Below are 70,214 nucleotides of genomic sequence, written 5' to 3' on the forward strand. Positions count from 1 at the left end.
ATTCTAATGCTAAATTTTTTTTATTGTGTTTGACAAATGCAATAAATGCATATGTATATATAATATGCTCCCACCTAACAGACATACAGGGATTAAGTTGCAAGTTTGTAAGTTGCTACTACATGGACTCTTTGCACCACTATAGTAAATGCATTTTGAATCCGGGTAATAAAATTTCTGTAAATTAATCCTTATTTAATAAGCCCAGTACCACTAGACTAAAGATATTTTGTGACTAAATATAATTTTAATTCAGTAAATCTATCTCTATGCATTTTGATTGATTTATTTAATTATTGATTTGGATCTTAACTTGTTAAGGGAGAAGAAAATCATGGCAAATAAATATTTTCTTCCAATCATGTCCACGTTTTTGTTCATAAAATCTTCAAATTCCACCATGTTTCCACTACCCTAATTTCATCAAATGGCTTCATCTTATGAAAAAATATATATTATTATCATTATTTTAAATAATATAATTGTATATATTCATCTAGATCGTGTTGATTTTGAAATAATTTTTTCAAAAACATAATATTTTTAAAATAAATAAAAGTATTTCAATGTATAATTTCTATTAAATAGTCTCAAGTCAATCAAATATATATATAATTTTTATTGTATGTGGTGTGTGTTCTGATTATACTTTTCTTCTTTTTTGAGGGTTGTTTACTTCGTTTTCTATTTTAATTATATGAAAAAAAAACTGGTGATACTACTTATATGATTATTTAAATTATGAGAAATGTTCTAGTAGATAAATTGTTGTGGCAGAGGAATTGAGCTTATAAATCTAATCCCATTATTAATGCAATAAATGGTACTGGGGCTCTATTTTATTGTACGGTTTTGTTTAGAAAATTTAGACAATCACATCTACGAAGCATTGGGCCACATTCCTAATTGAATTCATGTCAACCATAATAAAATGAACTTTGAATTTATTTTAAAATATTTTAAACTTTATTATGATGAAATGATTTTAATAATTGTGTTACATGAAGACCGTTATTTTGCCTTGCTCATATTAAAACTAAACGTGTGAAAGTTTTTCACAACTTTACCTTCTTTTGTAAAGTTATTACTTTTCCACATGCCAAACGGCCCATTAAATACAATGGAATCATAGCTAGGACAGACATAGTCAGGTGGATCAATAGAGTGAATTGTGAATCCACCATGTACAACTGAATACCGTAAAACCATGTAATAGAAGTTCATTGATATCTTCTTTTTATAAAACAAATCGACTGAAGGGGTGATCTTTATCGTATCATCTAGACTCGGTTCTGCTTCTCCTTTTTTTTTACTAATACTGTTGAGTTCTTCTCCAATTACTTTTCTAGACATAATGAAAAAAGAGAGGAGATTCTCAAATTAAAAAAAATGATTCAATTACTTCGAAAGAATTGAACAAGGAGCATTTTCTTCTTGGTCCACGTTTTTTTTTTCCTAATTTTTTTTTACTTTCTATATAAATTTGTATTTTTTTTTTAATTATCATTAAATATTTTTGTAAAATTTTTTTGCCCAACTGAGAAAGTGGAGAAAAATGAAGGGAAGGGAAGGCAATTATAAATGATTTACCAAAGGAACAGTATTTAATTAAGTGATGTCTGCATATACAATATTATTATTATGATGATGATGATGATGTTGATGATGTTGATGATGCTAAAACCTGTAATGAGACCCCTCCAAATGTCTAATGGTATTTCTTTCAGTTAACAGGCAGTCTAACTGCAAAGCTTTTGCAGAAATGACACCAAAGAAATTGCAGCTTTTCTTTGCTCTTCCCAAATGATGCTAAACTGAACTAGTCCTATAGACTGAAACTTTAGCACCATTTCCTACAAAGCCTGTCATTCATGTCAAGGACTAACAGTAAAAAAACACAATAACAGTAATTGTTCCATCCATTTATGTATATATATGCCATTCAATCATAACACAGTAAATAATTGAATGCGATTTTTTAACGATGATCATCGATACTCAAATGTGCATGATGAAAGTCTGTGATAAGTTGTTGTTGTTGGTGTTGTTGTCGGCCTCACCGGCCGTGTTCTCACTATCAATGCCATATGCAAGTGTTGTAGGTTCGATTATTCGTGGGCCCGAACTCATCCAAATTATTCCTATAGACCGAGAGGCCAATGTGATCGATCCACCAGGTTTTTCTTTGCATATGTTTTCAAAATATTATGTATATATATATGTGTTTGATATACGAACATTGACTATATATGGAACATCATTGGTGTACGTTTTCGACATAAGTGTAAGATTCCTTAGGATCGATTAGATTAGGCTTGTGGTCCCTATTTTGGGCCTTTGTCTAATAGGGGCCCAATGGGCCCATTAGAAGAGATGCAAGCACATGTAGCATATCTTGCTTGTCTTTTAGGATTTGGTCACCTCATGTGAGCACAACCGTTAATTTTTTTTTTTATTATTTCTAAAAAAAATACAATAAATCACATTATATACTTTAACTCGGTATATTTACTACTAATATTTCACATAAAGTATATATATATACAATTAGTTGGCAAAATTATTACTTAAAAGATTAATTTTTTTAAAAAAAATTATTTGTAGTTGGAAATTAGGAATAAAATGATGGTAGGAATAAATGAAACAAAACATATTAATGATTTTTTTTTTCTTTTTTCTATATTTGTTTGCTTGTAATTTTTCTTTGATTCAAGTGTCAATCCAAGCACATGCATTGATTCAGCTTTTGTGCCAATTGGGCCACTCTGGTGTTAAAAGAGGGTTCCATCATTCTCTCTGCCACCCTTTTGGGTGACTAAGCTTGACTCTCTCTTTCACTCCATTACATTTATTCTTATTTATTTATTTATTTTATTATTTATTTAAAACTAGATGAAAAAAAAAGAATATACGGTGTTTTTCGACCACAAATTTTTAGCTCGGTGGTTGGTTGTTCCTTTGTTGAAATTTATTTTCATATATATTGGTTTACATTTTTTATTTCTGAATCAGTAAAAGTTGTTTTTATCTATTGTCATAATTTTGTTTTAAATTTTTATTCACCAAAAAATTAATTTATTATGCATATTTATTTGTTTTTAAATAAATAGTTTTTTTTTCTTCTAAAAAATTGAAAAACGAAAGGTATTGTTTTCGGCCACAAATTTTTAAGCTCGTGGTTGGTAATATCGCCATAAAATTTTCTAATATCTTATAAATTAATCAATTCTATGTGGTTAATAATTAAGAGTTCATTCAAGTTTATTCAAAGTCCATAAAACACATGCGTCCCATTATTTTTTTGAAATTTAAATCGCCAATAAGTGATATTTTTTAAACTTACAAGGTTGATTTCACAAAATTTATCAAACAGAAGCCGGTTTAGAAAAGCATGGGCCCCCATGACGTCAGCCCTAGTGTATGAAAAGGGCCCCACTTTCTTTTCTCTCTATCTATCTCTATCTGTTAGTTTTCCCGGTGTTCGCTGACGTCAGCCCTAGGGATCCAGACGGGAAGATTCCAACTGTCTGCTGACGTGGCATTTTTCCCGCAGCCATGTCTTAACGGGTCGGGTTTAAATTCTCAAGCTTCTCAAAAGTTCATTGTATATATATATAATATAAATTTTCTAAAAATAATTGTGGTATTATTTATTTATTTATTTATATTTTAAAAATAAATAAAAGTAAAAAAAAGAAAGAAAAAATTCAAACATTAGCTTTGCATAAAGGTATGGAATAAAAGATAGTTCCAGGGTGTTTCATGCAATAATTCATATCCCATCATTTTATGGGATTTTATTATTCTTGCAAAAAATTAATAATTGATTTGTTGAATAAATAAATAATATTATTTAAAAAAAAAAATAGTGGTTGTATAAATAGCAGTGTCGGCATGACTAGCTTTTCAGCAACAGGAGACAAGATTATGATACACAGACTATTATTCACCAATCCTTTTCTTTCTTAATATGTTGAAAAATAAGGGATGATTTTGAAAAAAAAAAATTCTTGGAAATTTCCTTTATTTTAATTATTTTTAGAAAATGATTATTTGGTAATTTTGAATGACACTTTTTTTAATAATTTTATGTAGAAAATTTTTAATTTCTTTTAAAAAAGATATTTTTGTCAAAGATTAGTAATTATAAGATAATATAGAATTAGTATTCAAATTAAATTAGTGTTATTTTTTTAAGTAGTGACTTTTAAAATATTTGTGACGTCTTTATTATATATATAAAAAAATCATATTTTATAAAAAGAGGTCGGTTTAAGTCATAGAGGTTTGAGTTATTTTAGCCGACTATAGTTTGGAGTTTAAATTTTTGTGTATGTAAAAAAATAGCAGTTGATAAAAGTTTATTATTTTATAGGGCTCTCAGTATCTTTTCTAGACTAGTTTAAAACCTGTGATTCTTAAAAACCCGGTGATTTAGACTCTAGAGAACAAATAAATAAATAAATCAACTAATTTAACTATAAATTTTACACCTAACTAAACTAGAACAAAAGTTTTACTGTTTAAAGTAATTTTCCAGATTTTTTATTAATCTATAATTTACCCTCAAATTTTTTTTAATCAAAGTGGTATTACATATTTAAATAAATGTAATGATTTGGATTGAATTAAATATCAAACAACTATTCATGTTGCCTCTCAATGTCTTGAATTAATTAGTGATGTTGATGAAGGTTTTGTCCTTAAAACATTACTTTTTAAGTTCAATTATTTTTGTAATTAAAAAAATAAAAATTAAGACAGCACTATGAACTATGAAGTACCATTTGTGATTAAACAATGGTTGCATCATTGTTGTGTTAGTTCTCTCAATCATTTGTTCTTGGGAAAACATACCATCACTAATCACTTGTTTATTCTCATTAATTTTTTTAAATTGAACAAATTAAAATTATTAATCAAGTTTATTATTCTTCAATATCAATGCAATCTTTAAAGTCATGTTGGAAACTTCTTTAGTTTTGGCTCTCTCGTGTCTTGCCTTAACTTGGTTGTACATTCAAACACATCTCTCTCTCTAACAATCTCTCTCAACCTTCAATTCTCTCTAGCCTCTCTATCTCTCTAATTACTCCTTTCTTTAATTGTTATTTTTTTTTAATAAATCATTAAACCTCAGAGAAAATAATAACTTTGATAGCATATTAACAATAAAAGGAATATAAAGTATATTAATATAATAATATGATAATGAAATAATATCTTAGGTATATATCAATATATTATTAAAAAATGTTCACATATATTAATTAGTATGCATATGTCAAAGCTAGTTGGTTTTCCTTTGAGAATGATCTTTGTGAATTTAAGAGTGATAATTTAATTTAATTTATTTTATTTCATAAGCTTGAGTGTTCTTGTCATTGCATTTATCATTTTAGGTTCAAGAATTTGAGTGATAATATTTATTTATGTGGAACTCCAGAGAACCGGTATAAAGAGATTTCATTATTTTTGCAGGTGGTTTGTTTTTTATTTCTTATTTTTTTTTAGATTTTTTTCCTTCATAGTTTTCACATTTACAGCTCTTCAACTTTTATGAGGTCTTTTGAAGTTTTTTTTTTTTTTTAAAAGTCTATTGTTGCATCTACTACGCAACTATATGAAAGAACAAACATTGAACAGAGGACGCATCATGCATGCACATTTTATGTCACAATTAAATAAAACGAAGATAACACGGAGCATTTAAAGACAAACTCAAATAGGCTTTTGTACATCGACTTATGCACACTATTAACAGAAGATAATTCTCAACTATAAATAGTTTGAAGATATAATTCACTATTAACAAACATAAGTTACGTATAGCTCTCTATTTCTTATCACTTTGAATTTTTCTATAAAGGAGGTTTTTTTTTTTTATGAAAACAATAATTTAAAGGTTGACATTGACTAAAGCTAAAATACGACCATAAAATAACGAAATACAAGAGAGGGTGCTCACATGTATCATGTCACAACTAGATATGCCAAAAATGTTATATAAAAGAGAACATCCACTTATATTAGATTAAAACTATATTAAAACAATAATATACATACAAATACATGGGACTCATGTACAAGAGCTAGTAATAAAGACTACTCTAATATATTAACAATATATGTATGTATTTATGTTTGTATAAATGTATATATAATATGTATGTATAGATATCTTGTTGTAGTTGTTCACCATTCCCCACTCAACCACAAAATTTGGTTCATGTCCCCCTTAATAGCTTCAACAAATGACAGAACCCTTATAAAGAGAGGGTCAGAATCACATGAGCCCACTTAAAAGAATTTAAAAAGAAAGAAGATTACCAACCTCTTTTATCACTTCTTTACTTATCTCAAACTAAAGGAAATGAACAGTCATGCCTTTGACAACTAACAATGTTTCTTCTTTTATCTCCTCTTTCTTAGTGTTCCAAGTGTTTTCTTTTCCATTCCTTTTTTATATAAAGTCACAAACATTCTTTCTTTTCAAACATCTCACCTTGTGTTTTTATCATTAGATATTTTTATATGCCCAAGTGATCATAACTTAAGTGTTCTTATTTTTTGGCTAATACTATAATAATTAGATAAGGAGAATTAATGGCATGTGTTTAGTTATGGTTTGACATTTATGCCCATCTATATATTTGCACACTATCTTGTTCCCTCTCATTCAAGCATATCAAATGTGTACCCCAAGCCCAATCAACATACATCTCCATGTTATACATTTAATAGTACGCTAACAATTCACTTATTTATTTTTTCACTATCATTAAAATAAACTAGGTTAAATGATTAAAAATGAAAAGACTTTTTTTTTTGAGATGAATTATGGATCAGCTGAGTCAGTGGTATACATAAGAGTGAAGTTAATACCTCAACACACCATGCATGATTGTCAAAAATAGATAAAGGACACAAATAATCTATGCACGAGAAGTCGGCTATCCAGTACCAATTGATCTCTATGGATACCTTTCTCTTGATATATTTGATTTCTATTCTTAAGAACTTCATTGGTAATATATTTGAAGTTTGATGGAAGGTCATAAAAGCATAACTACATAAAATGATACTATGTAACACATCACAATTATAAACTATCTATCATGAATGACTTTCATATACAAATGCTAAACACAGTGACATTCATACTTTAACCCAAACCCTAACCCTAGATGCAATGGCATCTGTGCAAGAGAAATAACATGGGGATCTCAACCATGGTTTTGAGAGAGAGGAGATGGGAAGTAAAGGAGAGAGAGAGAAAGAATGATTACTAGGGCAATAGTGGGACCCATATCACCATCTTTTCTTTGCAGACCCTCCCAATATTTTTTGACTTGCTAGTGTGGGACCCAACACTCCCTTCTCTCTTTCTTTCTCTCTTCTCTCTTCCTCTTTCCTCTGAGGCCACCACTGTCTTTATGGATTGAATGATAAAGAGCACCGCACGTGGAGTCTGAGCCAAGTGACTGCCCAACCACATTAAAATCCAAAACAATTTTTTTAAACCGAAATAAATCAAATAAATAAATCACAAAATTAACCATCCCTTCTTATAAATAAATAAAAATAAAAAAACCCTTAATAATATAATTCCTACTCATTCCATACATCCCCACTCAATTGTATTTGTTCCTTCAAGCTTTCCATCTCCTCTTCCTCCTCCAGTTTCCCATCCATCTTCTTCTTCTTGATCAAAATCACAACTATCATATTCTAATTAAACTTTTACCTTGCCATGGTCTGATCAAAACAAAAACAAATAAAATGGATCACCGAGATATCAGCGGCGGCAACTCTAGTGGTAACAACGGAGGCAGGTGGAGGTGGAGGTGGAGCTTGTCGGAGACCCAACTTCCCTCTCCAACTTCTTGAAAAGAAAGAAGATGATCCATGCTCTACTTCCACCTTCCCTTCTCTCGCAATCTCCACCACTCCTCCTCAAGATCTCTCCACCACCCCTTCCACCTCCACCGACCCCCCTAAGAAACCTCCTCCCAAGCGATCATCCACCAAAGACCGCCACACTAAAGTCGACGGCCGTGGCCGTCGCATTCGCATGCCTGCCTTATGGGCAGCCCGTGTTTTCCAACTCACTCGTGAGCTCGGCCACAAATCCGATGGCGAAACAATCGAATGGCTCCTCCAACAAGCCGAACCTGCCGTCATCGCTGCCACCGGCACTGGCACAATCCCTGCCAACTTCACCTCTCTCAACATCTCCATGCGTAGCTCAGGTTCTTCCATTTCTGCTCCCCATCATCTTCGCGGCGGCGCCGGTTACTTCTCCCATCAAAACTTTATGTACTCCTCATTACCTTACTCAACCTTTACGGCAATCTATGACTGATTCTCCAGCTCCCATCATCTTCTATGCTTAACTTCAACACTGATACTGACAATACTAGTGCTCGTAAACGCCGATGGCCTGAACAAGATATGATCATCATCATCATCATCATCAACATCAACAGTCAATTCAGCAGCAACAACAACAGCAGCAAATGGCAAGTAGTAGCAGTGGACATGGGCAGGTCCCCACAACACTATGGATGGTCACAAACCCTGGGAATCAAATTTCAGGTGGTGATTCATCTTGGCCTTTTCCATCCTTATCTGGGGCTGCCACCACTGCAGCAATGTTTAGAGGTTCAATGTCAAGTGGTTTGCATTTCATGAATTTTCCGGCACCGATGACTTTGATGCCTAGCCAACAACTAGGGTTAGGTACCGGGCACTGTCGGCGCAGGAGAGGCCGGGCACTTGAGCATGCTTGCGGCACTCAACGCTTATCGACCTTTTGGTACAGGAGGTGGAACTGGAGGTGCTAGTGGCGATCCGACAGGATCACGGCAACTGCAGCAACAAGGTGGTGGTGGTGGTGGTGGTGGAGGAGATCGTCATGATACAATGAGTGCCAGTGACTCTTAGCTTATATATATATATATATATAGATAGATAGATATATTTATATCTTCTCAAATCCATGCATGAGTTTGAGTTTCATCACTTCATTTCTTTTTAGGGTTTCTGAGATATAGTTTCCAATGAGTTGGGAATTTGATTGAGTCTGCTAGCTTTTCTTTCTTTGTTTTTTGAGCTATTGTGATGAGAGAGAGTGAGTGAGTGAGTGAGTCCTTGAATTCATGAAAGTGTTATCATACAATGATCATATTTCCATTATACTTTCCTTCTTTCAACCTCGATCTCCATGAACTTTGGAAATGCTTAATAAACCCTAGCAATCTAAAACCTATCTCTTATATACCTCCTGCAGCCCCCATTGAACAATATTGTTTGACAAGAACCTGTACTACCATCCATCCATATATTGTACCACCTTTTACCCCTCTTATATATATATATATATAAAAAGAGTATGTGTATTTGACTCAGATTCAAATTAAGTTTTGAATGAAAATGGAAATGGAGGGGATGGGGGGGCCAAATGAAGATAAACAGCATGGTTGAGCTGTCGGTTGTTTTGTTCCCATATTAGAGCTGTCACATGTTAATGTCATGGTGGTATTGAGGAAGCACCAAAGGGTCTCTTATGTGTTGTACACCACATATAGGCTTATCCTTTTAGTCTTGTCATGGTTTTTCTTTCACAAAAACAATATGCTGTGTGTGTATCAGTGTATGTGTGTGTGTGTGAGAGAGAGAGAGAGAGATAGCATGGCCTTCATCCTTTGCCATCACTCCTTTGTCTCTTAACTCATTCCCCCCTTTTCCTTCTGTTTGCTTTCTGGGAAACCACAACATCATCATCAACTCTCTCTCAACCCTTCTTCATCTTCTCCTTCATTCTTTCTACTCTATTTTAGTAATACTCTTCATCAATTCAGTTAATGTTTATTGCTAGTGATCATGAAATGGCAAGAGTTTTTGTTTCAACTTAATTTCAAGATTGAATGCATGCATGTAAGTTAAGTTATTCAATGGGTGGCTGCATTTGATGTATGATTTTCAGAAACATTATTCATTCACCCAAAGTTCATATAAAAGTCTTTATTTTGTTGGTCTTTTTACAAGGCTGGATAATATGAGACATTGTATGTTGAAGTTAAACTGGTGGGATGAAGTACAACCAAGAAAAGGAAATCTTAGATAAAGATTGTTTTCTAAGTCTCTATGTCTTTTGTCTAATTAAAAATATACCACATCTTATCATGTAATTTCTTATATATTTTTTTTTCAAATAATATATATATAAATACAAATACAGCCAATGGACAAAAGAAGATAAAAGTCAAAAAAAAAAATATATATATATATAGATGTAGCCAATGGATATTTGACACGTCATAAAAATAAATATACTGTCAGATTTTGTACAAACTTAGTCAAAGTCAACTCCAATCCCAAGAAAGCCCAAAAATTTCGGTTACTTAACTGTAAGTTCAAAGAACCCCCTAAAAAAGTTTGAATTTATGAATTAGTCCTTTCATTTCAAAGAACAACTTCAACTTTAACTTCAAATCGAAAATGGCGAACTTTCTCAAACCCCTCGCGGTTCCAATCTGGATCTTTTCCTCTATTTATCTTCTTCTTCTCCTTCGGATTCGCAGTGAATTGCTCCAATCCGGGTAATCGTCTCCTCAAATTCTTCAATTCATTTTTTCAGATGGTTTTTTTTTTCCCATTTTTACGGATTTTTTTTGGGGGCATTTTAGGTTTCAATGTCATGAGTTTTGATCTCAGATAAGGGATGGAGAAATCTCAGTTTATGTTTTTCTCTGATCTCTTTGATTTAAGAGAAGGAGTTGTGAAATCGAAGCTCAAGGTGTGAGATTTTATTTTTATTTTATTTTGGTTATTTTAATGGTGTTTTGCTTAAAATTAGGCTTCGGAGCCGCCATTTATGGCCAATGTGCTTTGAATGGAGTGTTTAAATTTATGAATGTTTAATGGGAATGCATTTATTTGTTGGATATAATGATAATGTTGGATAAAGTTTGTTTTTTTTTAATCAATTTTTTTCACTTTTGGTTGCTTTTAGGATTCTGCATTCCAGCAAACTTGCATTAATTTATTGACATCCCATTGAAATTTCACTAATGTTTCAGTGCAGGGATGTTGTAAAAGAGGTCTTACATCCCTATTTTTTGTTGATAAAGGTGACACCTTTTCTTTGACCTAGTTGCTTCTTCTTCTCATTTTTTGGCTTTCCTATCTTTTGGAGTCTTTGATTATATTTAGCATAATATATAATTTCTAAAACATTTTGTTGAATTTCATAGTAATCAACTCAAGCACATGAGATGCCTTAGAAACAAACCTTGTGTGTGTGTGTGTGTGTGTGTGATTATTTGGTTTCAGTATTAATCTTGTTTAATGCCTCTCATTAATGCCTCTCATTATTTTGCTTCAGTTAGTGCAAATAAATTAAGGTCTTTTGTATAGTCTTTGGCCATCCTGTCATTTAAGCAGGATGTGATGATACTAAGATCATGATGCCTCCTTTCTCTTTAGATTTTAAGAGCCTTTGTTTCACAAACAGTAATTTTTCTAGATAGAGTAGAACTAAAACCAACTGTTATGCTACTACTTTGTTGGCAGGTTCATCTTAATAACTTCTTTGTTCTCCTGCTTCAGAAAGACATGATTTTGTTAGTTTCTCTTTGTGCTCTTGAAGTGTTCCTGATTGAAATAATTCCCAACCTTATGTCCTATTTTGAGGAAAGAAATCAGAGATGCCCAGTCTTTCCTTTGCAGCTTGCCCTTACATTAAACTACCTGATACCATCTTAGACAATGTTTTAGTGGAGTAAATGCTTGAACACTCTACCTACATGAAGTTCTTCATGATCAAACAACAAATTCACTTCAACTTATTGTACTTATTTATCAGTTTATAGTTGTTTCTTAATTAACAATGATTTATGACAAGCTTGAGATGACTGTTAATATATCTTCGTTGAGTATTGACTCTGTTAGAACTCTCACATTTATGGTCCCTCCATATTCCCTGTGACCTCTGGTACAGATCATATGGCAGTTGGAAAAAGCCGAAGAAAGCGCTTCCATGCGCACCAAAAAATCTTGTAAAACAGCATGTCTTTGACTAATTTCCTAATAACCGATGAGCATGGTGGTTCTATGTGCATGGATTCTTATGACCTTCAAATAAAATTCACCTGATTCATCACACCTTTGTCAACTTTGTCTTCCATGCTTATAAATGAACAAAGATAACATCTCTCCTTTTCCCAATTCTCCATAGTCCAAGTCCACATCTCCTTTACATTGTTGAGCTGTCATTTTCGTACTCTGTTTTCCTTGTCTTTTTTTTTTTTCCCCCTTTTTTCTTACGGTTAAAGGTTCTCTGTTCTGATGCCTTCTTTGTTTCTATGATACAGTATGACTACTGATTCTTTATACCATTGGACGAGTTATTCCTTTTTTTTATGCAAATTCTCTTTTGGTTTCTACTTGGAAGAATGCAAATGTTTGGTAGATTTTGTTAGCATGTTGGAAGATATGTACCAAGTCTGGATTAATTTGGCAAACTGCTTTAGTGGTTATGTCCTACAAGATTCTTATGAAGGTGAAAAGTTGGATTTTGGCATTGTCCTAATTTACTGCATTCTGGCATCCACAATGCACACACACACACACACACAATCTTTAGTTAAAACCATTCAGTCAGCAGAATCAGTTATCATTTTTTTTATAACATAAACCTTTAGAAACATTTATTGTTTGTGTTGTCAAAAAGATCCATTAGTTTGTAGTTTTCCTTCTATTACTATTCCTTATAATGCCGATAAATGGATTGAATATATTTGAGTTCTATTTCCTGCTGTGCTTTTAGTTCGAATTGCATTTTTTGCTTCTCCAATGAAATCTGTTACTTATATACAGTGAGTGTGTGAAACATTGTACTGCCATTTCTCTTAAACACTGCAGTTTTATTCTTGTTAGTATTTTATATCTGCATTTCAATTTTCTATGTTAATATTCTTGAATTCTTGGGAGATTCCTTAATTGTTTATGGTGCTTGCAGGAGTTTGGGCAAATTGGGAGCTTGTTATATAGTTCGGAAAAAGATTGTTCTCATTGTTAAATTGTGAATTTGTGATTATGATGAGAAACTAAAATCCATTGACGGCATTGCATTGAATTATTGATTTTTGGATGGATTCCATTACTAAAGTGTTCCCCTTTGTTTGTTTGCTATTTTAATTTTTACTTGTGAAACGCCTGTGTAACCTTAAAATTTCTATAATTAATATTTGCACATAAATATCCTTTTATGTGTTTACCCATGTAAAATCTCCAACATTGCACATGCCTATCAATTAAACATTGCTTATTTCACTAATTCCATTTAAGTTCAATTTATTGTATCAAAGGTCTAAATATGATAATTATATAAAATAAAATAAAATTTAAAATGCCAAAAACATCCACCTCTTGATCTATTGGCACTAAATCCTCTGCATAAGGTGTTCGTGTCTTTACCAAATAGAATGAATTCAAATCTCTGCTCAACAGGATGAGGGCAGACGACGAGCGTGAGTTTAACCTCAACTCAAATATATGAGGGACACAATTGTGTTAGATATTAATTGTACATTTATGCACCTCCTTCACACTTGTCCTATCGATATTTTATATATATATAAAAAATCCTATAGATAATTAATAATAAAAAAAAAATCATGTGAAATGCTAAACATTATGTATGTGAAACAGTAACTAGTTCGTTATATGCATAAATAATGTAAAAGATATTTCACCTATATTATCTCTATTGTTATTAAGTCACAATGAGTAGTTACTTCACTATTAATTTTTAAGGATATATGAAGGCGAAAATTTCACAAGGTTATACAAATATTGTGAAAGTGAATACAAAAGACACGTGGCGGAAGGTGAGGTGGGGAGTACAAGAATTGAAACAGGAGAATTGATCTTCATCTTTTTCCTCCCAAAATCCAATTTTTTTTATTTTTTATTTGCATTAATTGATTGAATGTTTTGGTTATGGACTCTTTCTTATGCTTATTTTATTATCTTACTTGTATTTGAAGTTTTTTTTTTTTTGGTGATGTTTTTGGTTAGGATTTCAAGGTTTAGAGTATTGATTTAGAGTTGCTTATGGTTAGTATTTGAATTTAAGTTTCATTTTACTTTTCCTATTTGTGAATTTTTATTTGGGTTTTAGAAGTTAGATCATGTTGCTAAGAATGGTATTCTTATTCTTATTAACCCAAACATTTTTATTTTTATTTTATTTGTTTTATGAATTGATGAATGATTGCAATTTTTGTGTTAGGGCTTCTTAAAAGGAATGTTATGCTTGATGGTTGTACACAAGTTTCCATTGTTGCAGATCTTGAAATGGTAGCTGAGACAATTGTTATGGAGGATGAAAAACTAGTTGGTGGGTCAGAAATTTTACATTTTAAATGCCTTTTTAATTAGAGTTTTCATCACAATGAACTTATTTACTTAAATCACTTAATTTAAAACTTATTACAGAGATGGGATTGTCACTTTCGCAATGGCCGAATAGTCAAGCATTTGATTTCAATGCAGATGATTGAGGGTTTAACTCTTTTCTAATATGTGATTGAGATGTAAATAAAATGTGTATGTGCAGTGACTTATCCATATTAATTATAGCTGGTCTAACTATTCTAATAAGAAAAATTATGAAAGAAAGGTTACGAAAATAATACAAAAGGCCGAGAGGGAAAAGCTAAAGCATGGTCACCAGAATGAGCTCTTTCTTGAGTTCAGTCAAGCTCAAGGTAATTCATTTTACTGCTATTTTAAGAGCATTAGATGTTTTGATCAATTTCATTGACAACAACAAGCCTTTCAGGTATTATTTTCCTTGGAATTATGATTATCAAGAACATAGTTGCTTCAAAATGTTATTTCTTAGGTAATTTGTGTGTTTTTTTATGGATATGTATCACATTTAAAATATATCTTTAAGATATGCATTTTGTATGTTGTATTTCTGATGGGTTTCGTGGAAAGTTTTTCTTGCTGAACATGGTGAAGTCATCTCGCTTAGTTTCAAAATCAAGCTATTCTCTGGTTTTTCTCTATCACAGTCTGACACGTGTTTTTTAACCACAACATAAAAAAAATAACAATATACATGTCAAATGATGATAGTAGAGAACAGATTGGTTTTGAAACCATGTGAGATGATGTATTTCAAAGACCATCCCGAGTAGAATAATGGTGAAATTTGTATCTTGGGCGATCCTACTCGGGTCTTTGCCAGGTCTACTTGCACTCAAAAAGAAAATGCTACTTTGTCAGTCGAATCTCAATATGTATGTTGATTCTATCGCGCAGATATATATTTTTTTGGGAAGAGGAGCGGGACGAACCCACTAGAGACCCAGGGGACGCGCATGCCTCGGTGGAACAAGTGGGGGACGTGGTGCGCTCACGTGCGCCTGGAACCACCCATACACAACCACTATTCACAACTCCTGAAATGTCGCTTAGCTCGAGCGAAAATCGAACTCTCACCACTCGGTGAGGAGCTCTATCGACGATCCGGGTGTCATGGGAATAGGGCCGAAGGTTGTTGGTCTATCACGCAGATTTTCCTCATGGTTTGCAAGTTGGTAACTCAGTTATAGATGCAATCTTGTTATTGAAACCAGGAAATGATGCATGATTGATTTCTTCAGCCAAAAAAAACAAAATTTTTGATATTCATGGTTGATGATTGTAATTACTCACTTAAATACTAGATGGGACTTAAATACTTTCTCGTCTGTTCTTGCTCTGCGTTTGATATTTTTCGCATTAAGAATCCATATCAATCAACTTTAATTGGTGCGTTGTGAACAGATTCCGCCGGAGAAAAACAAGCTCAAAGATGAGCAAAAGAGCAATGGAAGTTGATATCGCTATGACTACACGCCGAGCTTTCTCAGATGTTATTGTTACAGTCCAATCTAGTTTCACAAAACAAATCTTGATCAACCAACTCTCTTGGTTCCTCTTCCGCCGGAGCTCTAACCTAATCATATCAAGTTACAAGCAATACTGAAACCTAATTCTTCTATTTAGGTCCAGAGAGCACAAGATATCCGATCTCCATCCAAGATATCTGCAAAGTGCCGCCAATTCTGGTGGAACGATAGACAACACCAAAGACAACAACTCCAACAGCAAAGGCAATGAATTGCGCCAGACGACCCGTCAGATTAGCATTTGTCGAGTCGTAGATAGAGCTCTCACCCGAGTGGTGAGAGTTCGATTCCGATTGAGAGCGTTTACGGGAGTTGTGAATAGTGGTTGTGATACGGGTGATTTCGGTACCACGCGTGACACTCGTCCCCTCACTGTTCGACGGGCGAGCATGCATCGCGTCCCCTGGGTCTCTAGTGGGTTCGCCCCGCTCCTCTTTCCCAAAAAAAAAAGCAATGGATTGCTTGTTATCAACATATTGACAGAACGCTCTTGTTTCGAGTGAATATCGATAGTAATTGTGATACATACAGAATACTTGTATGAAACTCCAGTCTGACAACAATTGACAACAATTGACAACAAAAAGCTTTCACTTTCACTAAAAATTGCTGAAGACTCTTTAAGTTCTAGATCCGATGACAACTCTCAGTGTATAGTGTCCCATAATTAGATTGTGATTTAAGTAGGAAAAACAAAAACTATGGAACATCCCCAGAGATGGTGAATAAAATGGTGAGCTGGGAACAAGCAACCAAACTTTTTATCATTGATCTTGAAAAAAATAAAAAAAGGAAAAAGAAGAAGTTGAAGAAGAATCCTCTGGTTTCATGTCTCCTGTTTGCAGGTATCATCTAATCGTTTCAGAGTTCCTCCCTCGTAGTAGTTACTAATATCAAAATTTGTCACTGCGTGAGCTCCTCGCAGTTCAATGGCTGCGATATCATAAGCTTCGGCAGCTTCTTCTTCCGTGTCTAATCACCAAAGTTTAGTCCAGAAGATATCACAACTGTTTATGCAATTACATCGAAAAGTGTAAGACCAAATGATGGAGAATAATGCTTACCAAAGGTTCCGAGGTAGATGTCTTTAGCGTCCCGGCTTTCACCAACCCGACCTATCCTTGCTTGCCATTTCCCATCTTTCCGCCTTCTGGAAGGGAAAACAGAAAAAAATTAGATGAGAAGTGAACCATAGGTGGATAATAAGCATGGAATGTGTTTTGGTTTCAGTACGCACCTCGTCACACCTCTGTACATTGATGCTCCTCGTGAGAAGCAACTACTTTGCCTGCCATAGGAATGTACAAGAAAACGATGCTTTGTTCAAGATATTCAAAGAGTAATAGAGCAGTTTTGCATGGAGAAATAAATAAATATATATATATATATATACCTCCGAACATAGGCAACAAATTCCTCATGGGACATTTTCGTCATTATCTCCATTTCTTTCTCATATTCTGAGATCTGTAGGTCAAGCCAAAAGAAAAAGTGAATCTCACAATCTACCTATAAAAGACAAGAATAATAAAAGAAAGGCATGGTCTACTTCAGAATCTCACAGGGAAGTTTAGTTTTCCATTTGGCCCTGGACCGAAGTATTTAAGAGCTGCCAGGTCATGCGACCTTGCTGCCTGTTCCTCAGACTCATAACTACCTACATGCATTTCAAATTTGGCTCACATAATAAAATAAGAATGGCACCAAATCATAGTCAAAAAATATTCTCACCTAAGTACACTGGAGTGCCATCGTCAATAATATATAGGCAGCACGAAATCCCACCATCAGGCAAGTCCCAGGATCAAAAGACAGAAGAACTGGGGTCAGAAGAAAGGCCACACATGAAATTTAAGGACATAATATAAGTAAATACACAAGTATGAACAGACATGAACCCTCTGATATAGGCCACCTTGCCACAGGCTGAAACAAAATGCCTCATTTGTTATATGAAATATCAAACTTACTCAAAGGTTAGGAAAGCTGCTTGTTTTCCATTTAAAGCAAGAATTTGAAAGCCACTCATGCGAAAAGCTATAATTTTAAGAACATAAAATGGCACATCTTTCTTGAAATGCATCTTGAAAATTTCTAAAGAGTCCAAGAGCAACTTAAATATTACTGTTAATTTGCCATTTGACTAGAAAACCTAAGGATCAAGTACTTCAGTAATTGATGTATAGTAAACTAAGGACATTACACTAACTATAACTGCAACAATGCACATGCATGGTATTAATACAATAAACAACCCACAGTACTGAAAAAATTCAATAAGGTCGAATGATCCACGGGGACATCAACACTTGACAGGATGGAAACTAGAGGCAAAAATCCCTTTTTGCTTATTCTGATAAAGCCTTCACTGCACAACACAACCCACTTTACTCTAAACACAATCAGCACATATTAAATATGCCACAAAAAGAACACTTTCTAGCGATCCATATCCCAAAAGAATTCTTTCAGAGAACTTCCGCGAGTATTGCTAAACTATTGAACTCAATTGGGCAGTACCATATATCTCATTTTTCCAAAATTCATGCTACACAACCCTGGATACAGAATGTTACAAAATAACAAAAAATAAAATCTTTCACAAAAATAAGATCATCATTCAAACAAAATTTGGGATCGCCATCTTTCCTCACATCTTGCACGGTTGTCCTATATGCTAATCCAAAGCCACCAACCTCTTCATGGGTTTCACATATAGTGAAACCGCTCAGCTAGTCAGCTTATGTCAGTCCTTAAAGAGTTCTTCAGGAACACAATTGAGGGCAACAAATAAAGAGCAGCAATCCCTCAAATTCAACTGCTTCCAAAATTTTTTATAACCTGATGTAAAAGGCAGTTGCTATTTGGCAAACTAGTGATGATGCCTCAAAATTAAGACTTTCAAATTAAGACTACATACACTCAAGAACATCTATAAAACAACAACGATAATTCTTGTTGGAAAAAACATGAAACAAATAGTTACAAAGCATTCCATACCATGTTTGCCTTTTCTTTTCCTCCCTTCAACATGGCTAGTGTTATCCCAAAGATGCGCCTCAAATTTCCCACTCCATTTTAGCCTGCAAATAAGGAAATCAAACCAATCATTAACATTCTTATTATGACCATCAAAATCAAGCTATATTTTGAGTTATCTTCAAAAACTCACTTTGTCACTCCATGGTAGTTAGACGAACGCGGAGCAGCATACTTCTTCATGGCTGCCGCCACTAAAGTTCCAACCTTTCTTTCCTCCTTCTTCTCGGGCACTATCAGTCCAGGTCTACACTCACCGGAATTCTTCTCTGGAGCCTCTTCCAAGGCATTCGATTTATTCTCACCGGCGATATCATCCACCAAAACAGCGTCCCAGGCTTCGGCTTCATGAGATTTCGAAGCTTCTTCACTGGGCTCTTGGGTAAGCTTCTCAGATGGCGTTTCCAAGACGAAGTCCCCGGCGTCCTTCTCTGCGGCGACGGTGGCTTCGGATCCGTCGTCGTCGTTCAAGGAAGGCAAGACTGGCTTCGGATTAAGATTTCCCAAGGGATTTGGAACCTCCATTGGATCTGGGAAATTCTCGGTCATTGCTCCAAAACCCTCAATTGCTCTTTCTTTTTCGAATAACAACAATTCCACTAATCAAACTTCGAAAAATCTCCCCCAAAGAAATCAAACACCAAACAAAATGTCAAAATCAGGAAAAAAAGAGGGGCAAAATCTAAAGGAAAAGAACCGATCCCAAAAGGCAAAGGAAAAAAAAAAACACTACTTTCAAGAAAATTTCAACGAAAAATTTGCAAGTACTAAAGGAATCAAAGAGAAAAGATTGAAATTCAGCGAAATTCAAGGACTCAGCAATGTTGATTTGGATCTTGATCAGAAGAAAGGAAAACCCTAGAAACGAGGGGGGTTTTGATCGTGATCCAAGAGACAAAGGGAACCCGGAGGATGGGGACTCGTCGGTGAGGTTACCGAACGGTGACGAGATCCCTCAAAATTAGAGTCTAGAGTCTAGAGTCTAGTGAAACCATGTCCAGGTTTTGAAACGCGCGTGCCTCTATCACATCACGCTTGCCACCTTGCCCAATTACCGTATTCCACGTGTACTATTCGGATCTCGCAGAAGAAAACAATGAAATTATTCTCATCATTTTCTATTTTCTTATTTTCATTTTTTCCTCATAAAAAAACAATTATATATAATAATTTCTTATAAATATTTTTAATAATTGGTGGACGAACCCTTGTTCACAAACTGACAAAATATCTAAGTATGAAAACAGACTTACAACCCAATTTTTTTATCGAAGAATAAAAATACACGTGTCTTTGCCACATTTGTCATATATATCTTTGTGTGTACAGTTGACAAAAAAATTTGTGATTGAAAAATCTAAAGAAAAATGGGTATATTAATAACATTAACAATAATATTCCAACAGGAATGACGATTGTAATTGATTTGAGTTATATTCATAGATGATGCAATCTATATATATAAAAACAATTTATTTGTATAGAATTTTTATTTTTATTTTTATGTTCTAAGCTTTAACAATTGATAAAAATAAATCAAGATTTTTTTATCTGTAAACTGTAAATAATTCACTTATATATATATATATATGTGGGTGTGTGTATGTGTGTAATTATTCAATAGCGGATATGAAGATGGAAAAAAGGAACAAGAGAATCAAAATAAACAATCTCCCCCAAAGTAACCTCCAAAGAACAGCCTCTTTAATAAGGTTACATACACAGAAGGGAGATCTCACTCAAGATAAAAACAAAGGAGATCTCATAGCTGTAAAAGTTAACCCCAATTCAGCCACCACTGGCCACATATCTCATCAAAATAAACAATGAATTCATTAACAAGTAAGTTATAGGGGGGTGCAAAATTCATGCTTCCATCTTCAGCTGCTGTGAAGTGTTATGTCACACATAGCTATGCATCACCTGTCAATTAGATCAGTGTAGTTACTGATGTCGAAGTTCGTTATCGCATTCAACCCCCGTAGTTTGATGAGGCCGATGTCGTAAGCTATCGCAGCTTCTTCTTCCGTATCTAGCATTATTATTTGATGATTATTGTTTAATGGAATGGCTGTTTAAACAAACTAACGATGGCTACAGAAAAGAGAACACTCACCAAAAGCTCCGAGGAAAATAGCTCTAGTGCCTGCAACTGAGCCTAGACGAGCTTGCCATTTCCCGTCTTTTCCTCTTCTACAGTATGGAAATAGCTAGATTAGCTCCAAATAAAGAACGTATCAGCTATAACAAAAGAAATGAAATGAAAGGGATTACCTTGTAACTCCTCGATACGAAGAAATTCCTCTTGAGAAACTTCTACTTCGCCTGCAACACAAAGATACTTGATCATAATGAGAAATGCAATCACTGAATCAAACCTGCATTTAATGTTCAAAAGTATGAATATACCTTCTAAGACATTGAATCCATTCATCCTGGGACATGCTTGTCATTTCCTCGAGTTCCTTCTCATATTCTGATATCTGCATAAGTGCCCCACAGTCACAACACCAAAAAAAAATTGATATATTGAAAAATGGGACATTCATAAGTTCCTACAAGACAAGAATCAGGATATGGAAAAAGACTAACAGGAAAATTTAATTTGGTACTGGAGTTTGGACCCCAGTATTTAAGGGCAGCAAGGTCATATGCTCTAGCTGCATCTTCCTCAGTGTCATAACCTCCTGCACGGGACACCGATGATAATTGTAAGCAACGTGTTTGCGTACCACAATAACAAGATGTGTGGAACATCAGTGGCAAACATTGACTTTACCTAGATAGACTGATGCATTGCGGCAGCAGGAACAGATGGCACAAAAGAAAAAAGATTAGTAAACAACAAATGCATTAAATGAAAACAAAATGACAAAACTTTGTACGCAAGAATTTTAGTTTTATCCTCAGCTTTGAGTCAAAAGGTTGTGGCCTTTAAATTCAATTCACTCGAAGAGGAAGTCATACTGGTTAAGTACAATCCAACTGGATGGACAAAGAAAATAGAATGACACAACTTATTCAAAAGTTAAAATAAAATCATTACTTTGTTGTTCGCTCAAATAGTGACAAACACAATCACTGCAATAGATATACTGATAACCAATTAATAGGGTGATAATCAAGCTCAAGGACTATCAGATCAATAACGCTAAATACAGGAAAAGAGGAGATATAGGATCCCATATCACCATGACATATTTGGTAAAAAAAATCTAAGCAATGAATGCTTAAGCACGTTTGCACAACTTTGTCTCAAGAGTCCATCTTCACCTAGAACAAGTATTGTGTATTAATTAAGAGTAATTTTACCAAGATAAACAGTATGTAACTATCAACTGTATATTTTGAATCCATTGTTTAATTCATAGAGAAAATAATGGTTTAAAAGAAAACAAAGCAGATGGTGGACAAAGACAAATAACAAAGAAGGAAATGATGCCCAGAACTACAGATGGCACAAAACAGTATGAATTTTGTGCATTAACTCTAGTATCAATAAACACATATACGAACTTATTATACTTCCATGACACGTGCCCATAGAAGCTTTCAAAAACAGATAAACAAGAATGAAATGATTTTGTAATTACAAAATCAACATATTTCACAAAATTCATTATTTGGTTAGAAAAGAAAAAATTAATGAACTTCCAACTGCTGACTTTGCCAACTTAGACTTTCTCGTTAATTGTCAAATAATATAACCTGAATTATACGCCTGCAATTTTAGCTTGACATAAGCATTGAAATAATCCAGTGAGAAACCAATGCATCCAGGGCATATTCATGCTTTTATTAGTAACAAGGATGATATAAGTAAACCTTCAATGTCCATAAAAATTACCAGATAATTCTTAACAATGAAGATGTACCTTGCTTTCCTTTACGCCTCCGGCTTTCTATGTTGATGGTGCCATCCCACAAATGAGCTTCAAATTTCCCACTCCACCGATGTCTGTAAGTAGTAAAGTCATTTATCAAATCATACTATACATCTCTAAAGACAGAAGCATCCACTACCTTCAAAACTTCAGCTTTAACTGAAAAAACACAAAAGAATCTATAACAAAGTAGGTAAGCATTTTCTTCAGAACTCACTTAGTAACACCATGATAACTTGATGATCTCGGAACAGGTGCCTTCTTCGGAGCAACAATAGCAGAGTCATCACCAACCTTCTCCACTAAAGCTTTGTCCGCATCCTCGACCAATATTAAATCCCCAGAAACCCCCAACAAAGCATTGTCCCTCTCAGTAATCCCCACAGAAACCATAGTCCCACTCTCAGCTAAAAAAGAACCGGCATTCATTCCAGAGCTCTCAATGGAAGCAATGGGCTCACCAAAGGCTACAAAAGAATCATCCTTCTTCTCATTGCTCTCAATGGCAAAAATTGCATCAATCTCAGCCACCAATGAACCATCCTTCTCCCGTCCACTCTCGGAGACATTTATAGAACCATTAACAGCTTCTAAACAACCATTCTCCTCACCAGTCTTCTCAACAGCAACTAAAGCATTAACAATACAGCCTCCATCATTTTCCAAGGACCCACCTTTCTTCTCCTTACTCTCAGAACAAATAATAAGAGAAGAACCAGCTTCCAAGGAAGCATCTTTCTTCTCATCACAAGCACTAATATCAAAAGCAATCATAGGATCACCATCAACTTCCAAGGAGCCAAATTTCTCAGTATCCGCGCAACTAGATGCAAAACCGGCAAAGTCCGGCATTGATGTTTCATCGACTGATTGATGGTAAGCGCCGGCAGCCACCAAGGAGCCATCGATCTCCTTTGAGTCGCCGGGAAGCTCAAATTCTTGAAGCTCCTCGGAGGAGGCCACCGGCGAACCCCGGCTCCGAATCTCTCCTCCTCTTTCTCACTAACAAAAACGATTAAATTCACCAAAAATAAATAAATAATAAAGAAAAAAAATTCCACAAATACCAAAAAATCTATTTGAAACTAATGTTGATTTGATTCAAAGAAAAAACGAAGAAAATAGATTAAAGAACATACCTTTCATAATCGAATCCAGCGTGTTTGCTTGAATTTCAACGCAAATCAAAAGATTTGGGATAATGAGAAGCGATTTAAGAGAAAGAATCGAAGGGAAACCGGAGGGATTAGAGCACTAGGGCACGGGGAAGGAGACGCTGTTCTGATGAGGATTCTGACCGTAGATTTAAAGAAGATGCGTATCTCGATATGTTTGGTTTCCGTGATGCCTCAAGATTCGCGACTGATGGATGTGTGAGAATCTCAAGAAGTGGGAACCCTAGGGAGAGCATATCACGAGATGAGCCAGAGCTTAATTAAATAATTATTAAATCGAAATCCAAATTAAATATAGTAAATTATCGAATTTATATATATATCACGCTTTATTGAAGAAAAAAAAAACAACATAGAACAAAAAAAAATGCTGAACAAATATAAATTAATATAAAAATAATGACAACAACAACAAAAACATAAATTACAAAACTAAAACATTCACGAAAGTGGAAGAGACGACAACAATAAAAATTAACACAAAATCAAACAAAAAAATAGAAAATATAAACAAATGTTATTTGGGTGACTGTGTCAAGGGGTCACTTGGAGAGCTACTCAGTCTTCAAAGTGCAAGAAGCAATCAAGACTTTTTTGATTGTTGGAAGTGACTCCCAGAGAATGGCCTTGTGGGACTCTTGGTAAATTTTGATTCAAAGTGCTTTAGATTTTATTTATTTGTATTAAATATTATTATTGTATTATTTTATATAATCAAAAGTTTTTATCAAATTATCAAAAAATCAAAAGTAAATTATTTTCGTAAAATTTAATAAAAAGAGCCTGACATTTTGGAAAATACAATTGGACATTTGATAAAAGGGGAATTTTCACAATTAAATCCTTCTATAAATTCCTAATAAACAGTGGAATTCGCAGTCCTTTATATCCCTAAGTCTTGAAAATACGATGTCCAAGTAAAATCTCTTTGTTCTGTTGGTTAACGTGAGATGACAAAATTCTTACTCTTTCAAACCTCTTCAAAAAAGGTTTTAACACACAAGCTGCCACAGAAACTTATGTTCTTTGTCACAAAGATTCTGAAACAATGGAACACCTTTTCTTTAACTGCGAATTCTCGGAGCGCATATGGTCTTTCTTCAATCAATGCTTAAACCTTCATTCTTCTCCTCCAACTATTGCTTCAATTTGGACCACCTAGCTATCTTCTCAAAACACCCGGTTCCACATCCTCTAGGGACCTTGTCATAAGAGCTATCATGTGAAACATTTGGCTGGAACGGAATAATCGAAATTTCATGATTTTCTGCAGCTATAGGGAATCAACAACCACTCTTAAACGAAGCATCTCAGAAGATAAAGTGAACTTTAACTTTATTAGTACTCGAGCTACGGATTGTCCTGGTGATAGATACCTCTACAATGCCAGACACCACTGCGGAACCTCAAGTTAGGGAGTGATTCACTTCCTATCTTTTAGTTAGCTGATGAAGACCTTTGACACCTTTTGGCGCTCTTGGTCTTTCAGCTATGGAGTTCTTTTCGCTTCTTTCGTTTTTGTTTGATCTACGATGACTTCCTGGGAAGTACATCACTACTGGTGATGACTTCCTAATACGCTTGGATCAAGGTAGTTCCTTTTTTCTCTTCTTTATTTTTCATTCTGTACTCGTTTCTGGTTTTTGAATAAAATTATAGTTTATCTACTTATTTTTTTAAAAAAAAGCCTACCATAGTCCATGAGCTATTCTCAAAAAATTCATCTCGATCTATTCATAAAAAAATTAAAAAAATTAGGCAGCTCCTTTTCATTAAAATATTATTTAAATATGGGCAAAAGATTTGGATATGGTTCTGAGTCTTTAAAATACACTTCCACCTTAAAAAGAAACATTAAAAAATTACCACAAAATCAACAGCATGAAAAACCAGTACCACTTGATATTAGAACACAAGATGAACAAAAATAAGAGACTTGCATTGCATTTTAATGTCAGAAGTTCAGACAAGTGTTCTAACTGTCTCAATCAATGCATACATGAAAGAGAAGTAAAATGCAAATACAATTGCATTATTTGCATCTGCTCATTTTGGAAAATCAAGCAAATTAACAGAGCAAGTTAACGACTAAAGCACACTGATAAAGATGCTAACTTTAGGAGTTCAGTCATTTGGAGAAGTATATGTTCACTGAGTTTCCTCGGCTTCTGCATCATCTTCGACAGGATTGTCGAGAAGTTCTTGAGCTTCAGCTAGAGGAGAGTCTTGAGCATCAGCAGCATACAAAATCTTTCTAATGGCTTTAGTCATCTGTAAAGAGGATAGCCAATCAATAGCACTGTTCAAAATTATGATTGTTTGTGTTTAAACAATAAATTGCCATGTTTCCAATTAAATCATGACAAAATTTGTAAAGCTTATTTTCCATAGCAAATGGAGTGTAGCTTAACAAACCATAAACCAACATTTCGAGAATTTCTAACCTGTGGCATCAGAAACCATACATGATAAATTTGCATCTATTTTCCTTGCAGGATTTGCCATTTCTACTGATAGAGCACTATAACAGGTTTTCTATTAACCATACATGACAATGGAGGGGTACAAAAAAATTTTATGTTACATGTGACCAATGAAAGCTCAGGTTTGGTACTGTACCTTACTATTATATATAGATCTGTTCTCTAACTTGAACACATCTGATGATTTTCACTGGTACAGGTTAAATAAAGAGAGAACTACATACCGGCAGATGCTCAAGTTCAGGTCTTTGGCAAAGTATTTCAATATCCCGCAACTTTGCAAAGTAGAAGTCTCTTTCCTTCTCCATGTTATCAACAGAGAGCTTGAGATCTGCAATCTGCATTGAAACAACAATTGTTTATTTCTTTTCTTGTTAGTATACTACACAAAGCAGGATACTGAAATAGATAGACGTGGATATTAGGATGAGATTAAATTATTGGGAATGCCAGATATTCAAACTTTTTTGAATTTGAGATAAAGGTAAACGAATCAAGAATTTGTCAAAAGAGAGAATGGAACAGGGAATATCAATCCTGTTTGACCATCACTAAACAGTAAGATAAAAATATGTAAGAAAAATTGCAATATCACATACTAACAATTCACTCTCTTGAGTTTTAGTACCTTCTCAGATAATTCTTGAATCTGAGCCGCAGAATGCTCTGCATTTGTTACTTTTCCTTGTTTGGGTCCTTCATTAAGAAATTAAATCAATCAAAGACTCGAACGAACTTAAGTGGCATAAAAATCATGTATGATAACCAAAAGTATAAAGGTCAGCACCATCAATAGAGCCGCGAACTGTTAAGCTGTTAGCTTGGAGTGATTTGGAGGATTTATGGGAAACCTTTAGACTCCGCTCTTTCCCTACCTTGTTTCTCCTCTCCACAGGGTTATAATTTCTGGAACATATAAAGAACTTAATAACTATATGCAAGTTCACCCCTCAATGCTGGAAAATAATTACATAAAATTTTGTAACATCAACAAAATTACAAAATTTCGGACCAAATAATATCATACTCATTCATAATTCCACCATTCACCGAATCACAGTAGCGCTTCAGCCACTGTAGGAACTCCAAGTTGTCCAATGGCCGTCCCTTGACAAGTTTATTGACTTCAATATGCTGAAAGACAACAGTTGATAAAAGTTATGCAGCAGCCATCCTCTAGTAAGGGAAAAAAGAGAGAGAGAGAGAACTATAGTAAGGCTTCACAATTCAAGTACAAAGTGCAACACACCATGTCGGCCCGTCATCCATAACATGGGTGGAAATCAACCTAAAGATATATGTTGACTACTTCAGAAGGAAAGTGCATTATTGCTATGCGCAACATTAGTAAAAAGCAACTTGGTACACAATGCTCGCACTAACACAGGATTGTGGAGGTTGGAAAACTGAATTTTCTGTGCGAAAGGAATATTATTCTCGTCAAAAAGCATGTCTAACCATGCATCAAGGCCTACCCTCTTCCACACTAGCCTTTGTCACAAAGTGGTCCACCTTCTGTTTCTAGTTTGAAAAGAAACGCTTGAGGAAAATAGTGTCATGAATTCTCATTCACTGTGTACACAACTGCCTAGATGCTTGAATTTTCTCAAACAAGCATTTGGAAACTCTGGGCATTTAATCATGATTCAGTGGTCATGAACCAGGTCCCAGGATGACAAAAATCGTTTAAGATCCACATAAAAAGAGAAGTATGTGTGTGAAAGTACCAAAGAAAACGCCATGACATAAACAAGGAGACAATTGACCAAACAATGGACAGACAAAAACAATGGCTTTCCTTTCGTTAGAAAATGACTTGCCTTCTCAATCTTCAGCTTGTTGAATACTTCTTGCAGAAGTTTATAATTCTGAATCATATCATACTCTGACTTGGCATCAAAATTGACCTGACAACAAAAATAAGCATTAATTAAGAGCATTTTAGCCACGACACAACTCACACCAAACCAAGAGTGAATATAAATAGAGTCTACCTTATGCATTGGAACAACTCCAGGATGAACCATATCCATCATTTGACACTGAACAGCACCAGACGCCGCCTGCATTAAAATTATTAATAATGCAGGCAATTTACACGGTGCCAAAACAGTTGACTAGCTAGGATACGGAAAGCATATGTTCAAATTTCACCATCAAAGTGACCCATTTATTATTTAGTACAACAAGATTCAAGCTCACCCTTTCAAAGATAAAGCAAAACCCATACTTAAGATGGATAAAACACAAAAAACATCAACAACGCCCACAAACCAATCCAAGATCTCTCCTTCTACGATGCCACTTGCTCTATTGCAAGATCCTAACAAAATTGATACATTTCTTCTAATTTACATCTAAAGTTCCATAGCAAGAGATCAAAAAACTCAAAAAGAATAACACCATTTCAATAAAAAAGACGCCACATTCTGCACATACATTCCCTGGATCCCACAAGCCCAACGCAACCCAAAACCTAGATTCCCGTCCAAAATTCCAAATTTCTTCGCCTTAGAAATCACATTGACGAGATCCAATCAAAACCACCAGACAAACATTCAAGAATCCACAGCCATAGAAACCAATAAAAAAACACAAATCAAAAGCAAACCACGTGATACCTCCTCGACTCGGGAGAGGGAGAGCTGGAGCGTAGCATTGATCCAAGTGAGGATCTCGTTCCTCCCCACGAAGTAGGCCCCGTCCATCATCCCGATGTTCGCCGCCGACATCGCCATTGCCGAGATCCGTCGGCAAAGAGCGAGGCCGGTGCTCGAGTCCCTCCCTTTTTTTTCCCAACCAGACACCATCTTATAAAACAATCGCATATTTGCATATATACCCTTGTAAAGTTATTAATTGCATTCATTGAAATAGTTTTTTTAGAGGATTTTGCACATATGCTCCTGTAAAATTTTAAATTTGTATACATAGTATCATAATAACTCATATTGTTTCTTCTTTTTTACTTCAAAAGTTAAAAATTCATTCTTTTGATTTATCAATAATATTTACATTTTACCCACTTGTGAAAATGTAACTGCCGGTTTAATAAGATCCTTTGCAATTCATTCCTCCCTGCCGAAAGAGTTAGGGTCCATAATTCTGTGTTTTTTTAATTTTATAATAAAATTACAAATGTTATTAAAAAACAGACAAATATGTATCGGTTTAATACTCCTCTATGATCAATCTCTTCTATCATATAACTATGAAATGGGAAAACATGAGACTCATATGAGAACCCGTAAACAATACTAATGAAAAGTACTATATCTGAGTGTATAATAAATAAAGTATTAATGAACAATACAACATGAGCAAGATTTTGATAAAGTATTGATGAACAATACAGCCTGAGTAAGATTTCGAACTCGCACACCTTGTTCATTTTATGGTGGTGTATAAATAAATTATAAGAAAATAGTTTTTGTAGTTTTTATATTTTAAAATATTTATATGATATGTATATTTGATTTTAATTTTGTTTTAGTTTTTGTAGTAATTTCTAATCTGAAAATAAATAAATATAATATAATATGTTTAGAACTTTCAAATACTATATCACTCCCATCGATTAAAAATATTTTTTAAAAAACCAATACATTAAATATTTTAACATTGGCGAAATAAAAAAATAATAAATTTTGAGGCAAATTATAAAATAGAAAATAAATAACAGTTATATATATAAATAATAAAATTTAATATATATAAATAATAAATTATATCTTCATTTAAAGAGTTATATTATGATAGACTATTACATAGCACAAAATAATAAAACTGAACCAAACAAATAAATAACTATAATAAACTCTAAAATCGAAAACAAGCTTCGGCATCCCAAGAAGGATGAATGGGGTGGCTATAAAAGTGAACAATGGACGAAAGAATGGTATGACGACACCTAAAAAATAATCCAACAATATTCGAGAGATTAAAAATCAATTAATATTATTTTTTAATATTAAAAAAAAAACTATACGAAGCCATATGTGTAGGGTAGAATTTTACCAGTGAATAAGAATGAAATTTTTAAAAAAACCCAGCAAGTTATGGATATTACAAAACTACATTACAAAATTAAAGATTTAGTCAAATTTCTAAAACGGAATTTGTCTTTTCGATCATACCAAGTTTGGTGGAGATGTAATATGTTTTGCTTAAATAGTAAGGGAAGGAAGTGTTGTTACATGTTAGCAATCAACTTTGCTCAATTTTCATCTTTCATGTCTTTCATGTCTTTCATGTCTTTCTGAATCTAACTAATGTCCACTAACCATAATTTGTTGTGATGCTAACATCTAATCTAACCCACTAACAAATATGAAAGTGATGGATAAGTATATAACACATACAATTACGTCCTATTTGTTGTATAACGGACACAATTAAGTTTTACTCATCCAATGTATAATATATTCAGACCTGAAAACATAATTTATTTAATTTGAATATTTTTGTCAACGTTCCAAATAATACAAATTCATTTAGAAGGAACCCAAACACATAAATTATATATATTAACAAATGTGATAAGTGGATTAATGAGGGACGCGTGCACAGGTATGGAATTTGTCGTCTAGTCTATACATCCTTATCCAATGAAGTGGACTCTAACACGAAAACCGAACAAACACAGGAGGCTCATTATCCTCACTTATAATAAATTATATTTTAAAAGTATAAATTTTTTTTTCTTTTGAGAAAGATGACAAACACCAAAATCTCAGAGATATACATATATGTGTGAGGAGTAAGGCTCAACGCTGACTCACATGCCCTTACCTTGCGCCAGACTTGAGTTTCGATCTCAAGTCCTCGGTGAAACCAACGGCATACGCAAAAACATTTGATTAAAAATATATATATATATATATATATAATTCACTAAATATAATATAATGTGCATTTATTTATTTATTTATTTGAACTTATCATGGTCTAATAATAAAACGTTCTGAAGACATTATCCAGAATTTATTACTTGCGAGTCACTCAAGTATATTTCCACGTGTCAACAGTTAGGGAAGCCACGTCAGAAAGCGTAACGGCAACGCTTCCGACTCCGTCACGTCAATACGCGATCGAACCGCTCCGCACGTGTCCCACTGGTCATCACCACGCGTCCACACGTGCGCCGAGGTCGCGTGCCTTATAACCAAAGCCGACCTCGTCCTTTTCCCTCTTCGAGCCCTCATCCCCCTTCTAACGATCCCAACCAAACCCCACATCGACGAAGCGATCCCCGCCGCGATGGAGGCCTCCTCCGAGATGGCGAGATACGGCCGGAGTTCGGTGGGGGCCGTGCACAGCCAGGTGAGAAGAGTCCGCGAGGAGGATCTCCGCATCAAGGATGCCATCGGCGAAGGCTTTGGCTCAATGGATCCAGACCGGCTTTCGCCTCTCCATATTGGTTCGCGCATCGACCCCATCTTCTCCTCCCGCCGTTGCCTCCCCTCGTCGCCGCTCGGCCATCGCATGGATGGGATCGATCATCAACTCCATTGAACGGCTTCCGAGAAGGTTCGTTCCCCGATCTATTAATTCCTCGCCGATTTTTTAATTTTTAATTTTTTTAATTTTTAAAATTTTATTATGAAAGCTTCTTTATCTCCGTTGCTCGTTGATTTCATCTGTTTGACCTTTTGACCATTAACGGGTCTGTTTATCGTAGTCCTTTTGTTATCGGATTTACTCAATTTCTGAAGCTCTGACACTGCGAATTGAATGGTTCTTAACGGGTCGGATCCTTGTTTACGTATAGCTAATCGGATCCTCGGTTTTTCTTTTGTTATCGGGTTTGCTCGGTCTTTTAGGAGCTCCGATTACTCGCTTACTTAATCGGTTCGTCCTTTTTGACACATAACGGGTCCGATCCTCATCGTTGTTATCCGATTTGCTCGGCTTTTGGAGCTCCGATAAGATGCCGGTTATTTGCTAACCGATTTAGTCAGTTCGTCCTCATAACGGGTCGGATCCTAATCGTTGTAATCCGACTTGCTCTGTTTTCGGACCTCCGATTAGATGCCGGCTTAATCGGTTACGTCTTCATAACGGGTCGGATCCTCCTAACGGGCCGCTTATATTGTTTGCTCGCCGATTTAATCAATTTGTGCTTCAAATCTTAACGGGTCGGGTCCTGGTTTTTTCGTCATCGGATTTAATGTTTCCAACCTCCGATTGTTCGCCGATTACTTGTTTTTTTTTATTTATTATTATTTTTTTCACTTATAATTTCAGATTATTTTCGTGCAAAAGCGGCAACAACTTGAAATGACCATCCTACCCTTTTTTCGCAAAATTGTTATTTAAATACACGAATTCCCGAAATAACCATCTTAGTTATTTCCCAAACTGACCTTTTTGATGTTTTCTGGTCGCAGGGGTGAATTCGGGCTCTGCTTTCGGTTTCCATTATGGTTTCCGTTTTCCTTTTCTAGCCTTCAATACTTGTAGTAGAAACTTTCTAGAAGCTTTGCAGGGCTATTTTAGGAAACAAGTGTTTTTTTCCCCTAATTATTATATATATATATATATATAATCTTTATCTTTTCCGAGTCAAAAAAATTTAAAAATTAAAAAAATTAAAACCCCCCCACCAAACCCGTTAACCCGATAAGGTCAGCGGGCCCCATCCCATCACGTCCTCTGTAACTAACTTCGCTCCATTCCAACCACATTCCAATGCTCTGCCGGAACCGGTTTAGCATAATTATCCACACAATAATATTCCGCAGGACCATTTGCACCTAATCCATTAATCACTACACCATTCACTCTCTTCTCACATTACTTAAAAAAATAAAAATAAAAATACAAGCAATATCCTCCAAGAAAAAAAAAAAAAAGATCATAATAAGATTAATTAATCAAGTAGCAGCTAACATTACCAAAAGAGACACTGAGAAGAAGAGTTACATAAAATATATATAAATAAAACTTTTTTTGTTTTTTTTAACTGCGAAGAAGGCTTCTAATGATCTCAGCCTGAGCACTATTATTATCCATAGTAGCCATGAGCTCAGCAAGACGATCACTTAAATCATCAACCTCTTTATGCAAGCTCTTTATATAGTTGCATGTTTCCTTCAATAGTTTTGCTGCTGATACCTGCATGCATGTTTTATATATATATATATATATATATGTTCATCATTTGTCATTTTAAACCTTATAAAATAGAAAAATTGAAAATAAAAGAGATGATCTTGCTCACCCGGGCCGGTGCCGCGGCGGCGGGATTCCGGTAATAGAGTTTGGAGTTTGGAGATGAGTTCATTGATCTCCTCTTCAGTGATGTTCCTGCTCCTCCTGCTTGACATTGTTGTTGTTGTTGTTGTTTTGGTTGTGGGTTTGGGTTTTAACAAGTGTTTGTGAGAAAAGAGAGGGAGCAAAGAATAGGACTTTATAGGAATGAAGGGAAGGGAGTGGTCCTATATGTTTCCTTTGGGGGCCCATGAGTTATAAGGAGTAGAGTGGGCCCATGGGCCCTATTGGTCTTCAAGTTGACACGTGGTATTAAGAAGGGGAGGAAGGGGGGTTTTTGTTTTAAATTTTAATTAATCTTATGGTTTTAGATGTTGATTAATTAAAAAATTGGGCTATGTTGAGAGCCCAAAAGATGCTTTTGTCTTGCTTATGTCCTGTGGCTGTGTCTTGTTTTCTTGGAGGGGGCTACTGTGTGTGTCTTGTTCTTGATCTCAAGGACATGGTGGCCATATGCAAATTGGTGAAGATTAAAAAGCCAAGGGATTAGGGGTATCATTAGTATAAAAATTAGGTTAAATTTAGTCTTAAAGATTCTTCATCCTCCTTCTCGTGATTTTAGAAAATATATTTCTATTAGAAACCCTAATCACATTACACAATAGAGTCCATTTTTGTTAGTCCCTTAATCACATTGCACAATAAGGTCCTTTCTGGCATCACTCTGTATTCAATAAATCGCTTATTAATATTATATATATCATTTTTATTTTTATTTTTTAAAATTAAATTAATAAAATTTTGTTTTTCTTTTTTTTATTTTGCATGCTATTAAAGTAGTAAAAACCTTGGAAATTTTTAAGGGTGATTAGGGTTAGGGTTAGGGTTAGAGTTAAGATTAGCATCTGGAAAGGATTAGTTGCATGGGAATGGGAAAGGGGTCCCAAATGAAGGGAATGGAGGGAGTTCACTCCATTGGGTTATCACCATGAGCCCCATGTGATCATTCCTTCTCTCTCTCTCCCTCTCTTACTATTTGTTTAGCTATTTTAGGGTTAGGGTTAGAGTTAAGATTAGCATGTGGAAAGGGTTAGTTGCATGGGAATGGGAAAGGGTCCCAAATGAAGGGAATGGAGGGAGTTCACACCATTGGGTTATCACCATGAGCCCCATGTGATCATTCCGTCTCTCCCTCCCTCTCTTACTATTTGTTTAGCTATTATTATTATTATTATTATTATTATTATTATTATTATTATTATTTATGTTTAGCAACTATTGTTACTATATATATATATACTATCTCTCTCTCTTTATATATATATATATATATATTCAAATATATATATTCAGACAAGCACATGATGCCTGCATTACTCCTATGTTTTGGAAGTTGATGACATTGTTGATTGATATCACAACCCCACATTTATATTATTGTTAAAACCTTGGATGGGAGATATATATATATATATATATATATATGCATATTTGGGGGTTGTTTGGGGATTTTTTTTTTGGTGCATGTAATTTTCTCTAGTATTCATTTTTATTATTTTAATATGTTTTAAAAAAATATATTTATTTTCATTTTTTGGAGTATGTTGGATGTCATTATACAGCTTGTGTTATATTGATATTAATATATATATATATATATATATTTTTAATGGCATGTGAATGTTTTGCATGAGAGAGCCAAACTACTGTTGATGGTACGTAGCACCTTCCAATTCATTTATAGCTTATGTAGTTATGTATATACTTAAAAAATGAATAAAATAATTATATTATAATATTTTTAAAAATAAAATAAGAAAATATAAGAAATACATTGAATGGATTATTTTGTAAAATACATTAAAAAAATTAGCATCTTAGTAAAGTATATTAATAAAAAATAATTTTTCTCATGCTATAATTCAATATATGGTAACAATTCAATAATTAAAATAACATTAGTCATTTAGATCTTTGGTCTAAACTTATTGAATTAGTTGATTTTATTACAGATGTTTTTATAATAGGATGAACAAGTATTACAAATATATTACTTCCTTTTATTATATACCTACAAAAAATAAATGTATTAATTTAAATACTGGTGGTATGTAAACCAATTGAACAAAAACTATAATATTCAATTCTTAATTAATTAAAGAAATTTTATTGATTTTTTATCATTCATATTTAAAATTGTACGTAAATAAATTTTTTTAGTTATACAAATTACGAAACTAAAATAAAAATAAACATACAAAAATAAAATCAAACTCAAATACGAGCATAAAAAAAGAAAAAGAAAAAAACACATCATAACAAATAAGCTTAAAACATAAATTTACAAAGGAAAATAATTTAACACAAAACATCATAATCAAACTCAAATATTAGTCCTTAACTAAAATTCTAATCTAAAAAACTAAAATCACATTCCAATACGCTAAATCAAACATTAATTAGCGTAGTGTAGAGAAAGAACACACTTTAATACCAAACTCAACCCATTTATTTAAAAGAAAAAAAACCCATAATTTTATTAATAAATGATGAACAAGCACAAAAAGATAGAAACAAAAATACAAAGACACAAAACTAGGAATGTAACAACTAACTATATCTAGACAACTAAATTCTTGGGAGATAGAGAGAAAATAGAAGGGGTGAGAATATCAAATGTGCATATTAAGTAGTAATACAATGATATTTTAAAAAAACATGAAATAAAAACAAAAACAGAAATAATATAAATATCAAATAAATAAATAATAATAAAAAAAGGAAAAAAATGGGTAGAAAAAGCAAGGTGGGGATGTCAGAGAAGTGTTGGGTGAAGTTGGGTGGCATAAATTGTAATGTTATATATTTGTAGGGTCCCCAACATCCGACGTGATTGCACTCTTCAGGACTCTTCTGCATGCCTTGCCTCCTCTCCATGCATCATTCACACGTGCCCATGTTTTCTCTCTTTTATCGTAATGTAAAATTTTTAATATAGTTTATATTTATATATAAAAAGTAAAATCATTTTACTAATTAGTGTAGTAATTGATATGATCAAGTAAATTTATAGCGAACAAATTCTAAAGAGTCAAACTAAAACAGATAAATTTATAATAATAGTACCATTTTAATATTAAAAATATTATAGTTCATTTCAAATACATGTGCATTGTAAATGTAGGATTATAATATTATATTAATATAAAATCAAAGCTAGAGTTAAAAAGATAAATAAAAAAGGCCCTATAAGAATGGCATGATTAATTGATGCTATAATTTATATATATATATATGGTTTTGGATCTGAAGTGTTGGATATTTTATTTAACAATAATATCAATGTGTAGTCACATCTAAGTATGGTCACGTCTAGGCTTTATATTAGTTTCATCTGTTCACTGTTTCTTATAAAATAAACTTAAAATAGATAGTCCATTGATGGATCGACAAATGTGAGACTAACTAATTTTTTTTTCCAAGCAAATTACTAATACCAACAATTAATATAACAACATGCATGCATGATGAATATATATATATATAAATATATTCAATAAGAGTAATGAAGTCTAGTATACAAAGGTAATAAATCAATAAAGTGGATCCAAATAGAACCAGACCCAAGTTGGAAAGGTTGAGACCACTTCACCCACTTAATCTTTCTCTTGGACCACACTCGTGGTTTTTTTTTTAAATTTTTTGTCATAATCATTAGTTTTTTAATCTTTCTCGTGAACCACCCACGATAATTTTTTTTTTTAATTTTTAACCTAATTATTAGTTTTTTATAACTAATCCAAATTGAGATAATGAAATGTACCTGTTTTCAATGTATATAATTGACATTCATAAAAATCAGAATTCAAAACCACTTATTTAAATAACTCAGAACTAGATCAATTCCGGTTTTCATTCTCAAATTAATAAATATATATTTTATATAAATAAAATTAAATTTTATATTTTAAAATTATAAATCAAGCTCCACATCTATCATAAATAGCAACATTGAAATAGACTAAAATAATTCCATGTGAAAATAAAAAAACAAGTTTTTTCTTTCGTATTTTTTTGATTGTCTCAAGGATAAGAACAAAGACACAAAATGTCGGGCGGCCTTAATCGAAGTCGGCAATAGTAAGATAGCATTGCATCAATGAGTTGAGAAAGAATCAATAAACAGTATACTTGCAGTGCATGTATGATCTCTTGTTAGCTTGCATGTCATTTAAGCACTAGTAGTACTCCATGCAAACTCTGGTTTGTTGTTGCAACAGAGGTGACATGCCATGTCTAGTACTTTGAACCACTGTGTTAACAGGTAGAATGAGACTTTTGTTGTCATGTAATGTAATGTAATGTGATCTCTAATGTAATAATGCATGTAATGCATATAATGCAACTGAGGTACATGCATGGTATGATTTGAAAGAGGTATTGGCCCACATGCAAGTATTGTTTTTTTTTCTATTTTTTTATCACTTTGTCACTGACTTGTTAGACTTCATGATCTACAGAAACATTTCTGAAATCTTAGCAGTTTTGTTTTTGTTTTGGTTTTTGTTCATGAAGTGATTTGTGTTTGTGTGTTTGTGTGTATATATATATATATATATGTGTGTGTGTGTGTGTGTCATTAATTAACACAGTGAGGTACAGTTGGTGCTAGATAGTATTCAGGGTGGCAGGATGGGAAGTTTGATGTTTTCATGATCAGAGTTGGTCTTATGGCTAAATCACAAGCACATAGTGTTGAAATATACTTATTCAGTACAGTTTGATTTTATATCAGGTCTACTGTTATCAATGTTTTATTAGTTAACTAAGATCATGTTGGTATATAGCAACCTGCCAACAGCTCCTTAGCTTAACGACACCCGATCCTTTGTGTCCGGATGAAAAACCAAAAATTCATACTCTGTAGTATAGAGTGAGGGTGTGTCGTGTTTAGCATAGTTAGAAAGCATGTATACGCTTTTTGACATATGACTTGTTCATATTTATAATATATATAAATATATGACTTACATTTAGAAATGATTTATTATTTTTAAAATAATCAAATGGGTTTTATTTATTCTTAAAAAAGTAAATAATTAAGGGATTTTATAAATATATATAAAAGACAAACAATAGTTTACAAATTAACTTGCATAAATAGTGACAATAACCTTATTATTTGTGTTACAAAGTTCTTACTTATCAAATTTAAGTTTTTGGGTACGTACATCATTTACCTTGATATCAAAACTAGATTTTATTGAAGTAATTAAAGATCTTACATTAGTTAATTTAGTAATATAAATATGAAAAATATAATTATGGGTGTTTCAATATATTAGAATAATTTTTCGGATTAACTTAAATCTAAATAATATGTTTGTTTTGTATTTAATATAACATAAACTTGATTTATTTGGGTTTTTTGCAACGTGTAATTTATAAAATTACCACGTGTTGAGAGGGGTGTATAGTAAATAATAGCCCATATAATTAGTTAATTGATAAATATATATTAAAATATAAAAGTTTGGGACTTTTATACTATTAGTTTAAGTTTAACGATTGAATTAGAGTCAGACAACATATTTAGTTCGCACATATATATTCAAGTTTATCACAACAAAAAATAATCACCATCCTTTTATATTATGGGTTACACCCATGAGGATTTTATTAGTTTGATTGAATTTGAAGTTTTGTTGTTTAAATAAATTTTGATAGGTCAAAATCAATATATTTCAGGTGGTTTACGACACTAACTGATGTCTTAAAAGAAGGAAAAAGATGGTGAGAGTTTAAATTCCACATAAAAAAATAACTCTGCAAGAGTTTAAATCTCATACAAACCCTAATAATTCAAGAAGAGGGCGCGGAGTCAAACTTCGCGCATGTCCCTTAACTAACTGGGGCTTATTCCCTTCGTCATAATATATATACATGATAGAAAAATCTTATCTAAAGCTGAACACTTACAAAATTAATATCAATTAAATATAATTAATGTTTAGTAATATTAATATTTTCTGTGGGAATTAATTAAAATATTAAAAATTAATTAAAAATAAAAACAATTGTTTGCATGGTTTTCGAGTTGATGCCCCAGGATCTTACCATATCTTTAGCTTCCACTAATTATTTATTAGATAAACACCAATCAAGTATCACTTAGCCAAACCACATAATTTTTCAGGGAAAAATATGAAGAAATGGAAGGGTAATACATGGAATCAAACCTGACAATCTTATTTCTGCATCTCAGAATCATGAAAACTAGTTCAATAAACAGTGAAAATGATACAATTTACAACCTCCAAATGTAAGTAAAAGACTTTGAAACCCAAAAAAATGAAAGAATACTTCTGCTTTGTTTATTTTGCTCTGGTTACATGAATCACAAAGATTGATGAAATATATCATCCAGAAAAGACCCTGTTCTTGATTATTTTCTCGGCTTCTGCCGTCGTTATAAGTCTGAAGCCTTTCTCTTTTAACCATATCTCTTTCGATATCAGTATTGCGTCTTTAAGCTGCTTTTCCTCCATCTTTAGCATCCTCAAGGCCTCGCTTAACCTCGGAAAGAAGCCTTCGGGCCTCAGACACCACGCGGCAAAAACCCGGAACAATACTTCCATATCACTGCCAAACCTCTGCACACCACCATTATAGAACTTCGCATTGCTCATTAGAATGCCACTGAAAAGAAGCTGATCCACTGCACCAGCTACCGTTCGCCAAACTGCGACAAAGTCTGTTCCATTGATTTCCTGTTCAAGATTAGAGATCTTCCCTTGAAGATAGTCCAGGGCAGCTAGGAAGGTTTTGGACACAGTCCATTCTTCAGCTTTCTCCTGCCATTGCTTCCTGTTCTTGATGTATTCTCGGCAGCGTGCATCGAACCCCCTTAATACCACAGTTGAGATTTTATCAACCCATTCAATTCGGAACTTCTTTAATGCATTAAGCTCTTCCTCAAAAATACAGCTCCCTCCATTACCCTCTTTGGATATTGTTTCCATTTCCAGAAAGAAGACATCCTCACACCACTCTGTTAAAATCGATTCACAGTACCGAGCTGCGTTAATTGAGTTAGAAACTTTAGTTAAAGCATCATCATCTGCTAAGGCAGTAAGCCCCTCTGCCTCCTGGCAGCGGCGAAGCAAGCACTCCAAAAATTCTCGAATGATAGGGGCCCCTGCCAATCTGATGAACCTTGTTCTAAGCGAAATGCTTGGCAATGGCCGAGATCGATCTATGATAGCTGATAAGCATTGCAGAACAACACCAGAAACTGCAGCAGATTTATAATCCTCTGAACCGGACATGAGCACAGTCCCCTGAATCTTTGTCTTCCAAATCTTATCATCCTCTATTGCTGGCTTCAGCTTAGAAAGCACGTCCGCAAGCTCAATCTCAGCCCATATGTCAAGCCAGTCAGGGCGATCACAGAAAACAGAAAGAAATGAGACCCTCTGTAGATTCTCTTCATCTGCTACAGATATTGAGAGTCCTGAATTTGTTATCATGGACTGAACTCGCTTATCAAAAGTAATCATTAAATCAACGAGATGAAGCCAAGAGATCCTAGCCTGTGATGAGACATCACTCAGATCACCTTCCTGCAGGTGATCTATATATTTTGGGAAAATCTCTTTTGCTAGATAAGTGGTAAGTGAGGTCACCATAGCTGAAATCCACTCTTCCCTGCAACTGTAACCCACTAGTCTTGCCTTGTCAACCATAGGTTGTAAAATCTCATCCATGGAGTCCACAAAATCCCTGGTGATCTTGTAGACAAGAGTAAAGATGAATTCTGGCTTCTCAATCCACTTTGAGAAATGGCGCTGTGATGCCAGTGATATTGGATTAACCAGCTCCTCAATCACCCACAGTGGTTGGCGTAGGGCTATTTGCAGATTATGCCCTTCAAGTTGTCGGGATTTCCTTCTACTCTGCAGCTCCTGGAGCTTGCATAGGGAAAGGAAACTATTGCAATACTTGGTCTTCAAGTCCTTATTCATTGTGAAAAGAGGATTGGTAAAATCTGCAGATTTCACTGTGGTAGAATTCACAGAATTAGAAGTGGAGAGTGGAGGAGGCCACCCAAGCGATGCAAGTAGAGAGCGGTGATCTGCAATTGCCTGTGGTCTTAGAACTGCTAAAGCTCGATCAACTCTGTGATCTACAGCAGAGACTAGGCGGGTCCACTGTGGCCTTGATCCGGAAACAGAAGTCAGGATGTCCTCTATTTGCTTCAAAGAGTTGCTGGCTGTTAGATGAATTTCCTGCCGAGAAGAAAAGACAGGAAGTCAGTGGCTCGAATTTTGGGAAAACAAAACCTGATCCTCTCTCTGATCAGGCATTGAACTCGCACCTCTGAATTAACTGCACTAGGAGCTCTAAGTTTTCCAGCCACAGAAAAAACCGCATCTTCAACATCACCAATCAGACTGTCAAGCTTTAATGCTGTCTCTGCCTTAGAATAAGCAAGGTCATTAGAACCAAGGAAATAACATTAGCTGATAACAGTTAACAGAAAATTGCCCATGAAGAAAATGGGTCTTCAAACCAACATACTGGTTCATCAATTCATGCCCAGCTTCCAAACATGTAAAATAATAACAAAATAGATACAGCAATCTGTCAATTCAAGTTAGCAGCATGAAACTCACTCCACTTCTTCCACCATTCTTACCCATGTCCAACCATTCACATATTTCAAAATTCTCCACTTTGAATTTACAGTTAATATTCCATCCCAGCCATTTGAACTACATAGGAAAAACCAAATGCACCACTCTATATGGTTCGTTTATTATGATTTTTCTTTTCCTTTCCTTCTTGTGTGGCATAAACTTAACACTGGCCAATTATGTTACAGTGAGGAACCACAGCGATGGCGCACTGCTATGCAGTTTGGTTCTCCAATAAAAACACAAACATTATATGAAGATAATCATACTTCAAACATAAGGAAAAGTAAATGATTGGTTATCATATCAAAAAGCTAATCTACTGCAATTTTCTAATGGACCAAAATAAAAAAAGCTATTCAAAGGTGCATGGAGGTGACAGTGTTTTGTGGGTCACTATTCTATTGATTAAAGTATGTTATTTTAGCATCACAAAAAAATAATATTTTGTCACGGACTATATGATCATGTGACAAATTCTTGATGTATTATACTGAGTCCAAAAAAAAAAACACAAAAAGCACAAAAAAACCAAAAACCCTAACATTTTATTACTTCATCAGAAGAGACTGTGTTTGCAGTACTTTGATTGACGACTAAAGCATAAACACCAGGATGTTATTACTTTGCAATTGGAAGAAATTACAAGAAAGGCATAATCAACATTCAAACAGAAGAGAAAAACAAAATGAATTCACATAAAACAATGAAAAAAAAAGCCATTGGAGAAATTTCAAATTTGATTTTCAACATGCTAGAGAACAGGATAACTTCAATTATGAAGACCGATCAACTTGGGATCCAAGAAAGACTATATTTGATTACTTATATTAATGGAGTTCAACAAATAATTTTCCTAGTTTTCAATTAATTTTGGCTTGTATTAATAGCAGAGAACCTGGCCAATGCATTCATCTTTTCTACGGGTTTTCAGAACTCATTAAGTCTCCACAGAATCGCATAAAAGAGACTACCATTCATGTGAACATGCTATATTTGATAAGAATAGGTTTAGAAAACAAATTATATGGGAAATAGGAAAAACAAAAAAAGTGTTCCAGTATACCACAGTCCATTGTCCAGTTTGTCATGAATACTGATGGAGGTTAAAACTAACAAACTTTTTTCAAAAGAAAATTGTACACAATTAACAGCAACAGTATATAGAATAGCCCCATAATCACAAGCATCCTATCAGAGTAACTCACACTCATTGTAACAACAGGAAAGGAAATCAAAATGCTCTAAATTGCTAGGTTCATACTTTAAATCATTAAAAGAGCTTTCCAACCAAATTATGAACTTTTGGTTTACCGCTTTGGGTATTAGTACTATGGCTTTCAACCATTGACGTCATTCCTTGCGGCAACCACTGGAATATTACAGAACGATCTAAAGTTTTATCAAAGCAAACAGGATTACAGAAGCATAGATGGCCAAAAGATATAATATTTCTATCGTTATTTTCTAACTAAGCAATCAAAATGCAACAAAATTCGAACTTTAAACAGCCAGAACAATCCGAAATGGAACAAAGATTTCACTCACCAGCATAAGCTCGCACAGTCTCCACCCTTGCCACCTCTCTGGCCAACGCCGGCAGCTCCTCCGCAACGATCTGCTCGCTCCTCCCATCTAAATCCTCAATACAAAATCACTCAAATCACACAGAACCCAATCCTCTAACCCTAAAAATTACTCTCAAAGTCAATCATCCAAACCTCGAGGTGACCCACAAGCAGGAGATCGGAATTGGGTTAGCCCCGTGCGGACACTGGCAAGGAGACCACGGGCATCCGCCGACCTTGAGGCATGAGCGGCGATAGAGTCTGAGAGCCTTTGTCCGAGATCAGAGAGAGACGTCTCGAGATCGGAGCAACGGCAGCGAAGCTCAACTTCTAGGTCGGATGCGCGGGAGAGGTCGTCAGCAGTGTGGAGGCAGGAAGAGAGGAATCCCAACAGCGCCGGAGAGATGGCCGTGCTTCTCGGAAGCGGCGGCGGCGGCGTCGACGGCGACGCACCCACCATTGCTTTGAAGCTCAGAGGAGAAGGTTAAGCGGTTGTGATCTAAATCGGAGAAGAAGATTGCTACATGTTATTGGGCCGAACTGGGCCCATAGACCACACGAAAACCTGGCCCATTAAGATCAACTAGAGATAACTGGGCCAACCGGCCAAATTTAGTAGACTACGTCAACCCGGCAAAGGTTTGACTAGGGCTGTAAGTGTACCAAGCTGCTCGTGAGTTACTCGAAGTTCGGCTAGGAGAAAACTTGTTCATCAAGTAAATGAGCCAAGTTCGAGCTTAACTTTTGAATTCAAATTATTAAACTAGTCAAGCTCAAGCCACGTGCTGCTCGGCTGGATAATGCTCGCAAGCCTACTAACAAGTGTGTTAAACAAGCCTGATAACGAACTTATTAATTGCGAAGCTGTTTAAATGAGCTTGTTAAATGTGATTTTTTTTCCTAAGTATGAATAAATTCATGTATTAAAAATAATTTTTTAAATAATTTTTTAAATTTCAAGCGAGTTCCAAGCTCGGCTCAGTTTTATCATAAATGAGCTACTTTTCAGCCGAGCTTGAGTTTAATTTTTCTATCTCGAGTGAAACTTGAGCTTATAAGTTTGGGCTCGAATCAAGTTTGAGCCTGTAGTTAATTCTATTGAGCTGATCTCTAACACTTCAAAGCTCAGCTCAGTTGGATTACACTCCTAGGTTTGACACTATGAATTCAATGGTTTGTGTTAAGCTATATAGTAGTAGTTTATGTTGATCTGAATAGCAACCCCATCATGGCTCATTTGCCACCTTGAGTTCAAAAGTTTATTTTTAATCTGCGTATAAAACGTATCAAGCCCGGCATGACCCATTTGGCACTTTGACTTCAAAGGTTATTTTAATTTGTGCAGCCGACATGGCGTTGACATGACTCAAACACCATATACCAGCATTGACTCCGTCTCCAAATGAACAAATGTGTTTGTTAAAAATTCTCAAAGGTTTATATATATATATATATATATATATATATATAGAATGAGTGATTTTCAAACTCAATTTCCAAGCTGGTAAGATAAACGAGATAAATTTGAACACTTCTGAGCTCCATTCGTTAATGTTCATGAATAGTTTTAAATACTGTAGCACACTAGTATTATAGTAATTTAAGTATTTCATTTTTATTGTAGACGTACGCACTATAGTTAAATTACTATTCCTAATGAGTCGAGCCTGAGACTAACAAATGAAGTTCAAAATAGACTAAATTCAGACTTAAACTTCGTTAAAATAGTGTCACTTCAAACTTCAACATAGCAAAACTCAGCTAAGCTTGACTCTACTTAATTACATCTCTAACATTCCGATAAACCATTAATATAAACTTTAACATTAATGAATTTAAAAAATACAAATACATAAACGTATTACTATATAAGCAGTGCATTAGATATATAAATCAAATTCAACATTATATCAAATGTATAAAAAAAAAAACTTAAAGATGTACACATCAACAGTACAATAACAGTTTAATATTTAGAAATCACAATTGAAAAAGATGGACAATTAACTAGAATAACGAGGTGTTTTAGCGAAACTGATTGTAAAAGAGGGTAAATCAGGCACGTTAAAATGGTAAAAATACAAAAGTCTAAATATCTTATGTTTATATATATATATAATAAAATAATACCAATCATAATCACAATATTATCCATGAGTGGTTTTACACCCATTTTCTTGGAAGTTTCATGGTCTTATGCGCACCCTGAAACACGGGATAAACGAGGGGGGGGCCATGCTCTTTATTTTTATTTTTATTTATCTATTTATTTATTTTTTTGAAGGAACCTTCCAGATAAGAAAGAATATGGAATATTCTTTTCAATTAATGCACTTCATGTATCTATTTATTTATTGCTCTCGTTTTTAACATTCTCCTGCTAATATTCTTTTTTTTATTATTTTAAAATTAAGATATATATTAAAAAAAAATCCAGATTTTATAATTATATTAAATTATTATTTTAACAAGGAAAAAAGAAAAAAGAAATACTAGTAGTACAAAGTATTAGCATGGGGAAATAGCTATAGGACTCTTAGCATATACCTTTGTCTCGTAGCAAAGGAACAGAATCATGGAGATGCGTGGATGATCGGACGGTCAATAATGCGTCTCAGGCCATGCATCGCTGAAATCGAGATACGATCAAAGGCTAGAAAAAGGCGTGTCTGGTGGTACCGCTGCGTGCTGTACTTTTAAAGTGGTCCTTTTCTTCCAGCCAATCATGTGCGCAGACCACCAGACAAACGGAAGCGGTTTCCGCTCGCTCTGACACGTGTCGCCTTCCTGTAGGTCCCTGACTCCTGTATACGGTTCTCCTCGGTCACAGTAGATCCCTTTCCTTTCGTAGTATTATGGGATGCCTTCTTACTTTTTCCCCCTTTATAAAAAACAAAATTTTATATACATACATATATACACACACACTTATCTTATGAATGTAAATTATATAATATCAATGTTTTATAGGGGGCATATGTGTAAAAACCATTTATTTCTTTTCCTTTATGTCTTTTCAATTACTGTGCATTTTATAATCATATAAAGTTTTATAAAATAAAAAATATTTTAAAAAAATGGAAGGAAAGCATGATTTGAAGAAGAAAACAGAGTACAAACACTGCTTGTATTTGCATTCCTGTCATTTTGTACTGCAGTTTAACAAGAAACCAGTACTGCTTCACAGAAAAACAACATCACAAACCAAGATTTCCAAAATTCAATGCAAAATCAAATCTGTGTAAAAAATTTTTTTTGTTACATTTAAGCAAGAAAAATTATGGAACATCGAAAAAAAAAAAATGCAGTAAGAAATAGAGAATGCTAAACAATAAATCCGATCAAAGAAAAGTTGAAAGAAAAGACATATTGATCGCGAGATCGATATAATGCAGTTTCTCGAGTCACTTTCGAACACGAAGCATGATTAAAATTTCTGAAGATAGAATGCGAAGAAAAAATAAAAAAGGTTCAGAAGAGGTAACACGCCACATGATATCAGGATTCCAAAAACAAAACTATCACTTTCGATTTCAATTTCATTACAACGTGCGACAATTACTATCCAAACAAAAATAGCTTCCATCTTCATCCATTCACATTTATGCAAACCCAAATATATATCACAATGTTACAGATAACCATATTTGAAGGAAATTTAACTTTTCCTGCATTTAAAACAAGAGATACACACCGAAAAACAGATACAGAGTTCAATTTGGAAGATATTTTACCTGAAAAGAAAACTAATACTTTATATCGATAAGGCAAGAACATCCGACATGCATTTCTTTTGTAGTTTTCAGGAATTAAATGGCCGTTATGCGAAGGTGATCACAAGACGGACAAAAATGTAGACAATGCAAATATCTAAACATATACCGGTGAGATCTGCAAATTCCACATGAAGAACATGATTGATTTAATGCCTGGTTACAAATTCTATATGAATCTTAATGCAAGCAAATTAACAAGATTCATCAGAGGTTGTGACCAATTATATTGTTGTATCAGAAATCAACAAACTGCTTAAATTAAGAATGAACCAAGAATTTAATTCAGTGAACAGATGTCGGATTTAACGGAAAAGGTACAAAGGACAGGTAGAACCACAGACACATTCATCATATTATTTCCTTGATGCAGAACTAGTTATTAGTATATCATCACAATACTGCATGATTCCATTTCTGCTCTCCCATTTTAACAGAAAAAACTACTAGAAAATGAAATTCTTCAAGAGTAAATTCATGAGATAAACCATGAAAGGGGAGAGAAAAAAAAAAAACCGAAGAGCACAAGCGTTACATAAAAACAAGAGTTCTATTAAATCTTGAGTAAAATCTGAAAGCTCAAAATGGCAGAGATTACCCATTGGGTGCCTTTGGACAGGCCAATCTTGTACATCATCCCCTCTTGACAGGGGAATATACGATACATTTGGCGTCATAAAAATCAATCAGCAACCCATGACAGCACAATTAAAGACAAAGCTTCCTGAATGCTTGCTTGCAATCATGTTCCACTCAGGAGGTCCCTCCTTTGGTATCCATGAATGCAGCTCGATCATTCCTCCACCCAAGGCTCTCGGACCACCGATTACTATCAACCGCTCACCACACGCCCTAAATGCAAGGCCCCAACCATTCATCGACACTGGCCTCTCTGGCAATCTCCCAAGAGTGATCCAATTGTTATTTACTTTGTCGTACTTCCGTATCTCCTTCTCTGAGTAATGAGCCGCATATAGTTCATTGTTAACCACCGCAACAAGAGGTGGAGCACCGCTAGCACCATTGAGCCCTGACGACATATTTGGAATGACCCTCCATGTCCTCTTCCCAAGATCATACTCTTCACCACACGTCAACAACTGTGTGCTGCTCGACATGCCTCCAATTACGTAAAACTTTCCATCCATAAAAACTCCAGAACACATCTTTCTCGGTTTATTCATGCTAGGCAAGGTAACCCAAGTCCGTGTCTCAGAATTGTAGAGCTCAGCAGAACTCAATATGGTTCCATGCACATCAGTTCCACCAGCTACAATTGCTTTCTCTCCGAGGCTTGCCGATCCAAACAAGCATCTAGGATGGTTCATCGCCTCGCCGTCTGTCCAAGAGTTTGTAAGTATACTATATCTCAGAACAATGTGTGAAGTAACTTCCTTGCCAAAAACAAGGAGCTCAGTGCCCACTGCCAGTGATTCCTTATCAGAACACATAAAGCATTCGTTATGGGGTAAGCTAGGCAAAGTCAGCCACCGGCCACGATATGGATCATATGCCTCCCACTCAAGAACATGACACGAGAAGTACACCCAGTGTTCGGTGATCCCCATCTGCCTCCTTAGTCTGTAAAGTTCCCCGCTCTGAATAAGAGAACGGAAGCTCCGGTTGAGAGACGCGATAGAACCATAATCAGACCGAGAACAATGGAGGAGGCAGTTGATTGAATTGTCCCTGCCAATTGCACTAATGAGCGAATTCGAGTCAGAGAACTCCCCACCAGATCCATTTCCATCATTCTCATGAGTAGAGGTATCCATCTCTTCATCATTAAGGGAAACCATACTTTGTGGAGATTTCTTTCTCTTGAGTTTTTCACCTGTATCTCTATCTGTCACTTCATCGCTCATCGGCCGCTTGTTGTTTGACCGTTCAAGCAGTTCATAAGTCATGTACATCCACTTCGATTCCTGCTCGCAGGAGCTCGGCAATGCTCTAGAGATCAAGCAAGCCTTGCCTTCCAACATGATTCCACAACTCAGGATCACAAACACAAACAAATCTTGGATTCAGAGATCCAATTTCCTCAAGAGAAACCAAACAAGTGGATAACTCCTCTATGCTCCCAAACTATCAATCTACAATCATGGAAATAAACAAACAAATAAATAAACAATAAGATAAAAAATTCTCATTGAATTCCCTATCTAACTCACCACCATCATCATCAATCAAAGCCTTTTCTCATAATCATATCCAAATCTAAATTGACAAACAAGAATCTCTCCAATGAAAAAAAAAGAAATTAATTTCTAAAACAACAACCAGATCCAATAACAACAGGTATGCAGATCAAACTCATAGCTTTATAAATCACAAATACATCGCATAAAAAAGAATTAAAAAAAAAAATCAAATCTTTCCAACCTTCTCAATCAAAAATCACCCAACAAAAATTGTAGATGGATCAAAACGCAAGCATTCATAAAACCACTAAACAAAATATTCAGCAGAAATCATCAAAAGCCTCAAAGAACCAGAACCAAAACATTCAAACAAGATCAACAAGGGAATCAAGAAACCAACAGAGATCTCACAACTCCGACCTAAAAAAAAAACCCAAATTTCTCCAATTTGACTTCAATATTCTCATCAAATACACCATTTCAACCCAATAACATCAACAAAAACGGCACAAAAGATCCAATCTTTCCACTTCGCACACCAAAAAAATCAATCAAAATAGACCCATAAAATTAATTAAAATAAAATAAACCACAAAACTTACTCAAACATTTGGGCAAAAAGAAGCAGAGCAAAGGAGTTCCTCACCAGGAACCAAAACCAAAAAACTATATTTTTCTCTCTCTCTCTCTCTCTCTCTCTCTCTCTCTCTCTCTCTCTCTCTCTCTACACCTCAGTGATTCTCAAAAACACTTCTTTCCCTTCTCTTTCAATGATTTTCAATTCTCCTCCTCCTCCTTCGTCGTCTCACCCCTTTGATTCTTCTCCTCAGCGAGCTCCGCGTCGGGCTCTGAGATAACCTCTCTCTCTCTCTCTAAAACTTTTACATAAAACCCCCTACTTTTTGTTCTTTTTATATTTTACCCCTCTCTCACTCTTTCTTCCAAACTTTCACGCGAATTTACAATTTGCCCCCTGTTTTTCTTTTGATTCCCGTTTTCCACCCGGGGCCCACTCCAATCTGGCGTTTCGATTCCCTTTTTTGCCCTTTTATTATTTTTATTATTATTATTTTTTTTTTTACTTTTATACCAGCTTAATTTTGGAAAAAATTATATCTAGAAATATCATTATGTCAAAACTTTTTATGAAAAAAATTTCAGAAAAATCCAATATTTAAATTTTCAGACATGTATAATAAAATATGTAACTTAATAAAAAAAAAAATTATAGTTGCTAAAAATCTGTTAGTTTTCATTTAAAATTTTGTACAAATTTGATATTGCAACCACTTTTTGTTAGATTTTTCTTTTTCAACTACTTCACTAACAAAATTATAAATATATATATATATATATAATAAGTATGCATGGATTTAGTTTTTCATAATTGAGCATATATTGGAAGTTTATAAAATTTTAAATATATGTCATTTTGATGTCATATTAAATATAATTATTTAATAAAATAAAAAAATAATATCAATTACGAGCCGACTTAAAAAAGGTTCACCGTCCAAGCCCAATGGGTTTTTCGAAAGTGACTAAGTCATTAGAAAACATTTTAATCATATAAATAATCTCATATTATTATGGTCATTTATTTAATTTGATTATGATTATGATTTGGATTTAATTGCTAGCTAATTAAAAAAAAATAACCATGCAAATAATACTAAGAAATAAACATTTGAGGTTGTCCTTTTTATGTACTTTGGTAGTCATTAATTATGGGGTCCAAAAAGTGATAAATAAAACGTGGAACTATTTGAAGTTACTTGAAATATCAAAACTAATTTTTTTTAATAAAAAAACTAATTATTTCTTTTTTACATAACTTTTGTAAATTATATATGAGTCTTTTTTCACTTTATTATGTTATAATATTTTTTATTAATTTTAGAAACCCAAGAAAAAAAAAAGATAGCGAGCAAAATTAAATATTTGTGTTAATTTATTTTGACTACTTAAGTTTTAAAATAAAAGTCTGATAAATATTTTTTTTACCATAAATATAATATATTTTACATCATGAATTTGGATAAATTAAACCCCACTAAACTTATAAAAATCATCCAAGAAAAGTGACCAAAGAAGTGGTACTCTTTACCATGCACACCCAAACCTTATTAGTGTCACTACCTTTAATTTTATTTTTAATTTTTTTATCCTTTTTACTTCAACTTGTTGTTAAACTAAGCATTTAATGAGTCACTAAATTAACTCTTTTAATTAAAGTTGTATTTAGACAATATATATATGAAATACGAACAAACCACATATTAAAGGACATGTAGAGTATAAAATTAATCTTTTAAAACACTTATATTTTAATTTTGTCCAAGATTAGATTCGAACTAATTTATTTAGTATAATATAAATATTTTATGTAAGGCAATTCGTGTAAATAGATTAAGAGATGATCCGAATATATATATATATATATATATATAGGACTTTTGGAATTGGTATTTATTATGTGATGATAATGCACACTATTATCTTAATTAGGTATCACATGTCCCATTTATGTTGTGACATATATTGAGGAATTGGATGGCGACACGTGTAGGGTGGATTTGTTAAAAGGTCATTTTGAGGCATGTGATGCATTATTGGGTGGTGGGAAAGGCAGTTGAGATTTGAGAGAGTTGTTTGTCTTTAAGCATTAAATATATATATATATATATATGTGATTAAATATTTTATTATAAATTATAATAAAAATAAATTTTAATGTGAGAAAAGTATGATGGTAAATTATGTGGTTGAAGTTCTATGTTCTAGTGAATTTTGAAACACCTAGAAAATGTTTAATGGTAATATCATGATTGATAAAATAAAATTCAAGTTATATATATATATATATATATATAAAAAAATCATATGAACGTGATATAATTATTGAACGATTTCACTACCTAACAAAAGAAAGCAAAATTTTAATAATTTTGAGACAATCATGGACTTATTGAATACTTTATATGTCTTCATATATTTTTAACTCTCTCTCTCTCTCTCTCTCTCTCTCTCTCTCTCTATATATATATATATATATATATATATATTAATGAGATTAAAACATGAATTAGAGTGGAATAAATTAAGGCGAGAATCTATAGAATTATGTTAATTAATTTTATTTATAGTATAATTGATATTACCCTGAATAACATAGCAATATAGCACTATGGCCCTATAAATATTGGGCTCCTCTTTTTATTCACATAGCTCATAGTTGAAACAAAAAAAAATACAATTATTAAGTAAGGTTTTTTTTATGGAAGTTGAAGATATTATTATTATTATTTAATTTTTTATTTGTGTACTTAGAATCCGATGATGAATGAGTGTGTTTATAAACACTTGCAGAGATTTACTCTTTTTCTTCATATGGTAAAGATTTGCACAAGTTTATTTTTTATTATTATTTTTATTTAATTGTTTTACTTGTCATATTTTAAAAAGGTTTTGTAATAAAACAAGAATAAAAGAAGAATAAACCATAATTGCTCAAAATAATGGTCAAACAATTGAAAGATATAAGAGAGCATAATAAGTTATTATTAATTTTTTTTTTATTTTTGAAATAATCTCTATACTTTATAACAAAAAATAAGTAATCCATCTATTGGAATGGTCTGTATTAACATATTTTTAAAATTATTTCTGTTTCTGCCAAATTTCGGTCTATTTATTTATTTTTATTATATTTAAATAATTAAAATTTTAAAAATATTTATTCATTAATTTTTATTCTCATTTTATTTTAAATAAAAATTAATAAAACAAACCTACAAAATAGCTGATTGGAGAGAATAGGAGAGAATAGGAGGACATGCAATAGGTCCAAAGAGCAGTTGAGAAAAACAAAGTAACCAAAAAAAAAAAAAATACAATGATGAGAAAGAGTTGATTTTGGGCTCAAGTCTCAAAAAACACAATCACTTTAAATGCATTATTGGGAGGGTTCTTAACTTAAGGTGGAGGTACTCAATTAGAACTTCTCATATGGCCTTTTTATCATCATGCTTTTCATTTCTTCAAAACCATAAAAAACCCATGCCATACATATATATATAGCCCAGCCTTTAAGTTCATAGCTTCTAATCAATTCACAATGCTTCCCAACTGTTTTATTAATAGTATGTCCTTCCTTTTAACTTTATTATATACATATCATATTAACTTATATTTATGACTTAAAAACCTCTCTCTGTCTCTCATGAGTCTTAGACGAACTTTCGTAAATTTTTTATCGACAAACAGACACACTCTCTCTCTCATGAGTCCGAATATCCTCCGGAAATTGTTAGTTCATCATCTAACACTTTTTTTTCTCACTTTTTATTTCTAAATCTAACTTTCCCAGTTCACTTATTTTTTTTTTACCTCTTTTGACATCTACAAATATTCATAAATGATTTATTATATATATTTATTATATGAGCCCCTGTCATAACAGAAGCTTAGAGAGTTGAGAGTGATCAGGAACCGCTCGATCTCACCATCTAATGGACTCCAAAGGATAATCACATATTCGAAATCCATGGACATCCATTGGTAACGGGGACTCCTCTGGTGTATATAGTAAAATGCAATAATTTACTTTACAAAGAACTCTATATAATAACAAGTACATTAACTCCAAACAAAAGCCTTTGTGTTGTTTATTGAAATAGAATGATGATAAAAATAGTAATTTATCTAAATATAAGTTCAAGACAAAAGCCAATATCATCAAGTTTACTGGAACTTGACAAATCCGATATGATTTGAAGTATTAAAATTCTTATCATCCAATTAACAATCAAGCACCAAAATAAAATATAAAAAATTAATCCAAAACCATCGCCTCAATTGACTCTTTTTTCAGTCAAAACAAAAATCTCCCATGCTTATTTTTTTATAATTAAATAAAAAATTATAATAAGAATCATTAAATATAGTAAATGAACTATTCCGGATGAAATTTTAAATTATGGGTCAACCATTAAATAGCTCAATAATATGACACAAAAATACTAAGGGAAAAGGTAAGAGTTTGAATTCTTCCCTTTGTAGTAATGTTCAGATAATGTTTATGTATTGTATGTACACTCGGGTTCAATACTGTTCTTTAATACTCTTCCGGGCCTTGGTGTGGATTTCTGTCTGAGAAACAACTGTTTCACCCATCAAGGATTGCATGACAGGGGGATTTTTCTAAAATGTTTATAAGCCACTGTAACTTGTGCACCTCCGTACCTATCTGTCCCTTTGATAATCTCTTACATGAGGAACGCTTGTCGCCTATTGGTCAAGAAAAAAATTTTAAATCATGGCTCCACAAAGATGACCGTATTTTTTTTTATTCTAAATTAATCTCGTCTATTTTGATTATGTTAAAAATTGTTAATATGCTCATGGTTAACTACAGTAACACAACGACAGTTAAAAAAAAAAACAAAACTGGATAAAATTTGTTGGTACAATTAAAAGAAGTCGAGTTCTTGACTTCTACAGAAAAAAAAAGATAACCAGCCTCAGAAAAGTAGTATTCTACCCAAGCCAATGTCTAATCTCTAAGTTTGTTTGATCTAATCTAGATGGAACCTTCTTTCTCCTCTAGGATCTCCTTTCATGGTGGTGTCTATTTTGTTGTTGTTTTTTAATTTTGTACTTTTGTTCTCCCATATCGAGTAGGTTTGTTTTTTGTTGTAAGTTTTCATTACTTTCTTTATGTCGGGTGTTGTTTTCTTTTTGAACTTCCGTATTATATGTTCATCATTGTATTTTCTCTTTATTTTTTTTTCTAATGTATATAGTTCATCCATTTTTCAAATAAAAAAATAATTATATAATTATCAAACCATATGTATTCAACTCAAAAATGTTACTACATAATCTCTATCCATAATTAACAGTCAAGTGTAAAATAATTCTTACATCAATTTGATGGGATGAATTGTTAAACAATTGTATTGTTATAAGTTCATATCATACATTATATATTAAATCATCATTTTATATGGTCATAAATAATAATAATAATAATAATTGTCAGCGCAAGTTGCTATTAAATGATTTATTTAATAGCCTCTAATTTTGATTATTATAAATGTATTCGTGACCACGGTTGTCAAAAATAAACAGTATAACATTGATGGATTAAATGAATTACATTTTATTGGATAAAGATATGTTGGGCCTGATCCATGTAAACAGACACCCAGCCCATACATTATTGGACCTAGCCCATGTTATCTTTATAGTACATAGTTTTTTTCTTTTATTCATTCAAGTGGGTTGGTATTTACAAATATACATAATAAAAACTATATTTACTTATACATATGTGTGTGTATATATATATATATATGTAATTTTCTTAATATAGTTTTTTAACTAATAGTTAACATATAAAATCATTGATATGAAAATCATTTTTTTTATTTATTCATAAAATTCTCATATATTATACACCAGTATGAAGTTATTTTGAATAGAAATTTCTTAAAATATGGAGTTTTTATTGGGAATGACACCTAGATTCCCATTGACTTTCATTCACCCAAAGGTCCCAAACCATCCTTTTATTTTATTTTTAATTTTCAAACTATATCGATATTTGAAAAAAAAAATTACATAATGACTATACCTCTCAATTTATATTATTTGAATAATTAAATTTTAATAATTTGAATCAAATTAATTTTTATAATAATATTAAATAATCACTATCCCTTTACATGATTATTCATTTGAATTTACATCAAACTAAATAATTAAAAATTAAATATATTAATTTTAAATATAATAAATTTAACAATAGAGTAATATAATTTGAAATAAAATATTTTTGCTTATAATGTAATTTCACTTACAAATATTCAATCCAATTATCTATTTGATTCACAACAATTGTATATTACCACATTACTACAATAAAAAGTCAAAAATATTATACACTTGAGAATGTTACAGTAATTTAATATAATCATATTTTATTAAAAACTTATATTATTGAGAATTCTTTATAACAATGTTTGGTTGATCATAACAATGAACTTGATAAAATATCAAAATTCCCAAAATATTCATAAACCTTTAAAAAAATATGCTAATTCTAATCATAGAAAAGTACTTATAGCACATTATATATATACATTAAAAATTAATTTGTGCGGGAAGTGTAGATTTAATGAAAAACTATTTTCAAATTACAACCGCTTGTTAATTCACGCCATGAACACATATTTTAGTGGTAATACAATTATTGTGTTTTTTATCATATTTTAGTGATAATGTAATCTTGTGGGTGAATCCTTAAGGTCCAATGTAATTTTATGATGGGCCTCCAAGTATTTACCCAAATGGAAAAATTAATAGAAAAATGAGGAGGGTTGTGTGGTGGGTAGACAAATAGGGTTTGTGAAATGACCAAGGAAGTGTGAGGTTATATATATATACTATATAGTGAAATGAAGTGAGTGATAAGTGACACACAAATAGACTCATCACTGAAAACACTACCATGCATGCCCCTCTCTCCTTTTGCTTTCACCCACACTTTTTACCCCCGGGCCTTTTTTTGTGCACTTTTTAACACCCTCTTCTGGCCACTGTCACTTCCTCTGCTCATCCTCACATGCTCCATCATCTATCAATCCATTCTTTTCCTTGCTTTCTTTTCTTATTTATTTATTTAATATATATTAAATGAATCAACAAGTTTTTTTTTTTTTTCAAAATCGACGGGTAATAAAATAGGAGATAGGCACAAAGATATATTTGTTACGGTGACTTTGACTGATCTTTTGAAAAGAAGAAGAGGTAATTTTCATATAAAATATCCACGAGGAACCTGAACATAAATTTGAATTTGAGAGATTTGAATTTGAGAATTTTTTATCATAACCACGAATAGGTACCGTTGGTCTAGTTCAAGATTCCTACGAATCAACAACTATACTAAAAATTTAACAGCTCACAAATAAATAAAAAAACAAATGACCCAACTTATATATCAAACAAAAATAAAAACATGTCATAATCTATTAAAGATCAATAAAAAAGAATTTCAAATAGAAGAAACTTATGCTATTCCCAAAATAATCACAAAGAGAATTATATATAAAATGTATATATTTAGCTGTATTTTAACTTAATTTTATATCAATTAATCACTGTACAAAAGAATATTTGGACCACCACCATTTTTATTTTTTATTACCAATCTAATAATGATACTTAGAACTTAATTTAATTTTTGCATGCATGGTGTGATTATGCTTCTTTTCTTTGATGATCTTTTTAACCAGCAAATTTATGCTTGCATGGATAAAGTTAAACAAGTTTAGATTGAGATTTCAAGTGTACAAAAAATATATATATATATATGTTTATGCACATATACATGCCGTTTAATGGATGACATGGAATAAAGGAGAATAATTGGAGTTGCATGCTAGTCTGTTTTTAGATGTTTAAAAAAATAAGAAAAATGATGCAATTGTAATTAATAATTAGATCACTAATCATGGAATGATAAACATGGTACAAATGTATTGCAATTGGGATCCAAGAACACATGATTTTAATTGAAAAGTTTCACAAGTACATTATGAGAAAGCAGAGCTCAAAAGCTCATTCATCCACACTGATTAATTTAAGATTTATAATTGGATTAAGTTACCTAAGGTTTTTATTTTTATTTTTATTTTACATTTTTTAATATATTTTTTTTATAAAATAACCGTGTTACTTTTTTTTTAGAAGATATTAATTTGGTGTTTTTTTTTGGAGTAACATTACTCTAGTAAGAACAAGCATTAAATAAATACAAGCACACAAATAAGACCTTAAATATAGACCAGTTAAGTAATATATGAGTTTGATTCAACTTAAAAAATATAAAATAATGTGACGAGACCCAAAACCTATGCATTAAAGTAATAAATTTGCTGTTATTAACGAGTACAATATGTTTATCTCAAAACTATTTAGATATGTTTATAAAAAATAAATAGTTAATATATGTTTTTCTTTTACAACTTTTGCAATTTTTTTTCTTCAATTCCTTTAAAAAAACTACAAAAATTATTTTTGCTCTATATAATACATATCTATGAAGGGTAAAAAAAATTCCAAATTGCTGGTATATATTAGTAATTTTCGATCAATCGATACCAATTTTTAGAAAATTAATAAAAAAAAGCATAAATGTAGCTAATTTTTAAGGTATTAATAATATGCTAAAACAAAAATATATGCTTCCGGACATAGCAATTTAAATAAGTAAAACATTAAATATATAATTTCATTTTAAAATACTACAATATGCTAATCCCTTATAAAGAAATCCCTTATAATTATTTTCAGATTACAAACAAATCAATTAATTAAACAATGATAACATAAAATAAATAAAAGTGAAGCCTTGTCTGGCCTAAGATAGGAGGTTTTGATGTGTGTGTTTGTAATTTTTATGGCAAAAGTTAAATTGAGTTGCACTTTACTGTTAATATCATGTCTAATCAAGCTAAAGTGTCCTGTCTAGTCTAATTGGATCCTGTGTTAGGCCAAACTTGTCTCAATAATCAAACTTGAATTTTCTCTTTCATGATAATTGTTTTAAATTTATAATAATATTTATCACTTAAAAAATTGACAAAAAAAAAAAAGCTTTTCATTTTTTCAGGATATAAAGCACTGTTTATAATATAATAATGTATTAATTAATCCCTTGATTAGATCAAAGTGAAATTAATTTGAGAGCACATGTCTCTAGGGTTTTATGTTACACCTTTTGATACTAGTGTGATTTGGTTATTGCTTAGCATTATAATTTAATCACCCACTTTTTAAAGAGCATGAAATTTGCCAGCCTTGCTTAAAGCCTTATTAATTTTTAATTAACCCTCCTAATCTTTGTCCCCAACAAAGCTTAATGATTCTCTAAATCAACTTTATATTATGTCCATCAACCTTAATTTATGTTTGTGTTTCCTCATTAATTATAACATAGGGATCATGAGATTAAACTAAGTATAAATCTTTATAATTTTGGAAATATAAATCTCACAATATTCATCATTACCCAAATTAAAATAAAATTTCATAGTAAATAAAAAAAATTAGCTAAATTTTAAACTTTCTTGGTTGTTATAGGAAACTCTCTCAATCCTTTTTTATTTGTAAATTTTAACTAAATCACATAAATTAAATAAGTTAGTTAAAATTAACAAAATTTCTAAAATTAATAAAAATATATTAACTTTTCTCAAATATGGTTAAAAATATAAAATCAAATATAATTTATTAAAAATTATAAAAATATATTAAATATAGAAAATAAATTTGAGAAAAAAAAAATCAATGTTTCACATTTTTTTAAATGGACAAATAAAATGAAAAAAAACCCATAAGATAAGACGAGTAAAACAAGGAAGTAATTATTAATCCCTCCCAACACTGTGTATCTCCAACAAATCCCTCTTAATTTCCTTATTCCATAAAAACCCCTCTTTTTTAACCCATTTCTTTTTCAACCTTGACGCTAGTAACGGAGGAGAATATGTTGTTAAGTGGCCTAGGAAATTATCAGTCTACACTTGCTTCTTATCCCATATTCAAATATCCAAAAAATCACAGAAACAACCCTCCTTTTCCTCAGGAACCGCTCATAAACGGTTGGATGGCTGGTGGGCCGAAGTGTTGGGATTTACGAAGGAAATCCTTGCTTTGGCGCATTACTTCACCTTCTTCTTATTGTGTGCTAAAGCCGGTAGAGATACTCTTTCCCGCAGTTGTCTTCCTCGTGAAAGTCTGCCTTTGAGTTGTTTGTGGAATTGATTTCTTATTCAAAGTATTCCGAGCTTGGTTTATCGTTGACATCTTTTCAAGGAAAAAACAATGTTGAAAGGTGAGAAGGCATGCCTGAGCAGCAATTCTCTATTGCTTGGATGGTGTGTTTGCTAGTTTTAGTGTATGTAGTGTGATTGTTTATTTCCTGTGTGGTATTAGGTTGTTTTTGTGTAAAATTCGAAATTATTTATTGTGTATTTGGTAAAGTTTGTCATTGTTGTTTCTCATTATGTGTATTGTTTGTTTGTTTCTGTGTATAATAATGTTTTGATAGTTCCGCCGATAACTAATTATATGGAGAGGTAAAGAAAAAGGAATTGGTGACAGTTTGATTTCCTGAGAAGAATAAAAAAAAAAAGGATCTTCCCCTTGGAACTCCAATAAGAAGAAGACGATGTAGATTAAAAAGATGGAGAAGAACATGATGAAGAAAAATTATGGAAAAAAAACGAAAAAGTTTTGACGAGAAGCTTATTGGGATTTGACCGTACACATCATATAAAGGATAAAGGAGATTTGACTTGACGAAAAGAATTAGTCAACAACTTTTCTATTGTCTCATAAGGTCATTTATGAAATTTCACTTAAAAAACCGCTCGATAAGAAAAAAAAAATAAAGTTATGAAAAAAAATAAATTAAACGAAATGTTAAAATGTCACAGTGAAAATTGAAAACTTTGATTTATAAATAAATTTTTCTTAAAAAAAAAAAAAGACTAAGTACCTATACATATATATATATATATTTAAAATTAAATTTATATTATATTAATTAAGAAATTATATATTTTAATAAAAATAAATATATTATTCAGTCAAAGTAAATAACACGTTTCCCAAGTCCGTTTCCCAGGTCCCAAGGAGCAGTGAGTGAGCACTGGCATCTTATGCTGTCATGCTAACCGTTTGCCGTTTCCAACAATAACCCAATCATCATCCGCCACGTATTAATATCCAGGTTATCTAATCTTCACCCTAGGGTCCAACCTACACACAACCCCCGTGATCCCCCGCGCGTAACCTCACCGCACATTCCGACACAAGTCCCTCCAAACCATCCTTCTCGGTAATCACTCTTATTCTCACCGGCAAGTTACCGCACCTCTCAAGCTCTTATAAACACAAGCTCTTTTATCGATGTCCATTCTAAAAATCGAAAGCGCACCGAAAAAGAAACCAAAAATACAAAGAAAAATTTCACCCATACCTCCAGTGCTGCCGCTGATCTCAGCTCGGAGCAGCGGGGAGACCAAGCTCGATCGATTCATCGGCGCTCATTCGGAGCTCGGACAAGGCAATGGGGGACGTGGGTGATGTCAAGCCGGCGGCGATCGCTGGGGAAGGGGAGAAGAAAGGTAAGGAGCAAAGTGTGGGGTTCCACGAGCTCTTCTCCTTTGCTGACCGGCTTGATCTAGCGCTCATGGCGGCTGGTACCATCGGTGCCATCCTCCATGGCGCTGCCATGCCTGTCTTCTTCCTCTTCCTTGGTGACCTCTTCAATGGCTTCGGCAAAAACCAGCACGATCTCCACGCCATGACCGCCGAAGTCTCCAAGGTCTCTCTCTCTCTCTCTCTCTCTCGTTTTTCCTTTTTCTATTTTTTTTCTAATTATTTATTTAAATATTTTGAATTTTTTTTAGTACGCTCTATACTTCGTATACCTCGGCATCGTGGTTTGCTTGGCATCGTACGCAGGTAACCATTTATTTTTAATTTATTTTTATTTTATCTTTTTCATTAAGAACGGAAGAGCTCACCGGCGGTGAGCATAAGAGGCACGGCACTGGCATATCATCTTCAACCTCTAGATTGGTTTTTCTTTGTCTTTATTCGCTCTGGTTACAATCACTGAATCACCGGTTCACCGGTGGGGTCCACATAACCCGTCGTATTTTCGTCTCTTTCTTGGTTCTCACGTCGCTGTCACGGTGCCTCGTGGGTTGTATCCCTGGCCCGAGTTAGGCTCACCGGCGGTGAGGGTATTCGGTTGGGTTGGGTCTTGTTGTTCGCGGTGAGGTTAAGGTTTGTGTTACCGCGTTGTACTTGTGGGCAGAGATTGCTTGCTGGATGTATACGGGGGAGAGGCAGGTGGGCACGCTTCGAAAGCGCTACCTGGAGGCCGTGCTGATGCAGGACGTGGGGTTCTTTGACACCGACGCGCGCACCGGGGACATCGTCTTTGGAGTTTCTACCGACACGCTGCTCGTCCAGGACGCCATTAGCGAGAAGGTGAGCCTCTTTTTTTGTTTGTTATCAGTGGAAATGGTGTTTCAGGGTCTAAAGTTGGTGGCTTTGTAGGTGGGGAACTTCATACACTACTTGTCGACGTTCCTGGCTGGGCTGGTGGTTGGGTTCGTGTCGGCGTGGCGGCTGGCGTTGCTCAGTGTGGCGGTCATCCCCGGCATTGCGTTCGCCGGAGGGCTTTATGCGTATACTATCACTGGTCTCACTTCGAAGAGTCGTGAGTCTTACGCCAATGCTGGCATTATTGCCGAACAGGTATGTATATCTCTTCATTGTCTCAATGCATGTTGGTTTGGTTGGCCGTGTACTGTTTCCTCATGTGTTCTTGTTTAAAAAGTTTGTCGCTTTTCTTCGTTTTCTTCCATTATGTTGATTTCTTGTTTTTTTGCAGTCTTTGTTTTTGGTGTAAATCATATTACCTCAGCTACTACATTTCTGCATTGAATTTTCTCTGTGGATTGGATGGTGTGCGTCTAATGACCTTTTTGGTTTAAAAAAGATACCATTTTTTATGGATTTTTTCGGTGAAGAATTGAGGCATGGACCCGGGTTCTTTGTGTAGATATATAGACTTGAGTATCTAATGCGTTGCTCGGTGGTCATTTGTTGATGATGGGGACTGCTTGTCTTGATGCCTTCTCCAGGAGTGATAAACTTGGTTTACTGTTGCCATGTATACGACGTGGGCCTGGCCACTTAAATAGTTAGATTCCCACCATGAGAAATATATAAATAATACTGAACTAGAGACATTCAATCTATGTTGATTTGTCTACCTCATTGCTGAATAATTTTGCATTCTATACACAAGCTGTAGTTATTTAGGATCACGCTATGTGTCCAATCAGAACAGTGAATACTTGCTGGATTTGGATGCTAACGTTAGGTGGGGTGATGAAGAGTGCCTCTCACCAAGTGATGCAGATACAGTACTTGCACTGTTCTCTATGCTCAGTTAATTTCATGGTACATGTGCAAAAGGTGATTGATGTAGAACAAAGCTTGCCAAATTGACTATCGACAAACAGTTCGGAGTATTAATCATATTTTCATTCGTTCGAGTGCCTATTTAACTTTGGAAAATAAAGGCTGCCTCAATGATGATTCTCTCCTTTGTGACTTTTGACTGGAGTGAGAAACCAAACCAATATATAATGCCTAATATGATATGTGCTTGAAAATATGCACTTTTATGTGGCACTCCACAAATGTGGTGCCTCTGAACGCGTCATAAACCTGTTAAACCTTAACTTTGTTACCAGCGGTTCATTCTGTGCGTTGTTGCTTTAATTTTTAATTATGGGTAAGTCGTGTCAAGTTTGGTCTTGATTGTCATGGATGTTCGATTGATTTTCCCTAATTTTTTTCCTCCCGTAGGCTATTACTCAAGTTCGGACCGTATATTCATATGTGGGTGAGAGCAAGGCACTCAATGCCTACTCTGAAGCTATTCAGAACACTTTGAAGCTTGGATACAAGGCAGGGATGGCAAAGGGTCTTGGGATTGGGTGCACGTATGGTATAGCGTGCATGTCATGGGCGTTGGTTTTCTGGTATGCCGGTGTCTTCATTAGGAATGGTCAAACAGATGGTGGAAAAGCTTTCACAGCCATTTTTTCTGCCATAGTTGGTGGCTTGTAAGCTTCTGAACTCATTATTTTGGTCATCAACATACATCTTCAATAAATGCTCAAGTTTGTTATTTTTACTTAGCTTAGATTTGCAAATAATATACTGGGACATCAGGCTTGAAGTGATTCTAGCTTCATAATTATTGCATTTATTGCAGCAGTTGTTCCTCTGTAGTAGGGTCAAACAACACTGACTGTTGTCTATCTTGCTGAATATTCTGTTTGCTCATGCAGGAGTCTCGGGCAAGCATTCTCTAATCTTGGAGCATTTAGCAAAGGGAAAGCTGCTGGATACAAGCTGCTTGAAATAATTAGGCAAAAACCATCCATAATTCAGGATCCTTCCGATGGCAAATGTTTAGATGAAGTTCATGGAAATATAGAACTCAAAGATGTAACATTCAGTTATCCATCACGTCCTGGTGCCATTATTTTCCGAGACTTTTCTCTCTTCTTTCCTGCAGGAAAGACTGTTGCAGTTGTTGGAGGTAGTGGGTCTGGAAAGAGCACTGTGGTTGCTTTGATTGAAAGGTTCTATGACCCTAATCAAGGTATTGTGTGACTTAACTTGAAGGAATGTGGGGAATAAAGTTGAAATGTTCATTGGGTAGGAGTTGTCTCCTAAACAGTTCTTTCTTTTTCTTAATGCTGTTGCAGGGCAGGTTCTGTTGGATAATGTGGACATAAGGACTCTTCAATTGAAGTGGTTACGAGATCAAATTGGGCTGGTAAACCAAGAACCAGCACTTTTTGCGACCACAATCCTTGAGAATATACTTTATGGAAAACCGGATGCCACAATGGCTGAAGTTGAAAATGCTGCATCTGCTGCAAATGCTCACAGCTTTATAGCTCTACTTCCCAATGGGTACAACACCCAGGTGACTATTTTTAGCTATCGTAAAATAAAGTATTCAAGTTGCATTTCCTGGATACCCTGTTCTCACATATGATTCCACCATGAAGTGGTGTAGGTCAAGGAAGGCTTCATCGGGATCTTCATTGCATGTTGAGATTATATTAGGACTGATTTTCTTTTTTCCTTTCTGAGAGGTTGACATTCTGTTTTGTTCAGGTTGGTGAGCGAGGAGTTCAGTTATCTGGTGGTCAGAAACAGCGAATTGCCATTGCTCGAGCCATGCTGAAGAATCCCAAGATCCTGCTCCTGGATGAAGCTACAAGTGCCTTGGATGCAGGCTCTGCAAGCATTGTTCAAGAAGCACTGGACCGCCTCATGGTTGGGAGAACAACTGTAGTGGTTGCGCATCAACTATCGACGATTCGAAATGTTGATACAATTGCTGTTATCCAACAAGGACAGGTAGTCGAGACAGGAACCCATGAAGAACTGCTTGCTAAGGGAAGCACTGGAGCATATGCATCTCTAATGAGGTTCCAAGAAATGGCAAGAAATAGAGATTTTGGTGGTATGTCCACTCGAAGATCTAGATCTTCGCGCCTTAGCCATTCTCTGTCTACCAAGTCTTTAAGCCTAAGATCTGGAAGTTTAAGGAACTTGAGCTACCAGTACAGCACTGGAGCTGATGGGCGTATTGAGATGGTCTCTAATGCTGACAATGATCGGAAATATCCAGCACCTGATGGCTATTTCATCAGGCTTCTTAAGTTAAATGCTCCAGAATGGCCATATGCCATCTTGGGCGCCATTGGATCAGTTCTTTCTGGATTTATTGGACCAACATTTGCAATAGTGATGAGCAATATGATTGAGGTGTTCTATTACAGGGATACCAATTTGATGGAGAGCAAGATCAAGGAATTTGTGTTCATATACATTGGAGCAGGACTCTATGCTGTTGTAGCTTATCTAGTGCAGCATTACTTCTTCAGCATAATGGGGGAGAATCTCACAACCCGGGTTAGAAGAATGATGCTCGCTGGTTAGTAAATCACATTGCTTTCACACTTTGCAAGGAATCTGCATGTATGTATAACTTAGACAAACTGTGATTTTTGTTGCAGCAATATTAAAGAATGAAGTAGGTTGGTATGATGAAGAGGAGAACAATTCAACCCTTGTTGCCGCTCGATTGGCAACTGATGCTGCCGATGTGAAGTCCGCAATTGCAGAGAGAATTTCTGTGATTCTGCAGAACATGACCTCTCTTCTCACATCCTTTGTTGTCGGTTTCATTGTTGAGTGGCGTGTTTCCCTCCTCATTCTCGGCACCTTCCCTCTCCTTGTTCTAGCCAACTTCGCCCAGGTACTACTGCATACTGCTAACTACTTGTTAAGTACTATACTGTAAAACTACATGCATGAATCATCAATAATATCTCGACATGTTTGTTAGTGGTAACTTGTTAAATACTATACTTTAAAACTACAAGCATGATTCGCATGAATCATCAATAATATCTCAACATGTTTGTTAGTGATAACATAGTAGGTAGCTTAGTACACGATGAGCTTCCACACATTAAAAGACAAAGATGATTCAGTAAAAATATCTATTTTCTAAACAAACACATTCTGTGTGGATCAGTACACTGACAAAAAACACTGCACCTCCCACCTCCTTCCTGGCTGCTCTCTGTTAACATTTTTTTTTTTTTTGGTCTGGTTAGATGCTATTCTCTTTGACTTTGTTGTATCTGTGCACAAAGCATGGTTGCCTAGGGAGGCCACCGTGCATTTATTATTAGCATATGGCGTTCTGTAAAAACATCAACATGTGTACAATGTGCATCTCGAGAAATTGGGTGAGTCAGTCCACCATGCCCTGACATCTGCCATCTTTTAATTATTTTGTTTGAGCATGGTAAAAAAGTTAAAAAAGAAGAAAGAAAAAAGAAAAAAGTTCGTCTGCCCTTATTTTCTTTTACCAACTGCAACTAAAGAACAATGCAGATGTTGGCCATGTGAGATTCTCTTCTCTCGAGACATCTTACTGTGCTTCCTTTAATAAAGTTTCTCTGTATCAATGCCTTTTCATTGCTTGGTATTCACCATAGCATCACTCTTTGTGATCTGGATATGTTTACCTTTCTTAATTTAACTGAATTCTTCTTCTGTTAATAAAAGTTAACAGATTGAAGAATGTGAACTTAATTGATATTCTTCGTTTTTTGAACTGTTTGATGGTAGAAGCTGATCATTTTCTCTTGAATATAATAATGTTATTCAGCAACTCTCACTGAAAGGATTTGCTGGAGACACAGCAAAGGCACATGCTAAAACCAGCATGATTGCCGGAGAGGGAGTGAGCAACATTCGCACAGTTGCGGCCTTCAATGCACAAGACAAGATCCTCACTCTTTTCCGGCATGAGCTCCGAATCCCTCAGCTCCGCAGTTTTCGTCGGAGCCAAACATCTGGGATTCTCTTTGGGCTTGCCCAGCTCTCTCTTTATGCATCCGAAGCTCTCATTCTCTGGTATGGAGCTCACCTTGTTCGTTCAGGCATGTCCACATTCTCGAAGGTCGTCAAGGTGTTTGTTGTTTTAGTTATTACTGCAAATTCTGTTGCTGAGACTGTAAGTATGGCACCTGAGATCATTCGCGGTGGGGAATCAATTCGATCAGTCTTCTCCATTCTCAACCGTGGCACCCGCATTGATGCCGATGATCCAGACAGTGAGTCTGTGGACTCAATACGAGGCGAGATTGAACTTCGGCATGTTGATTTCACCTACCCATCTCGGCCTGAAGTCTCCATCTTCAAGGACCTCAACCTTCGCATTCGTGCAGGCCAGAGCCAGGCACTAGTAGGAGCTAGTGGCTCCGGTAAGAGCTCAGTCATCGCACTCATCGAACGGTTCTACGATCCAACCGCAGGGAAAGTTATGATTGATGGCAAAGACATTAGAAGACTACACCTGAAATCCCTCAGGATGAAGATTGGTCTAGTGCAGCAAGAGCCAGTGCTATTTGCGGCCAACATCTTCGACAACATTGCCTATGGCAAAGACAATGCAACTGAAGCAGAAGTCATTGAAGCCGCAAAAGCAGCAAATGTGCATGGTTTTGTAAGTGCATTGCCCGATGGATACAAAACGGCGGTCGGGGAGCGAGGTGTGCAACTTTCCGGTGGACAGAAGCAGAGGATTGCGATTGCAAGAGCCGTGCTGAAAGACCCGGCAGTGTTACTCCTCGATGAAGCTACAAGTGCATTAGATGCAGAATCAGAAGCAATGCTGCAGGAAGCATTGGAGAGGCTGATGAGAGGCCGAACAACGGTGATTGTTGCTCATCGGCTTTCAACGATTCGGGGAGTTGACAGCATTGCCGTGGTGCAAGATGGCCGGATCACAGAGCAAGGTAGCCATGGCGAGCTCATTGCCCGGGGACCTGAAGGAGCCTACTCTAAGTTATTGCAGCTGCAGCACCACCACATTTAAACAAAGATGGAAGTGATGATCAATCAAATGCAGCATTTTGGGTTTTTTTTTGTTTTTGTGTTATGGTGGTGAATCAGTGAATGTAGATATGTTTTGAGGACTTTGGAGTATCAATGGTGATAAATATTTGTTTGGACTGAATATTAGAGCAGTAAGGTGTTTGATTAAGGGAAGGTGAAATTAATTAAGGTATTTGATAATGTTTATTATGAGTTAATGTTTGATTTTGTTGATATACATATCACGGATGATTTCCTTGCATTCAATTTTCAAAACAATAAAAAAGATGATAAAGATGCAGAAATACCATGAACATTTTTATTTTTGTATCTACTTTAATTGCATTTTTTTTTCCATAAAAATTTAATATTTATTCAATGAAAGATAAGTGATAATTATAGATGCATCAATTACCGTGGTTTAACGATGCTTTAAAAATTTATAATGTGAGGTGAACTATGCTTTAAAAATTTATAATGTGAGGTGAACTAAAATACTGGGCAATATCCAGATTAATACATAGGGAAAGGAAAACCTGTCACATTTCAATTCCATTTTTTTTAATTTAATTTAATTTTTTAAATCAATTTTTATCTTGTCATATATTAGGCTCATTCTCCCTCACTTCCGTTCACTTTCCACTCACTTTCCCTGCAACCAAAGAACTTGGAAAGTCAAGTATAATTATATTAAAAACTTTAAAATCATTTCTAACCCACGTGATCAATCCATGCATGCAAATGGTTCAAGTTAAATTTCCAAAAAATACCACTACACGTGCACTTTCTTTGTCTTTATTCTCTTCCCCAATTTAACTTTGAACTTTCTTCTTCTCATTTTAAAATTACAAACTAATCCAATTGACCCCACATTTGTACATTTATATATATATTTATATGTATATAGTTCAGAGATCTGATTTCAGAGATATGTAAATTTGTCGGTGTTGAATAAGTCTTTTTTTTATTTTTTTTTATTTTTAATTTTTTCTTCTCAGGAAGGTCGGTGTTAAATGATCATTTCATTAAGAAAGACTTTCTCAAATGAAAGCTAGTCTATGCTAAAACAAATTGATCCTAGCTAGTGCCATAGTTCAAAAACATATATCATTAATCAAAGTTTATATATATATAAAGACTGAGTACTTTGTACATGGATAATATAACATATATCATTAAGTACACTTTATTG

General features: G+C 34.0%; 8 protein-coding genes and 1 long non-coding RNA gene across 12 annotated transcripts; 3 read left to right on the top strand and 6 right to left on the bottom strand.

The window, feature by feature from the left end:
- Nucleotides 1-7,762: 7,762 nt before the first annotated feature.
- LOC120283641 (transcription factor TCP15-like) lies at nt 7,763-9,896 on the top strand (the record flags this gene model as incomplete). The annotated part of the gene is made up of 1 exon (XM_039290349.1): nt 7,763-9,896. A coding segment is annotated over one exon (603 nt), but the record flags the coding sequence as incomplete, so codon positions are not given.
- A 559-nt stretch (nt 9,897-10,455) lies between these two features.
- LOC120250489 lies at nt 10,456-13,190 on the top strand. Of its 2 annotated transcripts, XR_005533023.1 has the most exons (4): nt 10,456-10,604; nt 10,692-10,801; nt 11,085-11,135; nt 13,025-13,190. It is a non-coding gene; the product is annotated as an uncharacterized LOC120250489 (long non-coding RNA). The 2 variants fall into 2 exon arrangements; XR_005533022.1 differs by lacking the exon at nt 11,085-11,135.
- Nucleotides 13,191-16,544: 3,354 nt separating this feature from the next.
- On the bottom strand, nt 16,545-19,982 carry LOC120283787 (AP2-like ethylene-responsive transcription factor AIL1). 2 transcript variants are annotated; one of them, XM_039290527.1, is made up of 8 exons: nt 19,144-19,982; nt 18,972-19,054; nt 17,703-17,711; nt 17,534-17,628; nt 17,365-17,438; nt 17,209-17,259; nt 17,036-17,118; nt 16,545-16,943 (listed from the first exon to the last, which is right to left on the bottom strand). In XM_039290527.1, exons 1-8 carry the CDS (start codon nt 19,557-19,559, stop codon nt 16,798-16,800), a joined length of 957 nt encoding a protein of 318 aa, XP_039146461.1. In that variant the 5' UTR covers nt 19,560-19,982; the 3' UTR covers nt 16,545-16,797. The 2 variants fall into 2 exon arrangements, with proteins under 2 accessions (XP_039146461.1, XP_039146460.1); XM_039290526.1 differs by having other exon boundaries at nt 17,036-17,121; nt 19,144-19,980.
- Nucleotides 19,983-20,667: 685 nt separating this feature from the next.
- Nucleotides 20,668-24,182, bottom strand: LOC120283786 (AP2-like ethylene-responsive transcription factor AIL1). The gene is made up of 9 exons (XM_039290524.1): nt 24,034-24,182; nt 23,112-23,896; nt 22,886-22,968; nt 21,790-21,798; nt 21,603-21,697; nt 21,420-21,493; nt 21,285-21,335; nt 21,127-21,203; nt 20,668-21,042 (listed from the first exon to the last, which is right to left on the bottom strand). Exons 2-9 carry the CDS (start codon nt 23,744-23,746, stop codon nt 20,930-20,932), a joined length of 1,137 nt encoding a protein of 378 aa, XP_039146458.1. The 5' UTR covers nt 23,747-23,896; nt 24,034-24,182; the 3' UTR covers nt 20,668-20,929.
- Nucleotides 24,183-25,987: 1,805 nt separating this feature from the next.
- LOC120250725 (microtubule-associated protein RP/EB family member 1A-like) lies at nt 25,988-29,357 on the bottom strand. Its single transcript, XM_039259562.1, has 8 exons — nt 29,174-29,357; nt 28,547-28,615; nt 28,373-28,459; nt 27,580-27,686; nt 27,340-27,458; nt 27,181-27,248; nt 26,777-26,890; nt 25,988-26,340 (listed from the first exon to the last, which is right to left on the bottom strand). Exons 1-8 carry the CDS (start codon nt 29,288-29,290, stop codon nt 26,218-26,220), a joined length of 804 nt encoding a protein of 267 aa, XP_039115496.1. The 5' UTR covers nt 29,291-29,357; the 3' UTR covers nt 25,988-26,217.
- A 3,742-nt stretch (nt 29,358-33,099) lies between these two features.
- On the bottom strand, nt 33,100-34,990 carry LOC120283712 (transcription factor ILI5-like). 2 transcript variants are annotated; one of them, XR_005543324.1, is made up of 2 exons: nt 33,775-34,990; nt 33,100-33,668 (listed from the first exon to the last, which is right to left on the bottom strand). XR_005543324.1 is itself a non-coding variant. In XM_039290430.1 (2 exons), exons 1-2 carry the CDS (start codon nt 33,878-33,880, stop codon nt 33,513-33,515), a joined length of 255 nt encoding a protein of 84 aa, XP_039146364.1. In that variant the 5' UTR covers nt 33,881-34,990; the 3' UTR covers nt 33,100-33,512. The 2 variants fall into 2 exon arrangements, 1 of the variants encoding a protein (XP_039146364.1); XM_039290430.1 differs by having other exon boundaries at nt 33,100-33,661.
- A 5,002-nt stretch (nt 34,991-39,992) lies between these two features.
- LOC120249825 (RINT1-like protein MAG2) lies at nt 39,993-44,507 on the bottom strand. Its single transcript, XM_039258494.1, has 4 exons — nt 44,182-44,507; nt 44,009-44,095; nt 42,142-42,239; nt 39,993-42,052 (listed from the first exon to the last, which is right to left on the bottom strand). Exons 1-4 carry the CDS (start codon nt 44,486-44,488, stop codon nt 40,184-40,186), a joined length of 2,361 nt encoding a protein of 786 aa, XP_039114428.1. The 5' UTR covers nt 44,489-44,507; the 3' UTR covers nt 39,993-40,183.
- A 3,825-nt stretch (nt 44,508-48,332) lies between these two features.
- On the bottom strand, nt 48,333-50,804 carry LOC120250011 (F-box/kelch-repeat protein At1g74510-like). Its single transcript, XM_039258744.1, has 2 exons — nt 50,545-50,804; nt 48,333-49,894 (listed from the first exon to the last, which is right to left on the bottom strand). Exon 2 carries the CDS (start codon nt 49,781-49,783, stop codon nt 48,488-48,490), a length of 1,296 nt encoding a protein of 431 aa, XP_039114678.1. The 5' UTR covers nt 49,784-49,894; nt 50,545-50,804; the 3' UTR covers nt 48,333-48,487.
- Nucleotides 50,805-61,919: 11,115 nt separating this feature from the next.
- LOC120283400 (ABC transporter B family member 19) lies at nt 61,920-69,232 on the top strand. The gene is made up of 10 exons (XM_039290078.1): nt 61,920-62,342; nt 62,428-62,482; nt 62,841-63,016; nt 63,086-63,286; nt 64,409-64,668; nt 64,897-65,213; nt 65,320-65,543; nt 65,738-66,563; nt 66,646-66,887; nt 67,812-69,232. The coding sequence occupies exons 1-10, from the start codon at nt 62,085-62,087 to the stop codon at nt 69,021-69,023; spliced, it is 3,771 nt and encodes a 1,256-aa protein (XP_039146012.1). The 5' UTR covers nt 61,920-62,084; the 3' UTR covers nt 69,024-69,232.
- The last annotated feature ends 982 nt before the right edge of the window (nt 69,233-70,214 follow it).

This window comes from Dioscorea cayenensis, chromosome 19, assembly GCF_009730915.1.
Source record: "Dioscorea cayenensis subsp. rotundata cultivar TDr96_F1 chromosome 19, TDr96_F1_v2_PseudoChromosome.rev07_lg8_w22 25.fasta, whole genome shotgun sequence".
In the NCBI taxonomy this organism is placed as follows: Eukaryota; Viridiplantae; Streptophyta; class Magnoliopsida; order Dioscoreales; family Dioscoreaceae; genus Dioscorea; species Dioscorea cayenensis.

What these genes read in the sequence shown, in the direction of transcription:
- LOC120283787 (XM_039290526.1), bottom strand. Translation starts at nt 19,559, where the DNA reads ATGACCGAGAATTTCCCAGATCCAATGGAGGTTCCAAATCCCTTGGGA. An exon ending in TTTGTTGCCTATGTTCGGAG is followed by an intron (nt 17,260 to 17,364) that starts GTATATATATAT and finishes TTCCTATGGCAG; the next exon opens with GCAAAGTAGTTGCTTCTCAC. An exon ending in CATCTACCTCGGAACCTTTG is followed by an intron (nt 16,944 to 17,035) that starts GTAAGCATTATT and finishes TTTGGTGATTAG; the next exon opens with ACACGGAAGAAGAAGCTGCC.
- LOC120283786 (XM_039290524.1), bottom strand. Translation starts at nt 23,746, where the DNA reads ATGCCGGACTTTGCCGGTTTTGCATCTAGTTGCGCGGATACTGAGAAA. An exon ending in AGTTATCATGGTGTTACTAA is followed by an intron (nt 22,969 to 23,111) that starts GTGAGTTCTGAA and finishes TACTACTTACAG; the next exon opens with ACATCGGTGGAGTGGGAAAT. An exon ending in GTACCAAATTAAATTTTCCT is followed by an intron (nt 21,494 to 21,602) that starts GTTAGTCTTTTT and finishes GCACTTATGCAG; the next exon opens with ATATCAGAATATGAGAAGGA.
- LOC120250725 (XM_039259562.1), bottom strand. Translation starts at nt 29,290, where the DNA reads ATGGCGATGTCGGCGGCGAACATCGGGATGATGGACGGGGCCTACTTC. An exon ending in CCCTCTCCCGAGTCGAGGAG is followed by an intron (nt 28,616 to 29,173) that starts GTATCACGTGGT and finishes ATTTTAATGCAG; the next exon opens with GCGGCGTCTGGTGCTGTTCA. An exon ending in AGTTCGCGGCTCTATTGATG is followed by an intron (nt 27,249 to 27,339) that starts GTGCTGACCTTT and finishes TTCTTAATGAAG; the next exon opens with GACCCAAACAAGGAAAAGTA.
- LOC120283712 (XM_039290430.1), bottom strand. Translation starts at nt 33,880, where the DNA reads ATGTCAAGCAGGAGGAGCAGGAACATCACTGAAGAGGAGATCAATGAA. An exon ending in CCGCCGCGGCACCGGCCCGG is followed by an intron (nt 33,662 to 33,774) that starts GTGAGCAAGATC and finishes TGCAGGTATCAG; the next exon opens with CAGCAAAACTATTGAAGGAA.
- LOC120249825 (XM_039258494.1), bottom strand. Translation starts at nt 44,488, where the DNA reads ATGGTGGGTGCGTCGCCGTCGACGCCGCCGCCGCCGCTTCCGAGAAGC. An exon ending in GACTGTGCGAGCTTATGCTG is followed by an intron (nt 42,240 to 44,008) that starts GTGAGTGAAATC and finishes ATTCTAAGGCAG; the next exon opens with AGACAGCATTAAAGCTTGAC. An exon ending in CTAGTGCAGTTAATTCAGAG is followed by an intron (nt 42,053 to 42,141) that starts GTGCGAGTTCAA and finishes TCTTCTCGGCAG; the next exon opens with GAAATTCATCTAACAGCCAG.
- LOC120250011 (XM_039258744.1), bottom strand. Translation starts at nt 49,783, where the DNA reads ATGTTGGAAGGCAAGGCTTGCTTGATCTCTAGAGCATTGCCGAGCTCC.
- LOC120283400 (XM_039290078.1), top strand. Translation starts at nt 62,085, where the DNA reads ATGGGGGACGTGGGTGATGTCAAGCCGGCGGCGATCGCTGGGGAAGGG. An exon ending in AGGACGCCATTAGCGAGAAG is followed by an intron (nt 63,017 to 63,085) that starts GTGAGCCTCTTT and finishes GTGGCTTTGTAG; the next exon opens with GTGGGGAACTTCATACACTA. An exon ending in TAGAAGAATGATGCTCGCTG is followed by an intron (nt 66,564 to 66,645) that starts GTTAGTAAATCA and finishes TTTTTGTTGCAG; the next exon opens with CAATATTAAAGAATGAAGTA.